The sequence below is a fragment of the Watersipora subatra genome, chromosome 1 (assembly GCF_963576615.1).
Source record: "Watersipora subatra chromosome 1, tzWatSuba1.1, whole genome shotgun sequence".
In the NCBI taxonomy this organism is placed as follows: Eukaryota; Metazoa; Bryozoa; class Gymnolaemata; order Cheilostomatida; family Watersiporidae; genus Watersipora; species Watersipora subatra.
In genome coordinates, this window is record NC_088708.1 from 65,012,245 (window position 1) to 65,084,333 (window position 72,089).

The 72,089-nt window shown below is 34.1% G+C and overlaps 2 protein-coding genes across 2 annotated transcripts; both read right to left on the reverse strand.

Annotated features, from left to right (window-relative positions):
* Positions 1-20,586: 20,586 nt before the first annotated feature.
* Positions 20,587-21,896, reverse strand: LOC137390313 (receptor-type tyrosine-protein phosphatase epsilon-like). Its single transcript, XM_068076648.1, has 3 exons — positions 21,796-21,896; positions 21,405-21,540; positions 20,587-21,173 (listed from the first exon to the last, which is right to left on the reverse strand). The coding sequence occupies exons 1-3, from the start codon at positions 21,894-21,896 to the stop codon at positions 21,099-21,101; spliced, it is 312 nt and encodes a 103-aa protein (XP_067932749.1). The 3' UTR covers positions 20,587-21,098.
* An 861-nt stretch (positions 21,897-22,757) lies between these two features.
* Positions 22,758-33,199, reverse strand: LOC137390324 (receptor-type tyrosine-protein phosphatase epsilon-like). Its single transcript, XM_068076657.1, has 12 exons — positions 33,169-33,199; positions 31,998-32,071; positions 31,850-31,886; positions 29,999-30,096; positions 29,733-29,792; positions 27,272-27,411; positions 26,624-26,771; positions 25,869-25,973; positions 25,300-25,441; positions 24,084-24,154; positions 23,064-23,186; positions 22,758-22,952 (listed from the first exon to the last, which is right to left on the reverse strand). Exons 1-12 carry the CDS (start codon positions 33,197-33,199, stop codon positions 22,758-22,760), a joined length of 1,224 nt encoding a protein of 407 aa, XP_067932758.1.
* Positions 33,200-72,089: the final 38,890 nt, after the last annotated feature.

Below are 72,089 nucleotides of genomic sequence, written 5' to 3' on the forward strand. Positions count from 1 at the left end.
AACTATGTGTTATTATTAGACCAGGCAATTTTGACTGGTTGCATATATAATGCACATTTGAAAAATACCAAAAACACATTAGCTATCCTACACATAAACAATGATATCTCCGTCTCATAATCTTTTTCACAAAATGCTGAGACTTGTGCAGCATCACGCCTCCTCTAAGAGTGCTCTCAGTTTCCTTACAGATGTCTTAAAGTGAAGGCGCAACAAAAGTATCTATCAAAGCGTAGGGTATGTAATAGGCAACCGTTAGTCCGACACGCATTCATAATCTTGTACATATTTAGCTTCTACACGCAAAATTTGGCTAGTGTGGTAACTTCGGCTTTGTTGGTGACCCACAAATGAATCAAATAAAACATTTTACCAACAACAGAACAGGTTTATTGTAAAGCAGGAATTCAGCTGCTGTAGCCTTAAACCATCAAAATGTTTGAAAAAATTGCAAACCATGGCTTTCACCAAAGCATTGCCAAGCATGTGCTTAGTGGTTGTCAGCAAAATCAGTTGAATTTCCCAACTCATACTTTCATGCAACCAATTAAAGTAAAACCTTTCATTATTCTCTTGCAATCATATGGGCAAGTGATTGTGATCTGAACATCTCACAAGTATCCCAATTGTTTGTATCCCTTGGTAAATCTGAATTTACAGTTAATCTGAATTTACAGTTAATCTGAATTTACAGTTAATCTGAATTCACCCTAAACAAAGCGCAAAGTTAAAAACCCCAATATTTTAGTCATTTTTAGTTTGCTGTAAGTTGAAGCATATTTCAGTAACATTCTTTATTTGTGTCTGGCATAAGTGAGAGAGCTGTGAATCACTATAAACAGAACAAATTCGACAAAACTTGATAGTGGTTAAAAAGCTCAGACAAAAAACATGTGCCAAGATGACATCACTAGTTGCGCGGCTTCTATAGGCATCATAAATGTACTTTTGCTAGATCTGTGAATTTTAACTACAATCAAGTTTTACCGATTATAATCATGAAACATCCTGGCAGTCAGGTCACATCACACATAAAAAACAATCGCGGATCATAGAAGAGACTAATAATTTTTGACAAAAATACGCTAAAACTTTGTGTAAGTTGATCTTTAGGAGAATAAGTAAAATCTGGCTAAATGATATTATTCAGCAGAAATTCAAAATCATGTCTGTTAACATACAAAAGCCAAGGCATCATCTGTGCAAGTAAATTTATATAATTGTATTCAAAGTCACCATGGCCAGCATAAATACTTACTGAAGTTGTCTGCTCATTTTTAGCAATACTAACAAAGACAAGGTTTTTAGTAAGGTTTAACTTCAGCAGTAAAGTGTTGCTAGTTTCAATATATTGTGGCTCAACTTCTCTCCCCAACTAGAGATATCAATAATCTTAAACATCATTAAGTGTCTAAGTAATGCTGGGTAGCTAATATCATAATATTTATTATTTAATACTAGTTTTTCCCATTTATGGTCAGTAAAGCTTTTAGTTGAAAACATTCCTTGGTTAGCAAAAAGGTTTCACAAGATTGAAACAAAAGCTTGCAGTCCAAGGTCAAGATTAAAATTTAGAGACTTGCAAAAATCCTTTTAACAACTCGAGACTTTCTAGCTGAAGCTATAGGCCGTGAACTTAATATTAAAGGACATTCTCATTCATAACCAGTAAACAAGTACAACACAATAAAACTCACCTGCACAAGCTGGCCTGATGCGTGCATTCCATTCACTGTCCCCTACTAGCATTCCTGTCTGGTTATTTTCTGCCAGCAGCTCACAGTTGTTGTCTTTTGCTGTTGTCTTATAGTTATAGGCAGCACATAAAAATGCTGTCTGACTCAAACACTGTTCTCTACAGCTCCCTTTATTTGTCACTGTCTTAGTCACAAGTTGACCAGAAGTGATGAGTGGATGAAGTCTGTTACCATTCACTTCTCCCCAGTTACATTCTTGAGACTCTGTGTAAATAACAAATAAAAACTTGATAGAATTATCCCACGACCAAACACGAGGAAAGGGAGTGTTTGGGAGCTTTATGATAAATTCATATTTGCACACAACTCCCGAAAAGTATCCACCAACAGCCATACCCAAACCCTTGTACCCAAACCCCATCAAAAACTTTAACCATTTTTCTGTGGAATCATTTAAGTATAATAATGACACAAAACACATATACACCTATTAAAATAGTTATCAAGTATTGGAAAATTTTCAACAATATACAGCAGCTTGCCATTTTACTTCTAATATTGCATTTCTCCTAGTGCAGGAGAGAGGTATAAACATATAATCTTTTCATTTCATTATTGCTGTTTGTTGTACATAATAACATCTAGTACATTTCTAGTTTAGAAAAAGTTATTTTGAGAGCCTCAAGAGTGTGTCAACAAGTGAATTTGCATGAAATAATTTATATTTATTGATTCCAATTAAAAAATTTGCTAATTAACAAGCTAGTAGTTTAATTCAGTCATTTTTCATGCTAACAACACTGGCTACGGATTTAAGGTTTTTGAGAGTCTACGGTCTCAGAGACTCTTGCTTGTACAAACTGAAGTTTGTGCTTGCAATAGTTGATGTCATCATCAGGAGAATATTTAGTACTGACCAGCATCACTGCAACTCTGCTTAAAACTAAAAGTAGATTTGAGACAATGATAAAATATTCAGCATTACTGCACAATAAAGATATAGAGATATGGAGACACAACTCCTAACCTTTCCAATAATACTAGTTCTGTGTCACTCACACAGCTCACTTAAAATGGAGGAAATTAATTAATTATTTGCAAAGAAATATCTTTCTGACGTAGTGGAAGTAGTGAGAGTACCAGAGTTAACTCAGTTTCTAAATATTGTTGAATGTATTGAGTTGACTAGTAATAGCTATTGATCTAAAACGACTCAGTTTGTTGTCAATATAACAGGACTACCACCCTGTCTAGCTTATTGACACTTGCTATACGTTGAGTTTATGATGCTTGGCAATGGACTACTTTAACTTGACACATGGAGTAGCCATAGAAAAATAACAAATTAGTCTGCATTCATATTACGTATTCATATTTTCCAAACTACATGTCAAGGTTTTTTATGCTTTGGCCAGAGGTGGGCTTTATATTCTTGAGTGACTTGTGTGTGAAATTATTAACACAATATTACAGGTATACCATTTCACATGTTATTTTAACACCAAACTGTAGTAGGCTTACCTTATTAACGCTTAATTTCAACATTGGCGATAACATTGAAAAATAACTAAGAAAGGCTTAGCAAATATGACATCAAAAAGATTGTCATACTCTGCCGATTACAAGCTGTATATAGTAAAAGATTAAACGGAAAACGGTGAGCGAGCAAGTGAAAGCAAAGTAGGAGTTAGTGAGAAACTCGTAGAGGCTGGTAGAAAGTGGAGGTTACTCTTATTGAAATGAAGAAAACAAAAAGCACCAAAGTTAAAAAAACACCAAATGCGGGCTAAAAGCTAGATGGCCAAATCTTCCACCTCTAGTGTTAGTGTAGTTAAAAGGTAACAGCATGGATGAATATTTCTTTCTATTTTGTCTACAGCGTATTTGGAATGACACAGATAGATTAGTACATTTCTTTGCATGTTTTTTGTGCTAGAGTTATCAGAATAACTGTAAACATGTTATGTTAACAAACCGGCCGCGTTCTTAATTTTGTCATGTAACGTAAGCATTCCATTCAGCCTGTTGTTGCCTTTATTATATTCTGAACTTGTTCATCATTTAAATTTTTAACGGTATGTCTGTTCTTGGTGTAGGATTTTCTAAACAAATTTTTCAAAAAATGCACTTTTACTCTAGTGCGACTTGTATATGTTTGTTTCTGTATTATCAGATATTTTATGGCTGGTGTTAATTATACTCAGAAGTGACCTATAGTCTGACCAATGCATGGCTCGTCAACATAGAGAGGATTTTAATCAGTGAAGAAGAATGCAGTCATAGATCTGATAACTTGATTATGACAGGCCCATAGTAAATGGTTATACATATTGTATACTGTATCAAATATATTGACCACTTAAGGAGATGTGTTCCCTGATGCATGACCGTAATGATATTAGTCATGTATATATTTATAACTGTACTTTAATGCCATAACCCGACACAGTTTCATTAGCGCTGACATGACAGCTGACTTATAGTAGAAGACAACTCCAAGTAAATAACTAGACAATTATATAATAAAATCAACTGACTCACCAGAAGGTAATAACAGGCTTGAAAAGACTGAGAGTGTAAATAATAGTTGGAGCACCTTCATGTTCCACTCTGATCAGTCTTTTAAGTTCTCTATAATTAGAAAGACACTCAGAGGTTTGACTAGTTAAAAAAGGGTCAGAAGTTGGCAGCATATATGGAGGAGAATAGCATAAACTTGTACATACTGCGGCTGGGTGAAAATATCCTCACATTGATCTAGCTTGTCAATATACTTTCAGTTTAAATATGAAATTTATTCTGTAAGAGTGATTTAGAAAAAAGAGCCAATATATACATAAAAAGTAAGCAATTATACGAGCAGGTCAATTATATCTATTAAACGGTTCACTACCTATACAACAGGTCACCTAGATCGTACACGTAGTTACGAACAGCTGGTCATATATAACTCAGCATACATTATTAGTCATACAGTTTTTCTAATAAGAGACACAGTAGGGCCACTTAGTATAATATTCAGTTATTTCCTGTATGTTTTCTAGTTAAAAAAAACTTTGAAAATACTGTGAAAATACTGTGAAAATACTGTGACAGCCACAGAAAGCCTTAAATACTGCATTGATTGCTCAGCAATAATAGCTGCCATTGCTAATCTATTAGTTGTTACATTTAGTAACATTGCAGCACAGCAAAAGATGCTGCCAATGTACAAGCTTGAATGTAAGTCTCAGGCTGAGGTGTAAATAGAGATGGCAAAGGAGAATTTAATAAATATTCTGATAATCCAGTCTCTAGATTGTGTAAAAGTAACTAATAATATTTAAAGATATTAGATGAATGAGAGACCAAATCTTCATCTAAATATTGGGGAAATATGATTAAAAATGAAACCTTTATTGTGAATGAGCTGAATGAGAAAAATAAATGAATAAATATATTACTGCAAAATATTTTTCATGTTCATCATAGGATTTAAACAGAACCAATCAGAGACCCGACATTTGAACAATTCTTAAGAGGTACGACTATGGAATCCAAAGTACCCTCAACCTTATAGCTAGATGATATACAACAGAATACAATTTGGACAATATGAATCTTAGAGCAGAGCAAAGCAGATCTAGCAACTCCTTGTATGAAAAGGTAGAAACAAAACTTTCCTTAGCAGTTATAATCACTCAGTATGCATCACTGACTTCACATCTTTACTTTAATAATTCAAAGAAAACTTGTATAAGTATTTGGGGTGAATAAAGAGCAAAAGAAGAAAATTAGTCTTCGAACTATTAGGACTGTGATCCAATCTAGTGACTAACTCCACATATTACATACTTGACGTTTTGTATTTACCTGCAAGGCGTCTATTTATTCCCTCACTCTTTATTAACCTCCTTTGGTAGGCGCTACATGCCTCAACTGTGCATGCATGAGAGATCTAGAAGGAAGTTGAGACTAACTATTCAGCCAGTACGCACTTACAGCCATATGATCATGAATTGACTAACAATTCAAACAAGTGGCTCTCCCTCGCCTATAGAAATAGTCTTATACAAACACCGCTGTAGCTCGCTTATTCACTTCTAAGCCCTATTCACATACTCTTACAAAGGAATTATCAAAGGAAGCATCCTACTAATGCTGCTATCAAATTGCATAGAAATCAGGTTTAGGGTGACTATTTGGAGTTGCTACCTCGACAGATTCGGAAGAATATAACTCTGCAATTCTGAGCTACCCTGTGTTTATGAGCTATTTTACTGATAGAATTGTCTTAGTTATGTACCATGTGTACTCTCTATGTGCTGCCTTTCTGCTATTACTCACATTCATTACAAATCTAACTTCAGTTTATTTGGAAGTTTATCCTACATTATATATTATCTAAATTAAAAAGCTGATAAAATTTCTATTGAAGTTATCAGGTAGCCATATTAGGGATGTAGCAAAGTAAAATATGTAATGACTGTTCAGCCTAAATATTTAAACTGAAACTACTAGTAGCCTTATATGACCCATAGTTTAGCACAGAAGGAAAATAACTTCACTAAAACCATTAGTAATAGAACCGGTTTTGGATGTTGCATTGTACCAACTTATATCAAGTGGCTGATAATCGATATACAAAGTTGTCAGTCATACATGTATGACTGACTACATAAAGACAGGCATGGATAGCTGACTGGATAAACGTTACAGATCGCATTTATATTTTCCTACATTTTAGGGGGAGTTTTTATAATTACTACTAACCTGGTAGTCTAGTGTACCATAGCAGGTCCTCAGGTGTGATAACTGCATGTTTTTGTAAAGTTCTCTAAACTTCTATTACACAGATGATTGGATCAGTTGTTAGAGTGTCTATTAAGCTGTGCTGCAAGTTTGAATCTCATACAGTGCCCTCTTTTTACCAATCTCTAATTCTAGATTCAGACAGATGGGCAGAGAGACGGGCACGTATCTTATAATAGTAAAGATTTTATGCATATTAAGTAACTGGTATCCATTATACAAAATAATCATAAATGTAGGTACTAAAGACAGGAATGGCTAGCTAATTGGATAAAAGTTACAGATTGCATTTATATTTCTTTTACATTCTATGGAAAGTTTTCACAGCTACTAGTACCCTGGTAGTCTAGTGTACCGTAAGAGGTTGTCAGGTGTAATAAATACATGTACTTGTACAGTTTCTTAAAATTCTATTTGACATTGTATTGGTGCATTTGGTAGAGTGTCTATCAAGCTGAATGTAGCATGTTTGAATCTCATACACACACTCTTTTTCCAAATCTCTTATCGTGGATTCAGACAGACGGACACAGTTTTTATAATAGTAAAGAATTTATGCATAGCCAGCTAATAAACACTTCCTGCGAACCTGTGACATACATGTAGTTGACAATAGATTGCATATCATCAATTAACTGTTGACAAGACCAAAGAGGGCTAGCATACTCTCAGAGCTGTTCAATGTATAGAGGGCTCAGAACATGTAGAGCCCATCACCTTGACTGTATTAGATATGAATTGTAGTATATCAACCAAAGATTATTTGTGCCCTGCTCGCGAAGCATCCACAATGTAATTTTTTTTTTCTTTTATTTCTTGCAGCTATATAAACCCACAATTTTAAACTTATTGTCAGCGCTGATAAAGATATGATTACGTTATTTGAGTTGAACTATATACGTAGTAAAATACATACAGTAAAATAGATAGTTATTCTAGAGAGATGACTTGTAGATCCAGCTTCTGATGTAATTCTAAAAAATATTCCAACTAGCAAGCAATGATAATGTAACTGCTAGCTATTCTCTATGCTGCTAGAAGTTTGGAATTTCCTAAAAAGTTATGAAGTTTGTCAATATGTAATAATCCATGTCGAAATTTTAAGATAAACAACATTCAGATATGTAAAAACGTATGATAAAGTGTGCTAAGTAGGTAATATTTGTGAGCTGAGTGATGATGAATTGAGACAAAGATTGATGAGATGTAATGTGATGACAACTCATCAATACAGTAGGAATGGATCAACATACAACATATGAATACAACATGTGGATTCCAATTGACATTTACCATTTGGCGACACAAGTGAAAACTCACCGCCTCCTGTACTCGATCAAATTGGCCAACTGGCATTATGGCGACAAACTGTGGATCATGTCTCAGACTGGTGGTATCTCAGTAGATCAACATCTCTTCTAGCCTTTTGGGATGAGTAAGGATATTTCCCAAATAATAACATAGAGAAATACTATTATTACACAGTAATGTACAGAGATGGGAAATATTTGCTTTGAAATAATTACTAGCAGAGAAATTAAAAAATAATAAGATTGAGACCAAGAAACTGTCAGACCATTTAGGATATAAAGTCTGGTGTCTAATAGTTAAAGACATCCTATAATACACCATTTAGGGTATAAATCCTGGTGTCTAATAGTTAAAGACATCGTATAATACACCATTTAGGATATAAAGCCTAGTGTCTAATCGTTAAAGACATCCTATAATACACCATTTAGGATATAAAGCCTGGTGTCTAATAGTTAAAGACATCCTATAATACACCATTTAGGATATAAAGCCTGGTGCCTAATAGTTAAAGACATCCTATAATACACCATTTAGGATATAAAGCCTGGTGTCTAATAGTTAAAGACATCCTATAATACACCATTTAGGATATAAATTATGGTGTCTAATAGTTATAGACATCGTATAATACACCATTTAGGATATAAAGCCTGGTGTCTAATAGTTAAAGACATCCTATAATACACCATTTAGGATATAAAGCCTGGTGCCTAATAGTTAAAGACACACCTTATAATACACCATTTAGGATATAAAGCCTGGTGTCTAATAGTTAAAGACATCCTATAATACACCATTTAGGATATAAAGTCTGGTGTCTAATAGTTAAAGACATCCTATAATACACCATTTAGGATATAAATCCTGGTGTCTAATAGTTAAAGACATCGTATAATACACCATTTAGGATATAAATCCTGGTGTCTAATCGTTAAAGACATCCTATAATACACAATTTAGAATATAAATCCTGATGTCTAATAGTTAAAGACATCCTATAATACACCATTTAGGATATAAAGTCTGGTGTCTAATAGTTAAAGACATCGTATAATACACCATTTAGGGTATAAAGTCTGGTGTCTAATAGTTAAAGACACACCTTATAATACACCATTTAGAATATAAAGCCTGGTGTCTAATAGTTAAAGACATCCTATAATACACCATTTAGGATATAAAGCCTGGTGTCTAATAGTTAAAGACACACCTTATAATACACCATTTAGGATATAAAGCCTGGTGTCTAATCGTTAAAGACATCCTATAATACACCATTTAGGATATAAAGCCTGGTGTCTAATAGTTAAAGACACACTCTATAATACCAGCAGCGTATTGTTCTAGATTGGTTTTATAGGTTTACCTGCAATTGCGGTGCCTTTGTAACATATGTACTATTGTTTCCATTGTTAAACTATTATTACTTTCATCCTGTATAGAGGTCATACAAGCATGTCACAGTCAGTATGGTTCATGCTATTATTAGTAGTGCCTTTCCTAGATGCCAATCATTATGTTAAACTAGTCTCATTTATTTATTTAAGTATGGTCAAATATACCATAGTGCAGACATTTTCTGGCTGATTATAAAATGCTCCAACTGAACAACCAATGGAAACCACTATAAAATACAATTTGCCGTATAAATATTTGACTGCTTGAAGTTTCCTATTGGTAAAACAAACTACGATAACTTGTTACTTGCTAGTCTTACCTAAATATAGTTTTTAGTGATTAGAACCAAAGTTGGTGTGAAGATGAGATTTATCCATTTCTATCAGAGAAGTCAGGGATTTTCCGCAAAGCTATTGTGATATTTGAAACTTTTAAGACATATGTAGATCATTGACATAGTGATGCACAAATAGTTATATAGACATATAATATATAGAGTGTTATACCAAAATATAACAGAAGTTCCTTTTTTTTTTATTGCCATTCATTATAAAAGTAATTCAACTCAAGTGTTAAACTTGTAGACTAAGTAATTGACCAGTAACAAATATAATGCACAAAATAAGCAAATTAACGTTGATGGAAAATTCAACCTTGCCAATCCAATAATTAATTTAATTACATAATATTTTTCATTGCTATTGCCAAACATGTTAATATGTACATATTGCATTCACTTCACACTGCGTTACTTTTTGTACTTCCAACAACAACAACAACAAGGAACCACTTTATTAAGTTAATTTTCACATTTTACTTTACTTTGGATGTGTTAATAAATAAATAGTATTATTTTTTAATAGTAAATGAAAACCTATGTAAAAATACTATTTTATCACACTACTTTAAATTGATATCTTACCTGGTTGTGTGCTGAATTATAATCTCATGGCTGTTTCAACAAACAAATTGCAAGTATTTTTCCCTAGTCCCAAGCCTAGGCTTCTGCAGCTTTTCGTGAAGGCAAGAAGCGGTTTCGTCTGTTTGTACCCCAAGTTTTACAAAAAAATGGCTGTCAAACAAGTCGACTAGCAACAAGCCTTGAGAGTGCTGCAAGAAACGGGAAGCCTGTCCCATTAAATTATATGATAAAATATTATGTAGTTATTTTCTCCAACTATGTGTTCAGTACTCGTGTGTGTGAATTCTGATTGGCTATTGGACCATCAGCTATTTTACCTCCACCAAACTATCTATATAATGGCTCAGAGCAACATCTCTTTAATAAATATTCTTAGTCAACTTGGGTATTTAGTAAGTGTAAACATTTTCAATAGTATTTTGGTGCTTTTTAATTTCATTTTGTCAATCTGGAAGAAATGACACTTAAAGCAATTTTTAGAATATCATAGCACAAAATTATAAAGATTACCAGAGAATAGAGAATCAGAAAAACATCAGAGACCAGTGCAATTACTGTATGCTAGAATGAATTTGCCTCGCCATAACGTAATTATGATGCATCTAAATACTATATGACAACATGGTTCACAGCTTGTCATAACCAGTTTATCAATAATCAAGTGATGAAGTGTCAGTCTTCAATAGCACATCTACTAAGTACTCCAACCATATACCTACTTGTGGTACTCAATCATGATACTAAAGGTGGGTAAAACAAAGTATCAGAGTTTTTATATATATGGCAGCATGATGACAATATAGTACAATTTGGAATGTTTTAAACAGTCAGCAATCAAATTAATAGAGACTGTAACAATACTATTTGAGAACTTAAGCTACCATGCAACACCATTCTAATTATTAGTAGTTGAAGTACAAATACGCATAGATTGAAATTATATTCTTACAATCTATCTAAAAATACACAAAGATTAAAACTTACCTGACAACTTGTTTGTAAGTTTAACCAATTTATTTATTTGTATATAATTGTTTTAGATAGCTAAAATAATACTAAAAAGAGATATTCAAACTACAATAATATCATCAGAAATAGATTAGAGGAGGATTATGCTTCCTATTCTGGCTTCTACAAGTTAAACACTACAGAATATTTGTAAGGGATACAAATCAAAACTCACCTACGCTGTCCTGTAGGCATTATAAATCCTTCTTCTGGTTCTCACACCATTGTGTAAATGTGATTAACATCACTTATTAACTTTTTTTGACAAGTATTGGTAGGCAGAGAGCAGTTGGTTTAAATTAAATTTATTAATATGAGTTTGTGCAAATTGTTTTATGCAGTCAGACTTACAGCCTGCAGACTGTCAACGTGATTATATCGGTGAAACTGCCATGAAAATAAGAAACAGCCATCATCAGGGCGGTAGCAGAGCGCAAGTGTGTTTCCATGGCAGAATAATCTACACACATTTCTAATGAGTAACACAACTTCTTCACTAAACATCACGATGGTAAGTCAGACCCTGGAGGTTGGTGTGATGTATCTTTGGTGAACAAGCTAACTGATACAACTGCTGCTTTGTTTGATTGATGTTATCTGATTTCTTGGCAAGATAACCTGATAGCTTTTACTAGTTTTCTGATGGATAGAATAACACCACAGAACTGAGATATTGTCAAATTTCAGTTGTGTTACATTGCTTGTGAACAAACCAGACTCTCCTTACTATGAGTAGATAAACCCAGTTTCTAGACAGACTGTAACTCAACAGAGTATAAACATAGAAATTGTGTTTCCTGTGAAAAAGGATCTAAGTTTATATATGATTACTGTGACATATCAGCAGCAAACTAAAAAATAATGTGTAATGTGCTAGATAGATGCAATTTATAATCGTGGATGGAAATCAATAAAAATATATATTTGAGAAGCCTAACTAGCCAAATCATTTTAAATGACTTTTGTTACAGCTGCCTAAAGTTACTTACCATCTTGTTTGTGATAATTCTAAAGCACAGGCTTGTAATCCAAAGACAGTGGAAATATTAATCAGAGATGTTATTTAGTCAAGGTAACTGACATGATAAAATAGCACTATTATCCCGATGGTAGCAGTATTATTATCTGAGAACTGTGAAACTGTTGTAGGTTTGTTTGTCTGTTTTACATCCAAAAGTATCTGATGAAACAAGAGACAAAGTACAGAGGTGAGGAAACCTCACTGCACAATAAGATGGTTCGTAGAGCTGAAACCCTTGGAAACTCAAGGCAGCATAGACTCTGATTTAGTGAACTAAATCTTACCAGAATTTGATAACAAGATGTTAGTTACATAAACTGTTCTAAACTATCATCAACATGTTTGCTTTTATACTTACAGCACTTCATGTACTGATTTCTTCACCACTAGCTACATTTATGTATAACAGATAGTCCAGTTAGATGTTTAGAGTTTTATAGGTAGACTGCCTCTGGTTTAATAGAAGTAAATGGAGAAAATAAGATATAAAGTGTCTTCATGATGCGTATGGAGTTTTTTTGCTTATACTTTATCTAGCTGGGTAATCTGAAACTAAGAGTGTAATCTAAGTGATGAGCCTTTAATAATACTTAAATTTCTTAGGTGTGGTTATTACTTCACTGTTTATAGAAACTAAATAAGGATCAACAGCTCAAAATGCTAGATTGTACCTGTAAGCGATGCGATATAGTTCAACTAAAACTTGAACTAATGAAGACAAAAATTATGATTTCTCTTATAAATTAGGAATAATTTATTAAAAAAGTTTAAATCCTGTTAAAGATCTACAATTGTGTTACAAGTTATATAAACAAATGAATTTGTAATTGTGCAAAAAATTACTACAAGTGATTTTCGTAAACAACAAACTTTCGTTAAAAAAGAAAACGATTTTGTTACAGACTTTGCATCAAGATAATATACTGATGTACAGTAGCAAATAAATTTGCCACTTCAGTGGAACATTTGAAAAACTTTTTGGAGAACCAGTTTTAAAATAAACTATAAAAATATCTTAAGGTAAACAATGTAGATACTAAAAAGTGAAGATGTTAACTCATTTTACTCCAATTATCACTTGGTAAACATATGCAAACACCTCTTTAGATTTATTATACAGCTTGAGTAGTTTTGTTGGCAGCTCTGGTCTTTTAACTATATTTCAGTGCATCTGTTCATATTCATCTGGTCTAGTTTCCTGTGAAGCAGAAACTTCAGTGTGTTCATCAGCAACAACATCATGTGTAGCATCACTTCTCTGGGGCCACTCATTTTGGTGCTCATTCAATTGTAATTTTAACTCTGTGTAGTTACTGTTTCCTTCTAAAGATTTTACACCATTTGTTCCTAAAATCACAAAATTTTTATGTACTTTAGTGAGTTAATATAGTCCATACCACATTCTAGCATGATATTCAATTAAATAATAAATAGGTGCATGTACATGTATAATTTCTTGAAGATGGAGTATCATGTCTGCTTACCTAAAAGTAGAGGCTATGTGTTTTTAACAGCATTGTTGTGTAAACATTGACAATGGTATCTTTGCTGGACATTTCTAAGCTCAGGGAAAAGCGACTTCAATAACTGAAGACAAAATCAGTCGCAAAAAGGAATTAAGGTTGAATGCCATCCCTATTACTTGGCCATTTTGGGAATTGAGTACCAACCTGTTGTTTTCAAGTCATGAATTCTAAACCACTAGGTCTCAGCTGCTCTCTTGAGCATGAATGCTCTGAATAAATTTAGAAATATTTTAGACTAGATGGAAAAATGTAACCAAAAGTTAATTCATTATCTTAACATCTAACTGTGGCCCAATAAAAGAAAATGCCCTAATTTAACCATTGTATTTTAATAGGAAGCGCAGATTGCAATAGTAATAGATGTCTAGCCTTGAGTAATATGCTGTAAGTACCTGAAAGCACATAAACTAGACAAACCCTGTACGCTCCTGAGAACACCTGCTCAACCGGAGTTTTTGTACCAAAGTTATTGGTATAAGAAGCTGAGTTTATTTAGCGTATTATCTTTAAGAGCAATGAAATGTGCTAACAAACTGTTATACCACTGACTAATCAAATCAGCTGTCTTGTCTACTCTGGTAGCTCTTTCTCTCAACAACTGTTTATAAGTCTGAAATTATTTAAATATTCTATAACTTCATAATCACATGATTAACAATGGTGGCAATAGTCTATGATGTGTAACCACTCCTTCAATCACTCACAGATGTTAATTATGAAAGATAATTATTTCTTAATAAAAATTACTTTGTACAAATGTCACCAACTGAAAATGCTTGGATGGAGACTAAACGGTATTTGTTGTTACACTGTTGTTATTACTTTATGTGGTATTAAATAACAGGCAACAATAAAAGGCAGGTAATAAGAAAAACAGGACCACAGCTTTAAAGTGTTTTAAAATGTGTTTGCACGATTGAAGTCCTTCAACTGAAATTAGGAATAATTTTAGGCTAAAACACAGCTACAATTTGATGTTTGTTAGTTTTTGTAGACTAACCCTGTCCAGAGATATGAACGTTTGAATGAGATCATTTTTTGAGGCATTCAGATTAAAGTGGCTGGTTTTATTGAGAAATATATAGTCAGCGTATATGAAAAAGGTTTGCAAGCAATAAATATACAATTTCTTCTTTAGCCAATTTTCAGCGCAAAATTTTTATATAGGTCATTATAAAAATGTTATCGCTAGCAAACTCGTTTACTGTGATTTTGAATATACTAGTCATTAAGGAATTTACTGATTTGCTAGAACACGCGCGCTGAATCAACAAGTTTTATTGACGAACAACATAATTTTAACAATGCTTCAAGTTTCAGCAAAGGAGACTGAGACTTTTCTGACCAACAGGTGACTAAAGATTGGAGCAGACAGCCTATAGTTAGAGCTGACAGGTGGCAGCAGCGTTGTGCTGCGGAGGAAGGTAGGAGAATAGAAGTGAACATATCTTTAACTTTGAGTCTCTTATATATATCCTAAACTAAAAGTAATAATTTTACTAGTCAAAAATACATACAGTAATTAATAAAACTATATTATTTTGCTATCACCAATCAATGTTTCGTAACTTTTTTATCATTTCACCTAGCTATAATGTTTGCTTCAAAATATTTTTAGCAGATTTAGCTAGTAAATTAGATTTATGATTATAATTTATGTTCACTTCTCACTGGTAGAAAGTGAGAAAAATGAATTGTTTAATGCTATTTGTTAATTCCCAGAAACAAAGCTTCAAATTGTTGGCTTGGCGTACTTATGCTTTTGTTAAATATTGGTTCATTGTATAAATCTACCCTTTCAATCTATTTAACTCCTAAATTGAAATCTTACAGTAGATACACATTAAAAATACATATCTATAAATGCTATATCTATAAATCTATAATCATATCACTTGCAAGAGCCATTCAATAAGCTATCCAAAGATGATGAAAGTTTATTATTTTGTTAGTACCCAAGTATCAAGAAGCAGTGTCTAAAACCATCTGAAAGGCTGCTAGAACATGAGATGTAGAACATGGTATGTAAAGACAGAAGAAGTCATGCACCTACAGATCACTGGTATTTTGGACCCTACCAACCTGCGTATACAACAAAGTGAGAGCTACATATGCCAAGACAACAGATGAAAAAGAATACTCAGATACGGGCTTGGTAGCAATATATAAGCTGAAACTTTGTGAGTGGCCACGGCTTGGATAGATGTTTTAATGAAAACTTTTTTTCGAAATGAAAACTTTTCGGTTTGCAAAAATTAAATAATATAGTAATAATGTTAAAGATAAGGCAAAACGTGATTTGAACAACATATTGAATACATCGTTGCTTTGCTGCTACCTGTACCAAAATCTTGTCTGATAGATGAGTTTATGAGGGTAATCAGAGCGGTATTGACAGGTACTTTTGCATAACGGGACTCAATTTTGACGGACCAAATATGAAGAGCTCAAAAAATTTCATGCTTCACACTACTAAGTGAAAACAGATGTTGCTAAACCAAAAACCACCAACCAGGTGCAGGAATGGCTTTATTAACCTTTTGCCAGAATCAATAGGTTACTTAATTTAAAAAAAATTGATGTTGTTTTATGTTCGCTATTTAATACAACTCAAAAAACCATTTTTTTTGTAATTTAATCAACTAATCAAATGCGGCCAGTAAATTTTTTCTACAGATTAATACTACGAATGACTAAATAACGCTGACTATACATGACTTTTGTAGGAGTTAGTTTTGCCATATATTCAAACATATTCTTTTCAAATATGTGGCTTACTTATGTTTATCTAGTGACTATTTTTTAGTGTGGGCAGCAACTGAGAACTTTGCTGAGACAAAGGCTTCAATAAACTAAGTTTACTCGGCAACCTAATTACCGTAGATGGACAGAATTGTACTCGGTACTCATATGTTTACAGCATTTAAAAGAAACTAATATGCGAAATTTTTAATTACTTTTATTTGAGATAATTAGCTATCAGTTGTCTGGTCGTAACTCCAGTTGGCTCAGTCTCCACTTGGCCCGAGCTGTTCCATCCGAGCTTTGGTCTGGCTAGATCAGCCAGAGTTTCCCTCCACCTAGCTGGGCTAGGCAGGGCTGTCTTCCTGTTATTCGGCTAGCCTGCGAGTTGTGTCAATTGTACTTGGGTCTAGGCCCGGTTGCTTGTATCCATCACAGCATGTCACGTCAGAAGAACAGATTACAGAGTGCTCCCAACTTACGATGTTTCTGTTATTTGATTTTCTTGCCTTATCCTGTGAAGCACGATGTTTTTTTGTGTCCGCCATATGACTTTTTTTCGCCATACAATATCAACAGACATTTTTCTTGGAATTCTTATTTGGCAGTAGGTGTGCTAAATACCTCGAAATAAAATTTTAGTCGATGACAAAATTTCACTAGTATGAGATTTAGTAAATTACATACTAAAACTTAAATTTAAGTGCGGGTTTGGCAAGCTAAATTCATTTAAGGTAATTTCATCGTTTATATTATGTTTGTCTCAAAGGTTAGACCTCCCTATGGTACGTACTGCATGTAATACATTTTAATGTTATATTTTATTGCATATCAGCCTAAAGTTGCTGTAGGTAGCTATAGTTACTAAGGTTAATTTACCATTTTGTTACTAATTTTCAATATGAACTTATATAAAATTTTGATGTTTTTTACCAGGGGTTGTTTGCATTAGATAACTACTATGGGCTTCGATACCCCAATATACGACATGTTCGCCTTACAATGCCAACACTGAAACGAATTAAAATTGTAGGCAAGGGTCTATTAAACTGACTTAAATTTATAATTCTCAAAAGGGGCAAATCTATTTGGAGCCATCTATAGCCTGCACTGTGTATGACAGGAAAAAGCAATCAGCTTTATTTTATAGATTAAAGCCAGTTTGGTTGATGGCCATGTTTTATGTGCTATCAAGGTTAATAGAATTGAAACAAGTTGTAACATGCATGTAATATGATATTGACAGCCATAGTTAACTTGCATGTAGCTAAAAAACCAGTCAAGATGTCCAACATGATGTATTCCTTATTATGGTAAAACAACTTGAGGTTATTGTCTACTCTTTACGGGACTCTTGACTTACAATATTTCCTGATTAGTATATCAAGCAGTGAATACTAGCTGCCACTACTTATAACATAATTCATTGAAACTGTAAAAAAAGATGTTCTGGTCTTAAGTACTAGAACTCTAATTCTCATGGTCTAGAAAGGAGCAAACATTTTTGAAAATATGACAGGAGTTCAAGTGCCTACTGAGGCTGTTGTTCAATAATGGGGTTGATTCAAAAACATGTGTTCCTATGCTTGTTGTGTGAATGCTAGGTTCAGTGCAGTAGTGCTCAGAAAGCATTTACATCCCTGGAAAATCCTTAATTCTTTTTGTTAGCCATGCATGTGCTTTTGTATTGAAGTATTACTAGTGATGATAAGCCTATCATTGTGATGATTGTAACTTCATTAGATAATGTGCAATCAGAGTGGTTATCACTGGAACATAGTTTCTTTGTGAAGCACTATGAGGAAACATTGGCACATTTGGCTTGTATACAGTCCTTAAAGGTTGACTTGCAACAAAATTCACATTACAGTTATTTGGTATCAAAAGATTGACCCTGTCTTACTCTGTTGTGTTGTAAATGCCAAATATGTGGAAATGTGATTACAAGCTTTTAAAAGCTCAAAACGAAAAGCGACAGTAGATTGGAATCTCTTTATTTTGATGACATAGCCACGAAGTTTGGTTATCGTCTTGTCACGTATGTTCTCACGTGAATTGAAAGGCCAATACAAAGCTCAATATAAAAATTATCGTAGTACTACAGATAGTTTATGACAAACACTTTGGGTTTTACTGAAGACCCCGTATCAAATATAGATGCTCGCTACTTTACAGTTTTGTTTCGGCATTATTCTATCGTCAAGTCGTAATCTGATCATGTGACCCAATAATTCGCAAATAATTTTTGAAGCACTTTTCGATTATCACAGGTGAACAACAGGCTCGTCATAATTATCAGACAAAGATATGAACTCTTTCGAGCTAAGGTTAAAAAGTTTAACGATTTTTTACGGTAAGTTATAAAATATCGGTGCTAAAAGTGACAGCATTACAATGACGATAAAACAGACGAGTAAGAACAATAGACATAGTTTTATTGAATGCGTGAAGTATATTTGTGAAAATATTTCAATGAATAAGGTTGCAAGAAAGTGTAAAGACAAACCATCTCTCAAAACTACATCACATTTGAACCGTTTTGGAAAGGGAATCCAAACTGCAGCGGTCTCGTGTGGCTGCGATTTTCTGTTCATTTTTGAGCTTTTAAGAGCTTGTAATCACCTTTCCACATATTTTGCACCAAAAACACAACAGAGTAAGACATGGTGAATCTTTTCATATCAAATAACGGTAATGTGAATTTTGTTGCAAGTCAACTTTTAACACACCAGAGTTCGGAACATCAAGTAGTTAGGGACATTAGGGAGTTTGATGACATCAGCTCCATTTTCAAGAAATCTATGAAGCCCAAATTACCATGCGGGTATCTGGTATTTTTTCTGGAAATGCAGTCTATGCTGTAGCCCAAACAAAGGCAACCAAGCAGCAAGTGAGCACTTTATCTTATAAAGTAATAACAAACACCTTAGGAAGCAGGTCATGGCAAATCTTCACATGGAATTTAGCAAAAAAACACTAGTGAAGAACGATTAAAACTTAGAGCTGCAATCTCATGTTAGATCTACTTTGTATAACAGGTTTTTATTTTTATACTAGACGAAAATACATTTACTTTCAGAAAGTTGGTGTGATGATAAAATAAAATCTGTGTTTATATATTTGTTGTAGGAAGAGCTATGTATAACAAGGCCATTCAGCTATATACTTTGGCCAGAGTTAGCAAAATTATGCATGTTGTACTAGACTTTGAGCTGAAGGCATGGCAGCTAATCTGGCTTAGTCCAAATATGTTGTGCAGGCCCATATGCACTATAAGAGGTGAGAGATTAATATTCATGGTCAAGGAGGTAGCGATTGCCACTTTCAATAGACATGTACCGAGAGAAACCCAGTTCAGAAAGTCTCATGGTTTAATGGTCTTCATGCTGATTCTTGTATTAGGTCTGTCTAATGCTTATACTAAGAATTTAAATTGCATGTTTCTGCAATAGGAAGGTAACAAACATCTAACGATATTCTCAGTTACTTGGACTTATTTTAAAAACAGTACCATGAAGTTGTGCATATAATTGTTTACTACCTAGTTAATCAACACCATCAAGAACTCCACAATAAAAAACATTTTTTTACATTTCAACTTTGGATTCATTGGTTTGGTTTTATTCCGAAAAATGATAGTGCACTGAGTAACTGTTTGTCCCTTTATTAAAGAGCAGCAATAGCTCTATGAGTGTCATGGTATACCCCTCTCACCCCTTTTCACCTGTCATAAGAAACTCAGCTATACTCATACCATTACTGAAACATTTTTGATCTTATCTACTTTATAGAGTTTTCCTTTGACTGTAAACCTGAGAACTTACAATAAGGATGTAGAGTGTTCATCAGAGTATTAGAATGATTACAGCCAATTCCCACTGCAGTAGCACGTAGCTTTGTGTTTTTAGTTTTAAGCTTATCCTTAGGAAGACTGTAATAACGTGAAGAATTGTAGCTATGATAAGTTTTGTCTCAGAAGATGCAAACAAAATAATTTGTGTTTTAGTTTATGATTAATCTGATTGGTAGAATGCCTTCACTGGTCAGTTCTAGCCATCAGTCAGCACACTTCAAAAAGCCTTATACCCGCAAGTCAAGATCATGTTTCAGTAACTGTTATTTTACGCAAAAGAATGATAGAAACCAAGATTATTACATAAAGCAGAGTTTATTTTGCAATCAGGTTGTGAGAGAATAGGAAGGTATAGATTGTATAAATGTAGAAATATCGATGTGGAAGTCTGAAGCTTCAGCTCGTAAACTTTGGAATGTATATAAAAGGTATTAGTAAAATCATTATAAATACTGTGGTAATAATAGATACTAAAATGTTAAAAGAGCAAAATATTTACGGTATTACCACTGTAAGATTATAGATATCTCATCAGTAAGCGATAATTTTGTGGGAGTGAATAACAACAGCCAAAAACAAAGCTTTCTCTATGATTGGGTACTTGGAAATACTAAATTCTGAAGATTTTTAGTCAGAATTAAGTGTTAAATAGTTAATATTTAAAATTAGTTGCTGAGTTTCTTGCAGTGAAGATTTTACCCTATTTTATAAAAATATCACTATCTACTGTAAAAGAAAGAAAAAACAAATGGAATATTTCAAGTCAGTATTTTGAGCAAGCCAATCATACAATCGAGAGATGAAGAGCTGTGGTACTAACTGTGAATCAGCCAAAGTTGGCGTATTCGCTGAAGTCATTCACATAGGATGAGACGAAGTCATAGAGAAAGCTGAATGAAGCCTACAAACATCGCATTAGAACTACACTGAGCATGCAGTACGGTTATTTGATAGACAGCATAGTTATGAGTTATACACATGTACTACTACTCACATAGTCATCAGTTATATACACATATTACTACTACTGTAGTCATCAGTTATACACACGTACTACTACTCACATAGTCATCAGCTATAATACACATACTACTACTCACAGAGTCATCAATTACAAATGCGTAATACTCACAAAGTCAGCTATGAACTCTGGTCTGCTCCGTCGAGCCAATTTAACTTCCAGAACGATATCTACTTCCTGTTCAATGCGAGCCCTCAAGAAGAGATTCATGGCTACCACAAACAGACCACTCAGTCTGTTACCATTGCTGGAATACATATTAAGTACAATGAGCACTGCTCTGGCCTAAATACAAATCAATATAACAATTTTGTATCATAAATTCATTAAAAACAGACCAAATGTACCAAATAGATCAAATTTACCCAATAGATCAAATGTGCCAAATGGATAAAATGTAAATATGTGGTTTCATATGAATAGTTCTTGTTTTTGAATCTCTCCAGACAGAGTGTTCACCATAGGACACAACCGTAAATTGGTTGTACTGTTACCGCTTTACCTGCACTGCACAGTGATAATATCATTCTCAGATGTTGCATACTTTTGCAGCTTGTTGCATAATGTTACCATCTGGCCGGCGGTTGGTAATTTTGAAGACATCTTCACTACAATCAATGTTGTCCTATGCTCTGTCTGCAACATGAATGCATCAGGCCTTTTACAAGTTGTTCGCAACTTTGTTGTGCACAACATCGCTTACAACTTGTTATCAAATCTGTTCACAAGTTTTTGTTGCTGCAGCTGCCCTAGGTGTGGTCTGGTAACTGCACATTATAAAAAACTAGCAAACAGTCTCTGGTAGTAGTATAGGCTAGTCATCAACTTGAATTCTCGCTGCACTCTCATAATAAGAGTTGCAAGTCAAGGCCTTGTTACAGTAAACAACCCCACACCATAATTCCATCGTCAACAAGTTGAGTGAGTAGATAAAGAATATGAATTCTGCGCTCAATCTTCAACACATGTTTTATCCCCGGGCTGATGAGACAAATTTTGTACTATAATAAAAGCTGTGATTGTCTGATGCCACAGTTAGAGGTTGGAAAAATATTGCATTGTACAAGATTTGAACTCCCAACTTTCAGCTTAGTATAATTGTACAGATCGTTATAAATTACACATGGCGATCTCCAGGGCACACTAGACTGTCATGGTACGTACTAGTAGTAATAGTGCAATTGCCACAGTTAGTGACTAGATATGATTAAGCTGACTATATAGGAATAGTAGAAGTCAATTTTTAGTTTTTGACTGTGTGACTGTTAGATGATGTCCAAACTCTTTTCTTTAGCCTAAGGGTAGCGAAGGTGTTCACTCATTAAGCTACTTGTCTCTCACGCCTCAACCTTTGTGAAAGAATGCAAGGGTATGACAAGCCCTCAAGATTGAGTGTTTGGTTTTTACGGTGACCTCTGAACTCTTGCTCTTTTTTTAGTACTCGTGTCTCATCGAATAACCAATCTAGTTTCTAGGGTGCTCTAACAGTTTATGCCAGCTGACTGAGGAACATGTAAGAGATGAAATGCGTACCGATCCCATGGTGCAACAGATCTCAACCTCTTTGTACCAGTCACATGGGTTGCTTGCTTTCAAGCATTCTATGATGAAGATTCCAGATTGGATAGTCAGTCCATCAGTAGGCCAGTATTGTTTGTTCTACAACGATAGTTGAACTAACGTGTGATGTAGTTGGAGACATCCCTAGAATACATAGACCATAGTATATGATATATACGGGCTATGCTGAGTTAGTAATATCAAGCTTACTTTAGTGTCATTAAAGAACACGACTACTGGACTCTCTGTGGTGATCACCATATTCCAGAAGTCGTATGTGGTGGTTGGTAGGGGAGTCTGAGTTGCCACAAATCCATTTCGATGATGGTAACCCTAAAACAAGCATTCACAGGTGTCTCACCTATTGTGGCTGCAAACCTCTGACTCCTGCAAATGTAGTTGTAAACTAAACATGAGTTGTACTTGTTGAAACCACCAGAATTAAAGTATGCTGAGTTAAAATGACTGCATAGAAATATCATTAGTGGATTATTTTTAAATGTAAAAATCACATATCTTTCATCTGCTTGCAACAAATAAACTCATTTGTTTTCACATATACATATTTAGTTTCAACTGTGCTTTCCAAAAGAAACTGCTATTCTCTGCATCAAATCATGATTATAATTGTCCAACCCATAATAAATTCTATTGTTTGAGACTAAAAGTAAACAACCTGCTTGTTACAGCTCACTGACATGAATAGCTAAATCTCATGTAAATTTGCATTGGATTATCTCAGGAAATAAACAAGTTATATAAACCAGCTAGTTGTAAACAGTCTTTACAGTTGTCTTACAGTCTGTCTCTAGCATTATATACACTTTAGTAGCCGTAGTGACCTAGATATTATATTATATACACTATACCAATCTTAGTGACCTAAATACATGCATGCAGACAGTCTTTTCATGATAGTTATAATTGATCTTTTTTATTGCCATTTTCTCTACAGGAGTTACAACTCTAAGCTGACTATAAACTGGTATAACGTTACCAACATTATAATTATAGAAGATAATTTTAAAAACACCAGAGTAGTGTCTAGACAGATAACCTACTTGTTGCTGCTAATACTGTAAGAACATGTATCTAATAATATGTACATGTAGTATAGCACCTCACAGTACTTAGTAAAATAGACTTTAGCGGTGAGCTGGTCTATCACCAGTCAGTCTATATAAAACCTATAGAATACGGTTTCTACTTGAACTACAAGTAGCCACTTACATGAATATATACAGCATTGATGTAGTCTGTGTCATTCGCCACAGCGGAGATCCTCACTCTGTGTAAGTCCACTGCAATTAGCAAAGGGTTGCATCATGTCCCAGTCACTGGTTAAATAATTATTCAAAGATCTAGTGCATAGGGTAAAACTGATGATAGTTACCATTCTTCACCCTCCAACACATGTAATGCTGTCATCCTGAAAACTCATTCTATAAAAAGGTCATTGGAGTTAATACGGTTTGAGCCCATTTTCTGTTTAAATTTGGGTCATTCTAAAATGCTGGTACAATATTTAGGTTTTAATGTTATGTTTAAGATAAACTCAGTTATACTCTAAAAATGTTTGTAAATGTTACAGAGTTGAATATATCTATGGGTTTACAGCGATGATAAAAACATTAATGAAGAACGTTTAGAAGATGTGAAATATCTTCTATCTTCTTTCTTCTATATGTATATTTCTCAGAGTCTGTCGGAAATCTGGCTATAGATCTTAAAATCTTGGAATAAATATTCCATACCAAAGAGAGTTCGATCTCAGACCAAGCCATTCACCAGTCTTACGCCTAGCCCACAAGACTACAAAAGTCGAATTGCTAGCCTGGCAATATGAGTCATTATATCAGAGCAAAACCTGACTGCTTTGCGTGTGACGCGGGTCATAGCATAACATCACAAAAAGCTGTTCGCTCACATTATTAAACTGGCTAATAGCAAAACTCTCACTACTTCTCACTGTTTAAAAGACAAAAAACTTTTCTCATGGTATGTAGCTTGAAAGTTAGAATGGCAAATGTTGTCATATGTTAAATACAAATCAATTTTCTGTCCAAACACTCTTCTATTACACGGGCAACGCCGGGTGGCACAGCTAGTAGTTCAATAAAGAGTACTTTAAACGCAACAATTAACTATTTGTACAGCACAGACAACACGACCTTCAGGTAGAAATTTTTTAACCTGTCATATCAGCTATAACAGCAGACAAAATAACCTAGTCCTATATGAAACAAAATCCAAAGAAACAAGAAGTTGTAAAGTTAAGGTTAAGAATTAGGTATTAGGAATTCAGATTAATAACTAGGTTAGAGATGTATTTGTTGATACACAAGGAATGAGAAAAAGTATGACGTTATTTATATTAAAATGTAAAACGTTGTTCGATAGGATTAGAAAAATCTAAAACTATAAAAACAAACAGTCTACAACTCACATGGAAGGACAGCAGAGTCTTGGCTCTTCGGAACATTTTCCTCAGAGATGGCAGCAGAGTAGCGTGAGAAAGCAACTTCTACAGCAGCCGCATTCATGGCGTCAAATTGTTTTTCTATGACACTCTTACCATTAGGCGTTGCCTGAAAATTCAAGTAGAAACTAAATAACACCTTATTGCATAAATTAAGGGCTTGACAGACGAGTGTGCAATTATGCTAAAGCTTGATGGCTAAAATAGAGTATATAGTTTAGCTAAATTAATCTAAACCTGTCATCTCACTCAAGATAAGTTGGAACACAACCAGAGAGAACTGTTTCTTCGCTGTTAAACACAATCAACACATTAATTTTTGAGTCACAAATGCCTCTGGGTAAGAAGCAGTTGGAAAGTAACTTGTTAGATAGCTTTAGATTTCTCTTGAATTAACCTAATTTTTGAAACGAAAACACAGCAGTAAAATACAATTAAATAGTTTTTTAAGATATAATACTCACATACCCAGATATAACACTCATTAGTATGTTTATTATTATTAGAAGGAAGTTAAGAATAAAGAGAAGTCTCACCTTCCTCCACTTGGCAAGAGTTTCAGTAAACTGTGAGCAGTCAACAAGACTGTCACCACCTGTAAGTGCTTCAGCCAACACTTCATACAGGAACTGATACTGGTCCTACGACAAAAAGGAGCAAACAACTGCTACTGTTACAAACTTATTTAGTGTAAATTGAAAATTTGACTCTCATTTTTTCTCATACAAACTACTATAACATTTAAACACCTTAAATGTACTTCGAACTTTATAATATAGTAAAAAAATGGTATTCCGCATTTTAAGATAATCTCAACAAAAACAGCAAATTATTAGAAAATTGATGCTACGTTAGACAATACTCTCTTTCAAGATCACATTAAACTTGGCTACAAGTCTCATATAGTACAACACATATTGAGTTATGAATCTAAGGGTACATTAGTAAACTTCAGGAGTTGTCGCAGCTATGCAATAAAGTGACCTTTGATATCGTCTAGCTGTGAAAGTTGGATGCAAGCGAATCAGAGGTGTTAAATTTTGTTTCAGCCTCTGGATTATTATATATTTCTTACAACTGTTCAGTTTTGTAATAAACAATATGCAAGTACTGCGTGAACAAACATTCTACAGTCAGTTGTTGGTGACTTGAAAAATCATAAAAAAATATATTTTATTTTTGTATGTGACAAAGTACGGTCTTTAAAGGCCAGCCTCTGCACCCAACACAATCAATATTTGTTAACAAATCTACTCTGCCACAGGATAGACTTAGCTTTATATCCACTGACATGTGTCTGAATCATTTTAGTCCTCTGTTTCCTCATGTTGTAGACACACTTCATCAGGTTGACAGCTGGCACTCGCTTGCTCTTGTCATGAGCTTCATCAATCAGAATATCTAGGCCAATGAAAGTGCCAGTTCTACCCACACCAGCGCTGCAATAGTTAACAATGTCAACAATGAAAGGTGCCAGTATTTGTAATGAATCGGATTCATAAACAAGAAGTTTCCAATAATAGCTTTTAACAAAGTTGCTTGAAATGTATAATAGTGTTACACACACGACAAGAGCTTTTATTGTAACATCCACTATCAGGCCGATGGACACTTTTTGTGAAGATCAATGACATCTCATCTCACCAACGAAATGCAAGTTTTGCTCTGCAGTTATTTTTTTATTGAGATGATAGAGGATATCACGCCTTTTTATGGTATATTATAAGAATTTTTCACATTCCTATTGTGCAACTACACACTAATTTCTGAAAATTACAAATAATACTACTGCATGCATTCATATGATGACTGCTATGGCTTTTAAACCAAAAAAACTGTCATTTACAACATACATACAATAATGACTTTGTTCTTATGACCCAGATTCAATTTACAGGCTGCCCTGTTCTACCTATGTCAATATTATTTCTTATTCTACCTGCAGTGGACTATCACTGGGGCTTGACTACGTGCTGTATCCTGCTTGACTCTCTGTCTGAAGCTGAGCAGCCCTGTGGTAGTTGGTACACCGTGATCAGGCCACTGGGTGAAGTGAAACTGCCTCACAGCTCGTGATTTCTACAGTACAAACTAGCAGAGATGAGATCGTTACATATGGATAAGTTGATAGACTGATATATATATATATATATATATATATATATGGTAAGTTTGTGGAGCGTCACAGAGCCTTTTTTAGAAGCCTATAATATCTTCCACCAACTCTCTAAAGTCAAAGTTTTTAACTATAAAAACACTTCGTTAATTTTTTATCTTTTTTCATTTATGAGGGCAAGATGTAAGAAAATGATCTACAGTGGACCCTCGCCATACGACATTAATTCGTTTTAGTGCTAGCATCCTAAAATGAAAATGTTGCATAGATGGGTATAGAAACCCACAGTAATTAACCAATGCAAAAAATCCCTAGTAAAAACATCAAAGTTTTACCTTCGAAACAGATGTATAACATAAACTTTAAATTTATCATAAATGAACTTATCTTACTAAAAACATACTTAAAGATAAGTTTTAGTGTGTATTTTACTAGACTTTAATTTTTTGTCATCCAAATTCTTATTACTGGTTTGCGGTTTAGTTTTTACCATAATTTATAACAGATAATGCTGAGCTGGGAGAAAGCAAGCATCATATGTATTTTAGGGGTTGTGGGAGGGATTTCTGTAAAGAACATATTGGCATCTTTGTTATTTTGACGTACCCTAGGACACTTATATTTCGCTAGTATTTAGTTTCGTGAGTAGCATACAGAGTAAAAATTCACTGCAATTTAATTTCGCAACTCTGATGAGTGCGAAAATATAATGATGGGAAAATAAATGCAGTGGAAAAAACATAATTATATTCCTCAGTTTCGGTTCGCCGGTAAGAAAAAAATTTCAATTTGGGACTAGTTTGTAATTGTGAACCGCAGGTAGAATTGTACGGCTGAGATCGATAATGCAATTTGATCGCTTGCTGCCATTTGTTTCTTGGACTACTGTAGCATGGAATTTAATTACGCTGAAAATTTTAACGTTTTTGTCACAATTTAGCTTGTTTTTATATTAACGTATTTTAATTTTAACTATCAACGGTGTTGTGTATATTAATTTCAACGTTTTCCCAAACACTCAACTGCTGCTAATAATTGCTGAAACTCTTTATTACAGTAATTACAAGTTGTATACAAATACATACATGATACAGCTGCTAGTAATACTACAGCTACTAGCACTGTGTGTAGTTATTATAATTTCTTCTCTTCCTTTTTTACAAGTGTTATTTATTAGAGCTAACTCTTTCTCTATTGCCTCATCTTCTGAATCATTACAAGCTATTGAGGAAGGTGTCAGTGGTGAATCCAAACCTTTCCAGAGCCATGCTGCTTGTATAGTACTGTGAGTGTCAGTGTGTCTTATTTTCTTTCAACACGCGGTGCTCACTGCATTGATTGATGTCCCCGACAAAAAATAACGCTACTAGTGCGTGTGCATTGCCATCAAGTTCCTATCATTATAAATCATTATTAATGGGAAAATAATCATAATTAAGTGCAAAATAATAACATAATAAATTTTGACAGTCAAATTATTTTGTTGGTTTATAATTTAACGATGCTATAGTGGTCGTTAAAAACCTTAAAATAATTGTCGTTATAAATTTCCATTCTACAGTATCAATGAACAAAGCTATTTAATTCCGTGTTTTCGCTCGTTCGTTATGACTGTTTAGTTTCGCTCATGAAATTTTTGCGAAAGGATGACTCAGCAAAAACGTGAAAGTTAGATGAGGCGAATACATAAGTGTCCTAGGGCATTGATCAAACAAATCGCCAAATTTGAAATTCTGAAAACATTTTTGTTGATGTAGGATGGCGAAAAAAAGTCAAATGGAAGGCACAAAACCGTAAAACAGGAATGTCGTAATCGGAGGTGCACTGTATAATAAATTTTTGTCTAATCTTTAGAAAAACATGTTCTAATTGTTGTTTTTATAAAAGGAAAAGTTTAGAGACATACATTTATTTCCCTAGATATAATAATCTATCATATAAATACTAGATTAGTTATTGTAGATGAACAATACAACAAAAATAAAAAAACAGTTAAACTGCTTGTTATGGCGCAAAACGTAGACAAAAAAGGCATACATCTGCAAGTGAGACATGTGTCATTAGATAAGACGTGTGTCAACTAATGAAGCCTTTGTCAACAGGTGAGGCATGTTTAAACAGGTGAAGCGTGTCAACAGGTGAGGCATGTGTCAAATGCAGCAATAAAATTTAATTTACTGTAAATAAAACTTGCTCCAGAATAGAAGTCACTTACTCCTTCAATCGTGTAGACCAACTTTCTAACCTTGTACTCAGCTAGGATTTGCTCGTCAGCTAATTTAACCTCAAACTGACCGAACCTTTCTGGTGTCTTACTCATAGGCCAGTATTCTGCACATTTCTTCTACAAAACCATAAAAGAAGATTCGGCCATAGGCCTACATGTCAGCATTTCACAATCCGTTGGTGTTGTTTAGTCATGGCTCAAGGTTGCACTTGTCAAAACAAATCTTCTGTGAATACTAATCTCATAGAGTCATAGACATATCATTTTTATAGCTATGCCCTCTGGTAAAAAAAAGAGTTTATGGTAAGCCATCAACTACTTACCTTGGTAGCCTCAACAGGATTTGTAAGCATAACAATTGTGGATGAGTTGGTGTCATGAATCATCCTCCACATGTCCTCAATCGTCCCAGGAAGTGGTCCTACAAGCAGAGAAATATGGTAACTGTCACCCAATACAATCCTATGTTAGCTATGACCATTCCAACTTTGTGTTTCTTACCCATTGTTGCAACCTATGTCCTGCATGCCCGCCTTGGGTTGCATTACATAATAGCAGTCTGGCGTTAAGCATGTGTCTCATAAAAGTTTGTGTCACTTGGCTCATGTTGCCAATAGATAAAATTACTCAGCTAAAATATCTGCTAATTCAGTTGTGGTAAGGGCGGTAAGCATCAACAAAGATGTTAAAAAATTGTTAAAATGCTGCTATTGAAATACAAATTGTTGTGGCTTCTTTTGATTTAAGTCTTAGAGAGTATTCCTGATAGGCCTCCAATAAACACGCAGTTAAGGCCTAAATATTTAAGAGTATGTTCACTAATGTGTAAACTATTAGCTTCTTTATCAGATTTTAACCAAATCTACGAGTGGCAGGTAACGAGCCTATCAGTAATTATCACTTGTACTTAATTACTGTACATGTAATTGTAGTTAACTGTAAATTGTAGTTAGTTGAGATATCTCCTCACTTGTAGGCAAGAGAACTTAATTTCACTCCTAATGAATGAGCTCTAGAAGTCTCACACAATAACCATCTGTTTACAGTACTAGAGACTTTGAAACTGACCTTCATACAGACTGTAATTTTTAGTACAATGAGCTTTAGCCTCTGTGCATTACCATATAAAGTACACTTATACTGAACTAAGGCTAGGTTGAACTCAAGCTAACAGAGTAATCACGAAGGTAGTGAGTTTGTTGTATAAAGCGGTAATGGCATCCGAGGAATTCCCTATTTGCAGACATCTATTAACTTTTGCAAACATAGAAAACTTTCAGCAGGTAGATGAAGGGATTGACGAAAACAGTTAACAAAGCTGGGCCTTTTATATATTTATATTACGGCTAGATGAATGCGCAGCGTTGCGCGAGTAATGTAAAAGGTTTTTTGCATAAAACTTTTTTTTTAGTCAAGATGCGCATCATTGACCATTTTGACTTTTAACTGAAGGTATTTGTTGGTTTCTGTGTGTCTGATCAATGCATAAGTTAAATATTCGAAAGCTCAAGACAGCTAAACAAGATTGTTGTAAAAATGGTTTCTACTTATTATGCTACACACTCATTTAAAACAGCTTATAAACAGTAGCAGGTAATGTAGTTGCCATTGGCTACGTTTCTTTACCCAATGAATTTAAACAACTTAAGTTAGTAACTTGAGCTAATACTCTAATATTTACTATAATAAGAATCGTGTTTGCCCAAAAGCCACTAAGAGGGTTAGGAAAAAGATTGCACCTTACACATATCGAACACGTACATTCAGATGCTCAGATGTTAAGCCACGCGCACTACCAGTAAACAACTACACAGCCACCATCCCAAACTTGGAAGTAACTCTGCATATAATCATAACACATCCTGATCTCCCACAGCGCATTAGAGTGAAAGCATGCATATTTTAACTAATCTCTATTAACTGGGTATACAATTTACGACAGGCAACTACTCGATTTTATATATACATGTATATAGTCTAATTATTAGGTTAATTTTCATACATCTTCTGATTTCAAATGAAACCACTGGTTACTAGAAGTTTGATAGTTTTAATAGATTGTTGTAAACTTATCATAGCTTTAGAGAATGTGCACCTGGTTTTTGTCAAAGAGTCATGTATATGTGTTTATATTAGCTCTATGAGCTCTAAAGTTTGCCTGAAAGGGATCTCACCTTGTGCAGCAACAAAAGAGCTTGTCCCCCTATAATCCTAAAATGTAAGAAATATAACTATTTTAGATATAAGTACGAACAGTTTGCAAATAAATGTACATGTACATGCATGTGCATGTTTATGTATATTCCTGGACTGACCACTGACCATGATGTAGTTGGCATTGATGTAGTCTGTGAAATAACCTCTACTCATGTCCAAAGTCACTCTGTTGGAGTCCGCTACAACAGAAGGAACATTCAGGTCCAGTACATAACTTGGTTTCGTGTCAGGAGTGCGTGTTTAGTTGTGCTGTGGTTGAGACATGTTCTTAAAGCTTGCAATAATCAGCGAAAAAACTGCAATTTTTTCTTCCTAACATATAGTAATATAAACAAAGAGATGAGATTAGCCTTTGGTTAGTCTGACATACAAGTAATAGTGATTGAAAAGATTAGGAGTGAGTCACTCATTTTTTGCCACTTTTATGTTTTCATGGTTTTTATGTCTTCTAGATGCATCCCATGTATTCTTTTGTCTGATTATATCAAGCCTTCAAAGCAGCTGTTATGTTTAACCATGCACTATATATCTTTGAATAATACAGTGTCAATAAGACAAAATGCTCGATGGGAAAATATCTTAATCAGCCCAAACTAGATTAAACTGGTTTTTTTATAACACAACGGGGGTGCACAAACCTCTTGCAAAGTATAAGGATTTAATAAGTTGGTTGGTCTAATCAGCCTTAATGAGTAGTCACAGCGACAAAACTGACCATTTTCACAATAAAGGGACCGTTGTGAACCATTTGAAATTTAATTAGCAGTAAGAACAAGCAACATGCACAAGGATACTTTATCTTTATAAGTCCAACAATTGAAATCAACTGATTGTTTGACCTGCTTAATATCTTGGTTGCTGTTAACAAACATCAAACACTTTTCAACTACTTTTAGTTCCCACACAGTTTTGAGACTACAAAATAAAAGACAGAAGTTATTGAGCTGAAGGCTGAGCTGATATCAGAAATGATAGGTATCATAACTTATTTTTTACATAACCGTAAATAGTTCCTAAATCTCTCAGGGGTTTATAGTAAGCTATAATCAAAATAATGCAGTCACCGGCGCACCATTTATGGATTGCTGTGTCTCTACATCTGTTGCTGAGATTGGTCTGTTGATGCTAGCATATAGGCATATGTTTTAGCTTTTGAGGGCATCAACAACCCATTTTGGAACATCAACATGAACCCCTTTTAAGCACTGTGTGTTAAACTTGTTTAATAAAGCCTAGCAAAACACCTCACAGCAGCGCAAGGTTTGGCTACACATACTGACAGAGTATTTCACTTGAATAGCCAACATGCTGCCGAAGTGTTATGTTTGAACGAACATGCCAGCTCATATTGATAAAGAAAAAACTGACACATTGGTGATTTGCTGAAATTGATGGTTTTAGCAGGTATAATCTCGGTTCCAAGGTATTCATTTTCAGCGCAAGTAAAACTTGTGAGATTTCCTTGTAAATAAAAATGACACAGATCACTATTTATTCATAACAACATTCCCACAGACAATAGATATGTGAAGACTACTGGTATAAACTGAAACCATTCATGGAGTCTTTAAAATATTTTTAGGTATTTAAACCTTGAAAGCTGAATATCTCTCTAGTCATCTGATTCCTCTTCATGAAAAAAGAACTATTTTGTAATTTTTTATTACTAAGATGTAACGTTTCTCTTTGAAAAAGTAATTCAAACAGGTGCGCAAGCATTATTGCCATAATAAATTGCTGGTGATCTATAGTGGACAATTTATATACTGATGTCACTCCAATAAAGACAATGGAAGAAAATCTAGAGAATATCTACACGTATATGAAGCCTTGACAACGCATTTTGTCGGTGTAAGTAGTCAAGCCTTATGATCAACCACTACTTACTTGCAGTTATGTTTTTAAATCTGTTCTTGGGTATGTTGCCTTCCTGCCGACCAACTAGACACTCAACTGGCGGCATTCCTATTTTCTGCAAGAGACAATGCTTGTTATCAAACCAGTTCAAAATAATTTCCAAAATTATGTAGTGTGTTTCACATGTCGACCCTTTAATGGTTAATACTCAAATTGAATTGTAGACCAACAAGGTGTTTGTTAACAGCAGCCTGGCAAGCACTTGAGACAAAGCGGATATCCATTCAGTGCAAGCCAGCAATATGGAAGTCACCTCATGGAGTGCATGTTAACATTGAGACATGCTGCGAGTTGGATGAAAACATCACACAAGATCATTGCAAGATAAATGCTGAGGTTAGAAATCTTATTAAGATCAACATGGCACATGCAGATTTGATGTGAGATAGTGGAATATGTGTATTAACCACTAAGCAAATCAGCAATTCAAAACCGAATTTGATGTGACAGACATTGTAGCCAAAAAGTATGTTTAGGTTTCAAAGCATCGCTCAACACAAGTTCATTATAATTTTGAACCATTGGATAAACCAATCATGGATAATGTAAAATCAGCCTGTGATCCAATGTTTCTATTCATGTTGGTTTGCTAAAAAAGGACTGCTTATATTAAAATGAGGCTATGTGAAAAAGCCCTTGGTATTATTATCTATAGAGGTGATGCTATGCAGTGTGGCTTTGATGTAATTTGTTGCATACATTGTACATGCCAATAGAAGTGAGACTACTGACCAAATATTCCTCTAGAAAAGGCTCTGCTGCATTGGCCTGTTTCTTTTCCTGTATAACCCTACGCAGATCTGACACCAAAATATCTGGGAAACTAACGGGGTCTTCAGAGGAAGGAGTTGAAGGTGTAATGGGAGGTACTGGCATTACTGGCTTTGGTTCAGGTACTGTAAAAGATGAACCAAATCTACAAGCCACACTGACTCTTCCTATGAGCTAATACATTCTTAGGATAAAATGGCAAATTAGACTTGGCATTAAATTGTTAGTTAAGCTATTGTGTGACTATCACTATTACATTATTTATAGAGATGCATAAAATTACATTTAGTTTTGGATTAAAGTGATGGCTTAGATAACAAGTTATTCACAGAAATTGGTTCAACGTGAAATGTATTTGAAACCTCTCAGTGGTTTTTAACTATGAGTACCGTTATAATAGAATTTTTCAACGCTAACAAGTTTAGAAAGGCGGGTCTGATACGCAAAGAAATCAGCACAGGATTATAATAACACCAATCATGAGGCTGATAAAGACGAATGGAACAAAATACTTCTAAAGCCTTTCTGATACCGAAAAAATAAATTGGTAGTTTTTAACAAAGACAATTAAAATGACTTGTAGTTTCAATTAAAGAAAAAAGTGGGAGGTTATGCAAATAACGGTAATTTACTTTTGCTACTGTGTCACTTTAACCAGAAAAATTGTGGCTAACACAGAACTACAGAAAAAAATTTTGTTCATTAATAAGCATTAAAACTTCAACACTGTCTTGAAAATACAATTTTTTTGAAAATAGATATCCTCAGTTTATAATCTGATCCAGGTTGTTTAGCTTTTTTTATTTTGTTAGTAATAAAAAGTGTGCGAAAAATAATAAGTAATAGAAAAAGTGTGTCACACATGACGCACACACACGATGCACACACAGGCTGCACACACACGCCTCACACATGCCACACACACACACATGTCACACACGCCACACACACACAACACACACTCGACACACACACATGCCACACCCAAAACCACACACGTGTTAGTGTTGTGCCACACAAGCACACGCACACGCACATGCCCCAATTCAACTTGATTATAATTAGAGGCAGCAAGGTTACGTAATCAGAAACTGTTTAAAGTAAATAAGCTATGATAATAATGTCAACTATGTCAGGGAGAAAGTTCTTTGTTCTTACTTGGTGGTTTCAATAAACTCTTTCCAGAACGCGAAGTCGAGACGTTTTTTATTGAGCTGTCAGAGTGTTCACTAAAAGAATTAACAAAACAAAATAAGCAACAAAACAAAGTAAGACACATGAATTATACAACTTGCCATAACAAAAAGCTAACTAACCTTTTTGCGTGATTAGGTTTCCTAGTTTCCCCTGCCTGGCGCCTGCATGTAATGCTATCAGACACTCGTTGCTTTATCAATTACTTATTAAATTAGACAGTATTAAACAACAATCAGCACTCACAGTATAGTACTTACATGTACTTGAACAAGTGCATTTGGTGACTGTAAACATGGCCTGTGGATTAACAGAGTAAAGTAATAATGTAATATATACAACTCATATCTAGTCTAACTTCAGTGATAAAGTGTGGCCATTAGGTTTATAGCTACAATTATCTGTCAAAAATCTCCCAAGTCTAAGTCCAACAAGTTAAGTTTTGGTACTGCTTTGATGGTTGTCAATTTTAATTTTGTCTAAAAAGATTTGTTCAATATGTGGGAGCAGGAGTCATTTCATTACTGAGTATAATGATTGCGTCTTACAAAGGCCTGTGTAAGAACTGCATCTAAAGTGAGTTATCTGATTTGGTCAGAATTTTTCCCCTTACTTATATGTTTGGCAACTAAAAAGGTCTATCATGATCACATAGATTATGGTTAATCCACAAGTTTGTGTCATCCGCAAGGGATACTCAAGATGGAAACAACAAAAACATGTAAATCAATCAAGTTTTGTTACAAATTTTAATCAGATGTTTCATGCAAGCGAAAAGTTGAAACAACACTTGCGAAGGCTGCACAGGAAAATGCCGCGCATGCTTTTCCATTTTAAGCATTTTCCACACATCGGTCATTCCCATTTTGATTGAAGTGATAAATTAGTGTATCGCTATGACTTATGGCACAGAACTCTTCACCTTTTTAACAAACTGTGAGTTTAGATACAGAACATACGAATGTCCATTGAAACACTTATCACGTAGGAATTCAACATGTGCACACAGTTCCAAAGTCACATCATCCACACAATGGAAGCATAGTGATGATCAAGCGAAGGATCTGACTAGGTGTAAAGAAAGGTTCCAGACCAAATATTCTGATAGGAAGCAAGAACAGCTTTATATGCATTATTTTGAAAACTACTTTACTAATGATCTTACTTCTGCCGTCTTCTGACCACAATAATGGCGATGACAACAACGATGACGGCAGCGACCCCAACAGCACTTCCAATTATTGTTCCAATTGATGAAGGTGTACTCCCTTCGGTGGTGCTGGGATTCTGTTGGAAAGCTGTTGGTTGATCTAAAACACGGTGGATATGATTGAATATTATGAAAGTATGTTTAACCTTATGAGTATTTTTTTTACAGTTGAATAACAAAGTTAATAATAACCCCAGGTAAAGCAGCAAACATGAAAACACCCGAAAAGAAGATGAGCACCTGAAATACTAGCAGATGGAGAAGTAGTTTGCTCTCTCAATGTTGTCTCAGCTGCTGTAGCTGAAAGTAAGCCTACGATAGCATCATTTGTGTAGCATTAAGTCTAACAGTTAAAACGCCTCGCAAATGCTTTAGTCAACAATCATAGTAAAACAAACATTGACGGTAATTGTTTACTTATTACAAGTTAATGTAAAAAGGTTTTAAGGAAATACTCATTCACAGTGCGCATGCTCAAATTATTTAAAGTCATAGACCTCTCTCTTTCCTTCTGTCTATTTATTAAGAATGTTCCTTCAAGCTGAAACTTTATTATACTAAAATGTATGATATTCAGAGAAAAGTAGGGGAGCCACAAATGTGCTGATTATATTTATCAGGCAGGCATGATGGAGTAGTACATGATAAATGGTAAAACTGATGCAACTATGAATGGCCAAAATAGTTGTTGGCAAGGATCTCAATTCAACTTTAATTGTTTCCAATATGACAAATGGCAAACAAGATTGGCTTTTGATCAATGATGATAACAGTGTTTCAAACAAACACCTATTTGTATAAGGAGAAAAACATTATTTTGTGTAACAGTTGTATAATAGCTACTATTACAAAGTAAACTTTTGAGAAAACATTTTAGTTAGTTGTTAAAAATTAAAAAATGCAAGTTGAAGTCTTTTCACAGTTTGCAGTCATGAAATAATCTTGTTTTATTTAGCACCATTGTTAACCAATACTAATTTATTTCAAGCAAAGAAATAATACAAATAGCCACACAAAAATTATTTCTCTCACAAATATTTGATGATAAATATTAGATAATAAATACCCTGATGACACTTAGATACATGTACAACTAAAACTAGCAAGGTCATCATTAGCTTAACGCATTTGAAGCTAATTCTCATTGATCAACATTTTTGTTAACACCTGTTGTAAAAAAATCAGAACCAAATGTGTGTGATTATGACATTAGAACAACAGAGCAAAATGATAGTCTACAAAAACTGAAAGATTAAACTTAACTAGCCTGAGGTCAATGTAGTAGCTGGTACAGTTGGAGTATAAGCAGATGATCGTTGTGTGGTAGTTAGGTCCTTAGGGGTAGTCATGGTGGTTGCTAAAAATAAGTAGCTCACTTTATCTTTTATAAAGAAAATGCTTAAAAAGAAAAAAAACAATGGCAGACAGTAGCAGGTTACATAAGTAGAAACCAACATTGTCCATTGAATTGTCTTTTGATTTGTACCAAAGCTTTATAACCATACAGAAGTAATAACCAACCTTACCAGGTAGTATAGTCCCTATCCTACACCACAGATTTATAACCATACAAAAGTAAGGACCAACCTTTACTGGTAGTATAATCTTTATTCCAGACCAGAGATTGATGACCATCCAAAAGTAGCAGATAAACAGACAGTCTGAATGTAACTCCTTGTTGTTTATTAAAGCTCCAGCTACTTCCTTTATCCAAGTTATTTAATTCACCTGTGTCATAAGTGACCTTGACACTTACCACACATTCATCATTGCTCTGTAATAAATAGAATAGAATAAAAAGAATTTAATTTATGCCACATATTATATGTAGCATTACTGTCTCCAATTACAATGATTGTATCAAATTTTCTAAATAACTTGATTATACAATAGAGCCAATAGAAAAAAATAGTACTTGTACTTGCTCAATAATAAAATATGTAATTTCACATGTACTTCAAATTCGCAGGGATAACCACATGAGCAATTAACTTCTGCTAGGAGTAGCTCTAAATGATACTGTACATGCAGCCTACTGTTGACAGCAATAGACAAACGCCTTGATTTTACTGGTTATACACCTACATCGAATGGTCTGAAAACTCTGGTGATGCTTATTTCTTTTCTCTACTATAATTTTTATTAGCTTACAATGCTTGGTACAGTCACATTCACAGTTCTTTCACCGTCAGGTATCAGCTCTCCTGATTCCACAATGGTTATTTGACTCTCCTCAAGTAGCCCTCTTTCTACAATAATAAAGCATAATTAACCCAGCTAGCACTTTGTCAATACAACTTCTTTGACCTCATATTGCTGAGTTTCTATCTATAGCGTCAGTTTTATCATAACAAATGCTTTTGCAAAAAATAGAGTTGGTCATATAAGTTTTAAAGAACCACAGACTTCTAAGTGGTATTTTCTATCATAAGTTTTGCAAAGACGCAACTGAAGCTTTTTAGCAAAATGAACTTTTAAAAAACTGACACTGATCAAAATTGATACGAATTAAAATTTCCTAGAATAATAGCCATGACACATAACCATACCAGCACAGAGAGGATCTCCTCTATTCACTAGATAGTACTGATCATCAGGATTCTGTACAAGAAGTTGATCATAGTAGGGTCTGACTATGTCAAGTCTAGCATAATAGGAGTTCCTAATATCTCCTGTGTCTATCACTGCCCCTTCATTCTCCAAAGGAATAGAAAGTGTTGAAATATCAGTGAAGTTTGGGTTTCTAGAATATTCTAATCTGACAAGTCCACTTCCTGCTTGATATTGTCTTGTAGGTAGCTTCCATGTCATTCTAATCTGTCCTTCTGCTAGTGGGGCATTGTGATTGGAAGATGGAGACTCAAGCGTGAGGTATTCTAAAAAGAGTATATGATTGTTGAGTGAAAACTGCAAGCTAAGCATAGCTTAAAAAGTTTAGGTGTCATATTAAAGCAATTTAAACACTGTGAATTAAATTAACCCTTAATCAACAAATTAATAATATTGTGAATTAACTATGACTCCTCTTCCAATCAATTTACTGCAAACTCTAGTGAACTAGCTAATAATGAAATAAATATCAATCGCTAGCATCTCAGCTTCAGGTGACAATTCATAATTTTCCCTCATGAACTGTTAAAGAGAAAACATTAAAGCTGCTTAAGTATTACTATTAGTCAGCTCTAAGTTAAACCTGCAGCCCACATAATAAGTACTCAATCAATAGCAGATAACACCACAGTGTGGTGTTTTAATAATTTCTGCACAATACTAGCCTTCAGCAACAATTTACATTCTCAAAAGTGGACAGAAAAAAATGGTAGAATTTCACAAACCTCAACTGTAAACCGTTGTAGTAGTATGTTCATAATTGTTTCAAAAGCCCTCAGTGTTGGTGCGGTAATATCTAAATATTTCCCAAGCAAGATCTTAATTCATGGGAGTAGAGCATGCACTGATAGTTTTTGCAAACATTCTTACAAACTTTTATAAACATTTTTTAGAGACATTTCAACTTTACTGTGAGTAAAAGAGGAATTTACTGATATTAACTCCAAAATCATAAAACATTATTATAGCAGCAGCTCAAAAAATAAAAGACACAAATATACTACAGCTCCCTTTTTTGTACTTGAGCAATACACTTTAGCATTGCAGCAAATTAGCAGTGTTGTGAATGCACAGAAAGTGTTCAAACAGGCAGTCGCAGTAAGCCAATTGTAGTGGGTCTATGCATTGGCTAGCCTATATTGACTTATAGACTATTATGGTAAAACAAAGACGAGTAGTTTGATTGAAAATCATTCTTATGTAAGCGTGAAAACTGTGCCTCACAAATCATTTTGTTTGCAAAAGAGATCATTTAATGAATTCGAAATTGATTGTTAGGAATGAATTATAACAATTCATTACATTGTAATTTATAATAATGTAATGAATTGTTATAGATTACTAGCCGTTGCACAGGTATTCTACATATATTTTTTTCAGTGTTGGCTTGGAATTAAAATTCCGTGATTATGACATATTTACACTCACGACGAATACATTTGCAAGGTTTTTATCCAAGCGCTCTACCACTGAGCTACATAAGCCTTCCTGATTGATGAAGTTATCATATTCCCTATGCACCTTACTATTATTATTATTATTTGTTATTAGCGTCATCTGGGGGCGCATTGCGATGCCCCTGTTAGGAGATATTTTTCATAAGCTTCTATTACTATATCTGAAGTCAACGCCTATTCTTCTAATGCAAGCAATTCTATTTTCTCCGTAGGAAGAGCCTCAAAATTCTCTCTCCGTTCGGTCCAACAAAAACAGTACGATATCTAATTTTTACATTTGTACCAGTATCGAGAGGTACCAGTGTCATCGTATTCAAAGTTCTGATGAATAGTTTCTGCTGGAACAGTAATCTTTTTTATACACACACACTTCTATGCAAGAATTGTTATTATTAATTCAATATATTCAGGATTTTTATTTTGTTTTCTCAGTTCGTATTAATTGTATCATTACCAAATTATCTTTCATTGCAATCGTAGCAAAACGGACTTAATTTAGTTATTACTTGCCAATTATTTCACATTTACATTTAAACCTTTTTATAGTTGTTTCGTTTTTTTAATTTATTTGACCTGCACGAAACTTTTTTCTCATGAAGTTTGAAAGTTACAGTTGTTTGACAAAGTTTGAAAACCTTACAGTTGTTTTTATTTTCTCTTAAATAATTTTAACCACATAAAACACGATATTTAGTTTAAAAGTTAGAATGGCAAATGTTGTTATATATTAAGCACAAATCAATTTTCTGTGCAGACCTTTATTATTCGAGCAACACCGGGTAGTACAGTTGGTAAAATATGGTTTTCGCAGTGAAAATTTATTTTTAATCAAAATATACAACATTTACCATCTTAACTTTTGAATGATGGTGTTTGTTTATATCTGTATGTGTCCAGCAAACGCATAATTAAAAATTTAAAAGCTCGAGGCATAGCTAAAACAGATTGCTGTAAAGCATTTCAAACTTCTTATGCTGCACATTCATTCAAGAGTTACAATAGCTCACAAACAGTAGCAGGTAATGTAGCTGCTATTAAATAAGTTTCTTTACCCAATAAATGTGAGTAACTTAAGCTAGTTTAAATATTTACTATAATAAGAGCTGTGTCTGCACTTCTGCCTGGCATTAGGAAAAAAATTGCACCTCGTAGGAACTGTACCCATGGATGCGGATGGACAGTTGTTATGCCATGCACACTACTACTAAACCATGCAGCCAACTTGCCAATAATCCACAAAATAATTTTGATCATTACACATGATCTTCTCACACGGCGCATAGGAATGCAAGCATTATTTTATGGGAAAGTCTGTGCATGTATTTTTTTTTAGTAGTTGGAGCCTGCTTTACTAGTTGTTTCTATCAGTTCAAGTGCTGCAAGCATGCGTATTTCAGCCAATTCCTATTAACTTGACATACGAACGACGACAAATAGACACTTGAATTTATATATATATATAGATTGTAATTGTAAAACGGACTCAGTTATTCTTTAACAATCGCACTAAAGATATCATTTATTAAGAATTAAGTAATAAATACTAATTTTTCAAACTTATGAACTTGATTAGGATAATTATCTTCTAGCTCAGTTTACTAGTAAGTATATGTAGTGCAGCTCAAGTTCATTACATATTCAACATTCTATTAATTAAGTTCATACAAAGGTGAGCCATGATAATGTGTCTGTTTAATCATACTCTACTATACTCACCAGCTACATATGCTCTAATAGCAAGTTCCCTTTTTCTTGTTAATAAATCCACTGAGTCTTTTGGTATCAGCTCAGGTCTGTTGCTACTATCTACTCCTCTATATTCTAAAGCTTGCTCTTCATTTGATTCGCCTTCAGCTGTGATGATGTTACCCATACATCCTCCAATAGACACAACATGGATACCTAACAAGTCACCAGCTTTGACATCTACTGTAGAGTTCTGCACATACTGAAACTTTATCCCTATCGAAGAATTCTCTGGCAGTATACGTGTCTCTACAATACGCTTGTATTGAGTTGCCTCCTCTCTCCACACCGCAGCGTATGACTCACAAGCTTTTTCTGTTGTTATTCCAGCAAAGTACTGCCATGCTATGAGGTAACCATTAATATGAATCGTTCTGGTCATTGATAAATGAATGTTCTTTCTTGGATTTGAATTGCCTGTAAGTACTGCTTGTACGGTTGCTTCAGAAAAATTATCTGTAAAAAATAATAAGTGTACAAAAAAATCTTACTGGCTTATTAGGTAATTTAGGGGCTAAACTTCGCTTTCTATAGCCAAACAGTGTGACAATTGTCCAAATAGAAAACAACTATTATATATTTGTCTATTCCATGCACCATTCTATTGCAATAATCGGACTGTTCTAAAGAAATTTAAGTAGATCTAACGAATAAAATACTATTCTAACAGACATCTTTACTGATACTTATACCATTCACCAGGAACAATCAGACCTTAAGTATGAGACTTGCTGATTGAGAAAATTCAATGAAATGATGACAAGAAGCAAGTAGCACATGTAGCTGTAGTCTACAGCCTTTTTTAATAAAATAACTAAAATTATTGCCCCACACCATAGTTTTTGGTATTAGGAAACCAAAAACTAACACAGAGGCAATAACTTGGCTCTGATGCAACGTGATATATTAAGGAAACGGGGGACTACAATGTGTTAGTTAAGGTTGGTGAGCAACAATGCCAGCTAGACTTTGTTAGACAGGGTATTAAAAAACTATTAAAAAGTTATACGCACAGAAAACTAACTCTATGTAAATAGCTGATTATGATATTTTCACTTTTAACCTGTAATTGCTTTCTACTGAATACTAAAATGGAAATTTTTAAATTTAACGTTATGACTGGTGAAGGGAAACAGCTTCTAAAGCATTATTATTTATTTATATTATCTAGAAAGTGGAAACCAAAATATAGATTAATGTGACTGTAAATGTATACTGAAACAGATAAAAATTGAATTTGAACCATGCAGGTCTATCAAAGTACTCTATACTATCACTAGTCTTACCTTACCTAGATACCATGCAGGTCTATAAAAGTACTCTATGCTATCACTAGTACTACCTTACCTAGACACCATGCAGGTCTATCAAAGTACTCTATACTGTCACTAGTACTACCTTACCTAGATACTATACAGGTCAATCAAATAACTCTATACTATCACCAGTACTACCTTAACTAGATACCATGCAGGTCTATCAAAGTACTCTATACTATCACTAGTACTACCTTACCTAGATACCATGCAGGTAAATCAAAGTATTCTATACTATCAATAGTACTACCTTACCTAGATACCATGTAGGTCCATCAAAGTACTATATACTATCACTAGTATACCTTACCTAGATACCATGCAGGTCTATCTAGGTACTCTATACTATCACTAGTACTACCTTACCTAAATACCATGCAGGTCTATCAAAGTACTTTATACTATCACTAGTACTACCTTACCTAGATACTATTCAGGTCTATCAAAGTACTCTATACTATCACTAGTACTACCTTACCTAGATACCATGCAGGTCTATCAAAGTACTATATACTATCACTAGTACTACCTTACCTAGATACCATGCATGTCTATCAAAGTACTCTATACTATCATTAGTACTACCTTACTTAGATACCATGCAGATCTATCAAAGTACTCTATATACTATTACCAGTACTACCTTACCTAGATACCATGCAGGTCTATCAAAGTAATCTATACTATCACTAGTACTACCTTACCTAGATATCATGCAGGTCTATCAGAATAATCCATGTTATCACTAGTACTACCTTACCTAGATACAATGCATGTCTATTAAAAAACTCTATACTATCACTATTACTACCTTACCTAAATACCATGTAGGTCCATCAAAGTACTATATACTATCACTAGTGTTACCTTACCTAGATACCATGTATGCCTTTCAGTGTGATCTGTACTATCACTAGTACTACCTTACCTAAATACCATGTAGGTCCATCAAAGTACTATATACTATCACTAGTGTTACCTTACCTAGATACCATGTAGGTCCATCAAAGTACTATATGTTATCACTAGTGTTACCTTACCTAGATACCATGTATGCCTTTCAGTGTGATCTATACTATCACTAGTACTACCTTACCTAGATACCATGCAGGTCTATCAAAGTACTGTAGACTGTCACTGTTCACCGTAGTCACTCCTTCATCATCAGACCTTACACTGTTTATCGTACATGTATCCTCAGTTCTATGTTTACTGATAGATCTACATTCAGATGCTGTATTGCTGGTAGACAGGCAGGTAGACATACAGGACCTTAACTTAGGAGCATCTACTGTAACTCCTGCTGCTGATATGGTTTTCCCTCTCGCAGACTGCCATGGTTGCCATAGTCCTACATATAAATATTATTTTACACTCACTGTGCAGAACACCTCGAAAAAAATTGAAAGCTCATAAATATACTGTTTTGTTAGAACAGAGAAATAACTATATAGGGATGCTTGATGACACTGAGTTCTTGTTCTCAGTCATTTTAGCCAACATGATTTTAAATTACTCTAAATCTTTATTTTATCAGATTCATCCACGGCTGCTGCTCATTCATTATGTATAAACACATCTTATACCAGTCCTTCAAAATACTGGCCCCATTGCATTTATATTGGAAGAAAGCTGGTTGATAGGTAAACTCAAAATTCAAGAAATCCTGCAACGGTTTTTATTTGCTAATAAGTTGTTTGCTATGATAACGTTATCCTAGTACAGTACTATATAAATTTTTACTGAGTTAGAAGTTTACTTAAAAGGCTCAAAGCAATAATCAAGCATGCATGTGGGTTTGTTTGTCAAAATTGGCACAATACATGTAGGTGCCAATATAAATGACTCTCAAAAGTATAAGGGTTCACTCATAAATATCTTTCAAACGATTTACAAAAGCAATTCAAAACAACAAATCCGTACAAACTCAATAAAATTAACTTCTACCAGATTTCCTAATAATAAACAAACTTGTGGGTCTGTTTTTTTTAGCTATAACTAATTATATTTGTTATGCTTCTGTTTATTCTTTTGTTACTCAACCTATTTTTATATCTGGTGATTCATTCACAGTAACAGCTTGGAGTTTTACAACCAGTTTTCCCATATTTTCATAAAATTCATTTCTTTTATGTGTAATTGCCTGAAGAAATTAAACCTGAAGAATTTATCATCATTTTTCTGGGTAATGAAACGTAAATGAAATGCAATGTATCCTTATAAGTAGGCCTGTTTCATCATACGACGGGTTTTGACATATGAAACAGATCTCAAAATTGATTAATTTTGTATGACAAGTTATAGAGACATCTTAGTGTGTCAAGTTTGGCTAGAAAAAAATGCAGTACAGCTGCATGTACACTAGTCAATAATCTGTTATTTGCTTTTGGTTGCTCTTAGTGATGGTCGATTTGCTTCACAAATGAGTAAATCAAACGATCTAGGTTGTAGTTTGGTAGTACAAACGCCACTACATTCAAGGGCATTGTTCTTATGATTAGAACAATGCCCGGCAGATTAGAGCAATCTGCCGGGCATTGTTCTTATGATTAGAACAATGCCCGGCAGATTGCTTATTTTTCTTTGGTGAGGCCACTTTTAGAGTACGGTTGCACGGTATGGGACCCGTTTATGAAAAAAGATATCAAAAGATTTGAGAAAATACAGAACACCGCTTTAAGGTTCATTTTTAAACTAAAGGGGCAAGTCAGTTTTACAGAAATAAGAGCAAATACAGGGATCGAGAGTTTAGCTAAACGGAGAAAAGATATTAGGTGTGCATTTTATTTAAAAGCAGTGGAAGGGAACTTTACGGTCCCTGTTTTAAAAATACTATCAAGCAACACAACACTCGACAGAAAGCAGGTCTGTTTGTGCCAACAATCCGGACAAATGCGTTTTTTAATTCTTTTTGGCCGAGAACAACTCGAGACCTGAGAGGTTTTTAGTAAAGAACTTTTGTAATAAAAGAGTTCCCACACCTTTCCTTCTTTCTAGAAGGGTGTAGTGGGAAAATTTTAGATTAGATTAGAACAGTTTTAATCTACTCTGCTCTCATCTGAAAAACTGAACAAGCTCAACCTGCAGTTTGGCTGATTATTTGAAACATTTTAAGTCTGCAAAAAATAGCAGTTTTTTCAAACTTTAATTATCGATCAAAATTTTGACAAAATCCGCCCAATTGTTAGCTAACGTCCACACAACTCAAGAGTGCTTGAAAGTTTGTTACCAAGGCATAATGAAACTGCATTAGATAATGAGCAATAAAGTGATACTTTTACATTCAAACCTTGATGTAAAAATTTACTCATTCAATTATTTGCTACATAAGTTGAGCTGGAGCAAATAAGTATTTGTTAATAATATTAATAGTTATACAGAACAAACAAAATAAACAAAGTAATAATCAATTCTAGGAGATTCTAAGTCTTGCATCACTTTTACATGAGACAAGATGAGGTGTAGCCTTAGTGATACAGGATGTAGATGACACGTAGTTAAAGCTCACCATAGAGATAGAAAACAAGTCTAACTTTATCTATGTGAGCGTATATATAAACATTGCATATGTATATTTATCTTTTGTTATGTTTCTCAATAACCTGAAGTTTATAATGTGGTTACTTCAAAGGTTTGAAATACTGAATCCTCCCAGTGTTTGAATTAACAGTAGTGGTTTATCCATAATTTGAGATTAGACTGATGAGTACAGAAGATGATTTCATTTATATAGCAACTTGTTAGCTTTATAGCTAAAAAAGCATAAGTATCAAAAAGCTTTAATGAATGATAAACATATAGCATTTTGCTTTTCAATAATAGAAAATTGATTTATTTACTTCCAAGTATCTCAACACCTTCTGACCAAGCTAAAGGTAAAGATAAAGATAAAATTGGACTAGATTTTATCACGAAGTATCAGTATTTTTATCATTTGTGAGTATCTTTTAAGTTTTAGGTTATCTGACTGCCAGCATAATTCAAGATAGCCTACTTCGTGATAGTACTATGATAAAATTGATAAAACCTGGTTGTGGTTAAATCATGTGCCGAAATGAGGTCACTAGTTGCGCAGTCACCTCTTGCTCTAACTACTGATATTAGCTTTTGCATTCAAATTGCAGTTTTTAGCGTCTCTATTCTGTCAGTCGCTTTGCAACTATAGACATCATAGTTGTACTTTTGCTTGATCTGTGCATTTTAAACAAGAACAAGTTTTACTAATTTTAATCATACAACATTTTAGCAGTCAGGTCACATCAAACATAAAAAACCAATAGCAGATGATAAAAAAGACCGATACTTTTTTGATAAAATACACTAACATTTTGGGTAAGTTCGTATTTAGGATATAGAGTAAAGTCTGGCTAAATGATATTATTTAGTAGACACTCAAAATGATGTCCACTGCCAGTATAAAAAGTCAAGGCAATATTTGAGGATGTAAATTTACATAATTGCCATAATTGTATCAAAAGAGTCACTTTAACTAGCATAAGTGCTACTGAAGTTGTCTGCTCATTTCTAACAATATTAAAATAGATGAGGTTTTTAGTAAGGTTTAACTTCGGCAGTAAGGTGTTGCCTGTATTAATATCTAGTAGTTCATCTTCTTTCTACTGTCAGAGATATCAATAACTTTAGACATCAGTAAGTGTCTAACATGTTAAGTAGAAAAAATTATAATATTTATTATTTAATGCTAACTGTCCTCTAGTTATGATGAGCAAAGCATTTAGTTGAAAGCATTCCTTGGGTAGCAAAAAAGCTTCATAAGAAGGAAAAAAGGCTCTCAGCCTAAGGTCAAAATTAAACTTTAGAGACTTGCAAACAGCAAGTCTAAACTTTCCAGCTGAAGCTAAAAGCCATTAACTCAACATTGAAGGATATTCTCATTTGGTGGAAACAATAAATAAGTGCAAAAGAATAAAAACTCACCCGCACAAGTTGGTCTGATGCGCGCATTCCACTCGCTGTCCACCATTAGCCTTCCTGTCTGATTATTCTCTGCCAGCAGCTCACAGTTATCGCCTCCTCCTGTTGTCTTATAGTTATAGGCAGCACATAGAAATGCTGTCTGACTCAAACACACTTCTCTACAACTGCTTGCACTTGTCACAGTTTCAGTCACAAGTTGACTAGAAGTGATAAGTGGGTGGAGTCTTTTACCATTTTCTTCTCCCCATTTACACTCTTGTGACTCTGTGAAAGACAAATAGATATTTGATAGAATTATTTAGACCGAGTTCTTTTGAGAGTCTTTCGACTGTGTCGACATGTGAACCTAGCCCCAACTAAACCTAACCACAGGTGAATTTGTATGAAGAAATCTTTACTAACTGATTAAAATTAAAAAGTTGTTAAAAGGCTAGCAGTTCAAAGCAGTCATTTTTCATGCTAATATGACTATATAACAGTATGGGCTACAGATTCAAGGTTTTTGAGTGTTTGTAAACTGAAAGGCGCTTGCTTTGTACAGAACCTGAAATTTGCACATTCAAGTGTTGATTTCATATTTTACAGAATATTGGCTACTGAGCAGCACACCAGCAAAGCTAATTAAAATTTCAATAATAAAATATAAGACAATGATAAAATGTTCAGCATTATTACAAGATAAAGGTAAATTTTACATATATTAGCTTCTTAAATGAGAAAAACTGTAATCATACATTCTCACTATCAAACTCAGTGGCTATGAAGTTAACTAAAATTTCAACAAAAAAATCTTGTTGAGAAAAAGCATAGCTGAAGCAACTAAAGAACATTTCCTGGCGATCTTGAAAAGTACTAATGATATGTATGGTAAATCAGAAAATATAGAGCCATCTTATTATCAAATGTAGCAGTAACCTCTATGAATACTACAACCTATGTTAGTGCTGAAATATGTGACTACTGAGTCAGGTACAGGTTACACCTGCATTTCAATAGCAATAATAACAGCTCTGATATTTAAAGAGATATCTCTGTACTTTACTAGGTGTTAGCTTTACTGGTACAGTCTGTACACTGATGGTGTGAAAAGAGACTGCAATAATGCTCTGTAGGTGAATTTTTCAAAGTGCCTTCTCATGTTCAAAAAGGTTGAAGGTTCATGTCACATAAAGCACACTAAGAGGTATGAAGCCGCAACTCCTAACAGTATCCATTAATACTAGGTCTGTATTTTTAGAACAGGTCACTTAAAATGTAAGACATTAATTATTTTTAAAGAAATATTTTTCTGATGTGCCAGAAGTTATGTGAGTACCAGAATTAACTCAGCTTCTAAATAGTGTTGAATGAGTTGAGTTGATGAGGAATAGCTATTGATCGAAAATGACTCAGTCTGTTGTCAATATAACAGGACTATCACCTGGTCTAGCTTATTGATACTGGCTAAAAGCTGAGTTTATGATGCTTGGCAGTAGAATATTTCAAATTGACACATGAAGTAGCGATAGAAATATAACAAATCATTCTGCATTCATCTCACCATATTTTCCAGACTACAAGTCAGGGTTTTTATAGTTTGGCCAGAGGCGTGCCTTTTACTCTGGAGTGACTTATATGTAAAATTATTGACACAATATTGCAGGTATACAATTTCACATGTTATTTTAACACTAAAAAGCACTAACACTACCTTTGGTGTTAGTGTAGTTGAAAAGTCACACCATTGATGAAGATTAATTTGAATTTTAGGTACAGCGTATTTTGAATGACACAGTTGGTTTTGGTAAATTTCTTGGTATGTTATGTATGCAAGAATTATCAGAATAACTATTAACATATTATGTTAATAAACCAGCGGCGCTCTCAGTTGTGTCATGTAGCGTAAGCATTTTATTCAGCCTGTTGTTGCCTCCATTATAATCTGAACTTGTTCATCCTTTAAATCTTAAACAGTTTGTCTGTTCTTGGTGTCAGATTTTATCAAATAAATTTTCAAAAAAGATGCACATTTACTCAGCGCGAATTAAATATGTGTGTTTGATTATTACTGGTATATATTTTATACCTGGTGTTACTTCTACTAGGCAGTGACATATAGCCTGAAAAATGCATGGCTCGTCAACATAGAGATAATTTTAGTCAGTAAAAAAATGCAGTCATAAATCTGAGAACCTGATCATGATAGGCCCTTGTTGAATGGTTACACATACTGCATACAATATCAAATACATTGACAACTTGATGAGATGTGTTCACCTTATGCATGACCGTAATGATATCCGTCATGTATATATTTATAACTATACTTAGATGCCATAGCCTGAAAAGTTTCAGTAGCGCTGACATGGCAGCTTATGTATGGTAGAAGACAACTCCAAATAAATGACCATAAAGATATAATAAAATAAACAGACTCACCAGAAGGTACTAACAGGCTTGAAAAGAGTGAAAGTGTAAGTACTAGTTGGAGCACCTTCATGTTCCACTCCAGTCAGCCTTTTAAGTTCTCTATAATTGGAAAGACAATTAGAGGTTTGACTAGTTAAAAAAAGGTCAGAAGTGGGCAACTTTTCTGAAGTAGGCAAGCCTGAAATTGTACACAACACAGCTGGGTGAAAATAGTATCAAATTGATCTAGCTTGTCAACCAACACACTTTAAGTTTAAATATGAAATTTATTCTGTGAGTGATTTAGAAGAAAGAGCCAATATATATAAATAAAAAGGAAGCAATTATATAAGCAGGTCAATTTTATCAATTAAAAGGTTCACTACTTATACAACATGTCACCTAGATTGTACACATAGTTACGAGCAGCTAGTCATATAAGTTGTACACATGGTTACGAGCAGCTGGTCATATAGATTGTACACATAGTTACGAGCAGCTGGTCATATACGGCTCGGCATACATTATTAGTAGTACAGTTTTCCTGATAAGAGACACAGTACTTAGTATAATATTCAGTTATGTCCTATATGTTTTCTAGTTAACAAAAATACTGTAAAAGTACTGTGAACAATGTGGGGACACGATAAAAAGAAAGGTTAAAACACTGCTTTGAATACTCAGCTACAATAGCTGTCATTGCTATGCCATTAGTTGTTACATTGGTTGACATTGCAGCACAGTTAAATATGCTGCCAATGTACAAGCTTGAATGTATGTCTCAGGCTGAGGTGTAAGTAGAGATGGCAAAGAAGAATTTAATAAACACTCTGATAATTCAGTTTCTAGACTGTGTTAAAATAGTTAATACTGTTAAAAAGATATTAGATGAATGAGTGATCAACTCTTTGTTCAGATACTGGGGAATTATGATTAAAAATCAAACTTTATTGTGAACAAGTTGAATGAGCAAAATAAATTATTAAAAATATTCCTGCACAATATCTTGTATGTTCATCATATAGCTCTAAACAGAGCCGATCAGAGACCTAACATTTGAGCAATGTTTAAGACTATGGAATCTAGAAGTGCCCTCAACTTTATAGCTAGAAGATAGACAATAGAATATAACTTTGAAAATATAAATCTATAGAGCAATCCTACCAATTCTATGTTTAAAAAGTTAGAAACAAAACTTTTCTTAGAAGATATAATCACGTAATATGCAGCGCTGACTTCACACACTGATCTTCACCTTAGCAATGCATAAAACCTGTATAAGCAGTTGTAGTCAATACAGAGCAAAGGAAGAAGATTAGTTTTAAATTATGAAGCCTGTGAACCAGTCTAGTGCTCAAATCCATGACATACTTACTGTGCTGTATTTACCTGGAAGGTGTCTATTTCACTCCTCACTTTTTATTGACCTTCTTTGATAGGCGCTACATGCGTCAGCTGTGTATGCAAGAGAGATCTAGAAGGAAGTTGAGGCTAACTATTCAGCTAGTAAGCTCTACCAGCCATATGATCATGAATTGTCTAGCAATTCAAACAAGTGGCTCTCTCTTTCTCGCCTATAGAAATAGTCTTATACAAACACTGCTGTAGCTCACTCATTCACTTCTAAGACCTATTCACATACGCTTACAAAAGGACCAGTCAAAGGAAGCATCTTACTAATACTGCTATCAAATTGCATAGAAATCAGGTTTCAGATGAAAACTATTTGGAGTTGCTGCCTCGACAAAATCGAAAGAATATAACTCCAAAACTATGAGCTACTCTATGTTCTTGAGGTATCTTCCTGATAGAACTCTCTTAGCTACGTACCAAGTGTACTCTCTATGTGCTGCTTATATGCTACTATTCACATTCATTACAAATCTAACTTCAAGTTATTTTGAAGTTTATCCTACATTATGCGTTATCTATTGATATAAACTGATAAAATTCTTGTTAAGGTTATCAAGTAACCATATTAAGAGTGTAGCAAAATAAAGTTGATATCGGCTGTTCAATTTAATTACCTAAATAAATTAAAACTATTAGTAGCCTTTTATGACTAATAATTTAGTATAGAGAGGAGATAGCTGTACCAAAACCAACAGTAATAAAACCAGTTCTTGGTCTTGCATTGTGATAACTTGTATCAAGTGGCTGATATCCAATATACAAGATAACCATAGATGTAGGTACTAAAACAAGCATGGCTAACTAAGGGAATAAATATTACAAATTGTCTTTCTATTTCTTCAAATTTTACTGGAGAGTTTTTACAGCTACTAGTATTCTGTTAGTTTAGTGTACCGCAAGAGTTCGTTAAGTGTAATAACTACATGTTATTTTTGTAGTTATATTATAGATGAAAATAAACAAACAAACAAACATGTGTTTGTACAGTTTTTCTAAAATTATGTTAGAAATTGTATTGGCGCATTTGTTAGAGTGCTATCAAGCTGATTGTAGCATGTTTAAACTCCATACAACGCACTCTTTTTCTCAATCTCTAATCATGGATTCAGACAGACATGCACACATCTTATAACAGTAAAGATTTTATGCATAGCGAGCTAACAAACACTTCCTGCTAACCAGTGACATATTTGTAGTTGACAATAGATTGAGTATCTTCAATTAACTGTTGATAAGACAAGAGGGCTAGAGGTCTATGAGAGCTATTCAACGTATAAAGGGCTCAATACATGTACAGCCCATCACCTTGACTGTATTACATATGAATTGTAGTATATCAACTAAAGATTATTTGTGCCTTGTTTTCAAAGCATCGGACTTCTTGTTTCTTTTGTTTCCTGATGTTATATAAACTCACGACTTCAAGTTTATTGTCAGCGTTGACAAAATATTATTACGTTATTTGAGTTAACTATATAGTAAAGTACATTGCTTCTTTAGAGAAATGACCTGTAGATCTAGCTTCTGTAAAACTACCATAAACAAATATTCCAACTAGCAAGCAATGATAATGTAGAGGTAACTGTTAGTTTTTCTCTATGCTGCTAGAAGTTTGGAATTTCTTAGAAGTTTTGAAGTTTGCCAATATGTATTAATCTTGATCTAGATTTTAAGATGAACAGAAGTAAGATCTGTGAAAGTACATGATAGGATGTGCTAAGTAGGTAATGTTGGCACAGATGTGATTTAGTGAGTAGAGAGGATGCTAAGAGAAAATTCAGCACCAGGCATGAAGTGATTGATCACAATGAAAATAAGGCAACGGAAAGTGAAAACAAATGTGAAAGATTAACCCAAGTGCTATCAAGCCAGCCAATGTAAATTGGAGACGAGAAAGCTAAAAGTTAAAATGGCTGTGATCATCTGAAGGAGAAATATGTAAAGAAAACAAGTTGTTCACATTTACAAAGATTGATGAGATGTAATGGGGTGACAACTCATAAGTACAGAAAGAATGCATTCAACATACAACATATGATTACAACATATGGATTCCAATTGGAATTTGCCATTCGGCGACACAACGGAAAACTCACCAGGTCCTGTACTCGATCAAACTGGCCGACTGGCATTTTGGCGACGAACTGTGGATCGTACTTCAGACTGGTGGTATCTCAATAGATCAACATCTCTTCTAGCCTTTTGTGATGGGTAGAGATATTTTCCAAAATATATATTCCGAGCATGGTTCAGAGCTTGTCATAATTAGTTTATCAATATTCACATGATGAAGTGTCAGTCTTCAATAGCAGATCTACTAAGTACTCCAATCATATACCTTACTTATAGCACTCAATCATGATACTAAATGCAGGTAAAACAAAACATCAGAGTTTGTATATGTATGGCAGCATGATGACAATATAGTACAATTAGAAATGTTTTAAAATGTCAGGAAGCAAATCAATAGAGCCTGTAGCAATATTATTTGAGAACTTAAACTAACCTGAAGCACCGGTTGAATTATCAGCAAGTGGAGTACAAACACTGATGGAGTAAAACAACAATTCTTACAATTTATCTAAAAAATACATAAAGGTTAAAGCTTAGTTATGAAATTGATTGTAAAGTTAACAAACTTATTCATATGTATATATTTGTTTAAAATAGCTAAATTAATAATAAAATAGAAATATAATAACTCCAAATATATCATCAGAAGGAAATTAAAGAAACTTTTGCTTTCTATTCTGACTTTCACATGTTGAACACTATAGAATACTTGTAAGTGGTAAAATGTGTACATGGCTTTTTGCACCAGAGTTTATTTCTTACATAATAGAGCAAAAGATATGCGAGAGATTGATAGTTGTACAGCTTTTAGAGCAGAAGCAAAGCAGATCCATAACTCACCTATGCTGTCCTGTAGGCTTTATAAATCATTCTTCTGGTTCTCACACCATTGTGTAAGCGTAGTTAACTTCATCTATTTACTTTGTTTGACAAGTATTGGTAGGCAGGGAGTGATTGATTTGAATCAAATTTATTAATATGAGTTTGTTGAAACTGTCATATGCAGTCAGACTTTTAGGTTGCCAAGGTGATTATATAAGTGAAATGGCAATTAAAATAATAAACAGGTGTCATCAGGGCAGTAGCAGAGCACGAGTTTGTTTCCATGGCAAAGCTGTCTACACACTTTAATGGGTAACACAACTCCTTCGCAAAACACTTTACGATAGTAATTCTAGGTTAGTGTTATCTATTTATGGTAAGCAAGCACAGAGAAACAGCTGCTGCTTGGTATGATTCAGGTCAGCCTGATAGCTTTCCCTAGTTTGCTGATAGATAGGATAAAACAACAGATCTGATATACTGTCAAATCCTAGTTGTATTACATTGTTTGCGCACAAGTGCGACCCACCTTACCATGAGTAGATAAACCCAGCTTTTACACAGACCGTCATTCAACAGAGTATAAAAATGGGAATTTTTATTCTCTCTGAAAAAGATCTATGTTTATATATGATTGCTGTTGGTAAGCAAACAGCTTCTTAGTGTTGATTTAAACACTATTTTAGAGTTGAAGTTCTAATAGAAACATACCTGTAAACATTTTGGCGAAAAACCTGAAAAAGAATGGGCAATATGCTGGATGGATGCAATTTATAATCCTGAATGGAAATCAACAACAAAATATATTTGGGAAGCATAACTAGCCAAATTATTTTAAATAACATTTACTTTAACTGCCTAAAATTAGTTACCATCCTGTTTGTAGTAATTCTAAAGCACAGGCATGTAATCCAAATACAGAGGAAATATTAATAAGGGATGTTATTTTGTCATAGTAGTTGTCGTGATAACATAGCACAATTATCTCAGTGATAGCAGTATTATTATCTAACAGCTGTGAAACTGTTGTAGGTTTGTTTGTCTGTTTTATTTACATCCAAAGATATTTAATTAAGCAAGATAAAAAAGTAAAGAGGTGAAGAAGACCCACTATACAATAAGGTGGATAATAGTAATTTAGTTACCTTAAGCAATTTAGACACTATATGTCAGTGAATTGAATCAAGGCAGCATAGACTCTGGTTAGTGAAATTAATCTTAACAGAATTTGGTAACAAGATGTTAGTTACATGAAACTACTCTAAACTATTGTCAGCGTGTTGGCATTTATACTTACAACACTTCAAGTACTGATTTCTTCACCGCTAGCTACATTTATGTATAGCAGATAGTCCAGTTGAATGTCTAGAGTTTTATATATAGATTGCCTCAAGTTTAATAGAAGTACATAGAGAAACTAGGTTATAATTATGCCTTAATGATGCTTATTTGAGTTTTATTGCTTATATTTTATTCATTTAAGGAATCTGAAATTATGAGTGTAATATAGGTGATGAGCATTTAATAATAACAAAACTTTTTATGTGTGTTTATTGTTGTTTATAGAAACAGACAATGATCAATATAGCTTGCAATTCCAGGTTTTTAGTCATGTAAATTAGTCCACCAAAATAGTTTAAATTTTGAATTACTTTAAAGATCTACAAATGTCTTAAAAATTATATAAACAAATGAATTTTCAATTGTGCAGGAAATTAGTAAAATTATTTTGTAAAAAATATATCAGTGTTGAAAAATATGACAATTCTGTAACAAACTTTGCATCGAGATAAGATAGCGATGTACAACAGCAAATAAATTTGCATTTTTAGTAGAAGATTTAAAAAAACTATAAAAATATTTTATACAAACGTCTTTAGATAAACAATGTAGTTATTGAAAAATTAAGATTTCAACACATTTTCAGTCTAACTAAGCCTTGCTAAACATATCCAAATACTTTTTTAGATTCATTATACATCTTGCATAGTTTTGTTGGCAGTTCTGATCTATTAACTGTATTTCAGTAGATCTGTTCATATTCATCTGGTCTGGTTTCCTGTGAAGCAGACACTTCTGCTTGTTCATTAGCAACAACATCACATGTACCATCACTTTTTTTCTGGTCTCTCATATAGGCACTCATTATCATGTAAAGTCATCTCTGTGTAATAGCCTTGCTTATTTTATAGGTTAATGGTCGATGACTTATGAATTATTTCTTTGCAAGTTATAATAAATATCTCAGTCACTCAGTTAATGGAATCACTACAATGTGTAAAAGTGCAAACAGACTAAGAAACTTTATCGCATGCGTCACGAGGAGCGCGGAGATATCGTTGGTGTACCTAAACACATTTGATACATTTAAGCAAACGATGATGCTGGTACGCTCACAAACTGCCAATAAGTTTCTAAAGTTCTATAGTTCTATAGTTTCTTTGAAGTTGTTAATAAATTTAAATCAATATGGTATTGTTATTAGTCCTATCTTATGTTCGAATGAGAAAAACAATTATTTTATCCTTAAAAGTAATATTCTATGATTTTTGTGTGTTGTGTCGTACAGGACTGAGGGTGTGGTTATTAAATTTATAAACAATTCAGTGTTTATTTTGATGATGTTTCAATTGTAATAAAATAGCAAAATGTTTTGGCTGTACGTTGGTGAACATTGACACAAAATATGTACAAGCCCAGGCATTGCATTCTGGGGAAAACCAATCAATCAAAATTCATCTTGCACGCAATAAATCTCTGATAGAGAAAGTTTAGCATTAGATCTTGCCCAAATTGGTGCCATGCCGCGTGATATCATGCTACATATCGCCTAGTGTGTTTGAGCCTAACATTTTCTAAGTCTTGAAAACAAAATGTATTCAAGTGTATGAGACAATGTTATACGAGGCTGAAATTATCTATTCTAACAAATACTTGTGTACTGTAGCAATAGTAGATATTGCTGTAGACTTAGAATAATCATTTAACAAGACTCATAGATACTAACAATAGAGGTTCAAGTGCTAATAATAATGACTTAAGAGAGAGATAAAAATATACTAGAGAGATGTAAAGGTTTTAGTGATAAAACAATAACTTGTAGTGACATCAAACAATTTTGGTGGTAAAAAAAGAGAGCTTCAAGCAAGTTATTTTTCACTTCAGACAAATTAATCTTACTGTGAAAAAGCTAGAATATTATTAGCACAATATTCTTATATACGTAAATTCTCAAAAATATTAGTCATAGCTTCAGTTTCTTTGATAATGACATATGTTTTAGTGTAATATTCTAAGTCGGTCTAATATAATGATGATGATGTCTTTAAATACAGTTATAAATGTATCACTAACCAAATGACTCATCCGTCTTGTTTTCTCTGACAGATTTATCTGGCTCTTGAGTCTAAAGTTGTACAAAATACACAATCAATTTACAGTACAGTCATACTTCGACTTACGAGCTTAATGCGTTCCGAGACTGAGCTCGTATGTTAATTTACTCGCATGTTGGTGCAATTTATTTATATATATAACCATTAAATATATATTGATTGGTTTCCATACTCTAAAAAATCCAAATGAAACACTGAAAACAAGATATTGTAACAGAAAGAACATGTTGGTTATTGTCCTAATTTACCAAAATGCTTTATGCTTTCAAAAAGCAACAATTAAAAAATAATGCAAGGAAATGTGATTAATCAAAATGTAAAATTAAATACATACAATAGCAGCTAACGCTAGCATTTGCCAGAGAGGGAGATATAAGTTATCCTTTATTACAACAGTTGACTTTGATAAATTTGGATTTTATCAATGTCTTAAAAGACAAACGTAGAATCAAACCTAAAAGCAAACTTTCATTTTTAACTTAATGTAATTAAAAGTTCTTCGGCGTTCGTAGTTTGAAGTTTCTCGCTAGTGAGCAATGTTTCCTTTGTTTCGCTTTCACGACTAGCCAGCCGTTTTAAGATAATCCTATATAAAGACGTTTGCTTTTGTCGCCCTTTCAACGTGTTGCGATTAGGACGAACGCAGGTGTCGTCACAAAAGGTTAATGCACGACCCCTAGCCAACTTGTCCGAATGTCTATTTTTATAGTTTTGCTAGATAGCACCGGCCTTTTCCATATAGCATCGTTTCAGTTACGCTGTCACCGACCAATTGTTTATCCAATGCCTGAGCAGTCTCTCCATCAGCGGTCGGGAAGATCGCTGCGCCGTTTAGAAACTATGGCTAGTCCTTTTGCGAACTAAATGCCCTGAATTTGGTTTGATAATTGTGGATGTATTTCTGTCATATTGCTGAGCTAGCTCAATCACGCATACACATTTTGCATATTGTTCAATAATTTTCCGTTTAATATCAACTGTTATCATTCCCTTTTGCTTTGCATTATCTTTCATTTTACCGGCAAACCTTCGGTCAACGCAGAGTACTTTTAAATCTGCACTGAAAATCGCACAAAAAACACGGTACAAAAGTATAACCTGAGCAGTTAAAAAATACAGAGTGATGCTGTTCTCATAAAAAACCTCCGCCATACTTGGCAACTGACTCACGTGCTCGTATCTCAAACATGGCTCGTATGTTAGTGCTAAAACTTGCTTAAAAGCTGGCTCGTATCTCAAGTTTCTCGTACGTTGGAGCACTCGCAAGTTGAAGTATTACTGTACATGATTAAAAATGATTGTAAAATCAATGATGCAGGTAAACTGCTCTAGAAATATCAAAGACTCCTAAATATTAGAAAATAATTCACCGTAAACCCTTAATACTGTTTTGTTGGATTTTAAACATAAAACAGAACCTTTGTGTATGCAATTTAATAAAAACTGCAGTTTTCATTGCTGGCAAAGCAAGAAAAAGTTATTTTGGAATTTAAAGTTGACTACACAAACATATTTAAAAAAACTAAAATAAATAAATAATAAATAATAAATAAATGTACATGTAGCTTGAAATACCAACAGCCAACTCTGAGTCCAACACATGAAAAGCTATAAAAAGGCTCAAAAGAACTAAACTTGAATTAGAGATTGAGTTGCTAAAACTTTTTTTAAAAAAGGTTACTGTCTATTGTTACTTGAGAGAAAAACAGTGTGAGGCAATGTTATGTTCATGCTGCTGTAGCACAAGAAAAAATACAAAAGTTTAAATGCAAAAATAATCAAAAGAAAAACTGTTAAAATTACTCTGGCGTTTTATGATAAGTTGTAATTTATCAACTGAAAAGTCAATCAGTTAAAATATCCAAGTATTTTTTATTGATGAACCTAAATTTAAAAAAGAACATTTTTTTACACTCGCTTCCACTTGGTAAAAGTGTAATAGTTCTTCTTTAGAATTACTAAGACTTGGCTTACATAGTCTAATCACCAAAACAAACACACCAGCTGTACTTCTAGATACAGTGGATCTGTTCCTTCCCACCTGGTCTAGTTTTTTGTGAAACAGACACTCCTGTATGTTTATCAGCAACAATATCACATGTAGCATCACCTCTCTCTGGTCTCTCATATAGGTGCTCATTCTCTTGTAATATCAACTCTGTGTAGTTAGTGGTTGCATCTGAAAGTTGTTCAGATTGTTCACAGAGTCATGAAATTTTATATATTCCAGTGAGCTAATATTTTTTTGTGGTACAATTAAGCATGATCTTCAGTTCAATAACACATTCTGATTAAATATCATATGAATGTGGGTTAGTAACTTCTTGAAGAATAAGTAGGATGTTTGCTTAGCTTGTGAGGAAAGTCTGAGCATGTTTTTAGTAACAATATTGCGCAAACATTGGTTCTGCGTTGCTGGACATTTCTGAGCCCGGTGGCGAGGAAACTTCAACAACCACAGATAAATCCGGTTGCAGAGAGCAATTTAAGGTAGGATGCATTCATGTTACCACTGGTGGTCTGAGCCACCACCTATTTTTTAAAGTCAGGCATTTTAGACTACTAGCTGCTCTTGTGAACAAATACTCTAAATAAACAATAAAATATTTTCAACTAAATGAAGAAATGTCACCAAAAGTTAATTTATTGTTTTAACATACAGGTATGCAACCATAACATAGATTGCTTTAGTTTGATCAGAGCCTTTACATAGGAAGCACAGATAATGATATAAGTTTAGCTTCTCATAATATAAGTACACCTGATAGCAGCATAAACTATAAGTTATGTAAGGTCCTTGAGAACAAATGCTTGTTTCTATTTTTTACACGTAAGTAACTAGTGTCATAAGTCACCTGATAGCTACATAAACTACAAGTTATTCAAGTTCCTTAAGAACCAGTGCTTGTCTTTAATTTTTTAAATTTAAGTAATTAATTTCATAAGCTGAGTTTATTTAAAGTATAATCTTCATGAACAATTAAATATGTTAATAAACCGTTATACCACTAACCAATCGAATCAGCCGTCTTATCTTCTCCAGTAGCTCTATCTTTTGACACTTGGTTTTCCAGTCTGAAATTATTTTAAACACTTTATAATTTTACAAACACATGATTAACAAATATTGCAATGGTACATGCTGTGTGATAACCACTGCTCAGATTACTCACAGATTTCAATTAATAAATATAGTTATTTCTTAATGAAAAGTACTTTGTACTAATATCACCAATCGAAGATGCTTGAATGGAAAATAAAGTATTACACCAGCTAAAATATGCAGGCTTTAAGTGCTTGCTAAAATACTATTGGTTACTGCTAGCATGCGGGGATATCATGATTGTGTGAAAGATCATGACGCATAAAGATTATCGGCACAATTATAAGCATGTCTTTTACTGTAGTATTATAGTACTTCAGTAAAGAAACTTAGCCATTGGCAACTAATTTACCAGTCATGGTTTATAAGCAGGTTTAAATATTGAAAAAATGCATATGTTGATCAAAAATAAATATTTTCTATGAAAAAAGTTTTTGTTGCTCAATTGAGCAAAAACTGAAATCTCAAAATGAGCAGGAAAACAGTAAAAACTCCTATAACTTTCTTTATCTTGGTCTCTGTGAAGAAATTAGTTTTTTTTTACCAATATTATTACATATTCAGCTAACTTACCTGTTTTGTAATTTAAATAAAAAACAAGAACTTCTTAAAAGAGTAAAACATAAAAAATTAACTTTCTAGTCAAACTGTTTAATTACTAACAAAAGTAGTAATAATTATGTAATAATTTATTTTCATAAATCAGATGCATCAACTAAAACATGGCATGTAAAATAAAGGTTCAAGTGAAATCAAAATGTCAACTTCATTGTTTTAATTCTATGAATAATCACCTGGTATTTCAATTGTAGTAGTTTTTACTCCTTAATTAGTTTGGTCTAAAAAATTAACACATTAGCTTTTTACTAACTTATTTTTAAGATTAACTCGACCTATAAACGAGTATTTAGTATATGTATATGGGCGGCTGTAGGCAATTATTCAAGGCTAGAACTTGTCTCAGTTAACTGTATGCATATTTTTCACATTAACATCGTTGCTCTTAAGTGGTTTTATTTAACAACCAAAAATGTAATCTGTAACATATTACTGTCCATCATACCTTTGATTTCTAATGCAGGCAAAGATGAATGCAGTGATAAAGATAACTGCTAAGATTGAAGCAGCAATGAGTGTTCCAGTTAAACCAGTTATAAGTTGCTTAGACATCTGGTTAGCTTGAGAGGTGGGAGAGTCATTCTTTGATAGAGTTGTATAGTAGGTACCTGTGAAAAGCAGAAATACAGATTACCGTAAAACATCTAATTGAATGCCCCCTCTATTTGAACTTCACTTCTATTTGACTGTCACTATAAGATAAAGGTGAAAAAATGGAGCTCCGTCCTCTATTTGAATGCCACATTTATTTGACCGCCACTTTGACAGTCCATGATCTTTATGAAACCATAATAATAAATAATCAGCAGACAAGCGTCCACAAATAGGATGAATAATTAATCATTTACATTAATAACAATCAAATCTCTCGTTGTCCAACTCTACAGTTTTTGCTGTTTTTTTGTTAACACTTCGAAAGCAACACCATAGAAATAATCAATAACTGTCTCAAGCTAATAGTAGTTTTTTGTTATGATTATGATGATTATGTTTTGATACTTTAAAGTACGTGTACATAAAAAACGGTTTACATTTACTATGGTAGATGAACGGCTAGTTTTAAGCCAAAGATTACGTTTAGAGGGCAAACTTTTTACTTGTTGCATGTGTGCTAAGTGCAACGAGTAAAAGTTTTGCTATACCAAAAAAGTATTTGAACACTAATATTGACTAGTTTGGCAGTGCAGAAAAAGAGTCAAGGTCGAAAGACATTGTGGAAGGTATTGAGCAACCAAAAGATGTTTGTTCTATCGAAAGCAACAATCAATAACGCAGTTATCCAAGCAAATGAACCAAATATTTTTGTTTTAAAAACGTTAGTTTGTGTTTCTGCATGTAATATAAGTACGATTGGTTTATGTCATTTGTTTACGCATATATATTTGTAGTATTTGATGGATTATCATAATATAACTTATAAAGTTGCAGATTTATATCATATTATTTAATAGCATCATTGCAGTAATCTGATCTTACAGTTGATCGACGCTCGTAACTTCTCTTCTATTGCACATAAAAAGCTAGTTTTGACTGCAAACTGTAGCAAACATATCAATGAGTACAATGAGTTTTTATGCAACATTGGGAAATATAGAGATACAATAAAAATATGTCTTCAAACTTGGAATGAAATAAAAATTGGAAGCTCGAACAAATTGCAAAGCAGGACGCGGGCTATAATACATATCATCGCAGGTTAATTGCATGCAATAGATATCAACTGGTAGAGATATTTCTTAGTTTTTAAATGCATATTTATTAGGATATTTTTGCTATGTTGGAGGAAAGTTAGCAGATTTATTGCATCCAAAAGAGTTAATGTCGCTCCACCAAGAAAAAAGGGCAAAATATAGGTGACATTTGCCTTGTCTGTAATAGGGTTAAAATTATTTTCCCAACCTTCTGATGAACTATCTGAAAAATATAAAACAATCCTCTATTTGAATGCTACCTCCGATTGACTGCCTCTATAAAAGAAGAATTGATAAATAGAGCGCCACAGTGTTTAATTAGAAGTTTTAATGTAAATTAGTCTGAACTAATGAATTTAGTTTTTGTTGGTACTAACGCACCAGAAAAACTACCTTGAAATAGCCAGCACCTTCTGTTTGCATGAAATTATGTAAGTTTTTAGTAATTGTATGAAAAAATTCTACTTAGTTAAGTTAACAGATTAAATAGGTGTGAACTACTGAATATCTAATGCTTCCGATTTTTGCTAACATACTTTAGTTAGCATTATATTAGATAAAAAGATTTAACTCATGTTAGCACAACTATTTATTTATCTATCAATCAGGGCAAGTAATCTTAACAATCCAAACTTAAATAAAACTTGGTTTGTGCGCTTTGGTGCTTTTCCAGTAAGAGCAGTTAATTCCAAATTGTCAGGTTTTTGCTGCTGAACAACTAATCGCATGCAATGTAAATTGAAAGTCTATCCAACTGAAGCAAGTGCAGAAAACTCTTATTAACGAGGAAGAATAGTTCTATGCACAACATGTAAAGTAATTATTATCTACATCTACATTGTAAGTACAGCATACCTAGTCGGCTGCAAAGGAATTGAAAAGAATCACTGAACCTGTCTGTACAGAACAACCGGGAGATTTTAAAACTTGAAGTAGATTATAGGCAAAATATAAAGTGTAGCAAAGCTCAAAGGAAGCTTTTGGGTTACAGCAGTCCCCATACAAACTGTTTCGAGGTTATGAATACTCCCCAGGAATTTGTTTAAAATCATATTTCACATATTATTGGTTTAGCGTTGTAAGTGGCGTACACGCATCAATCAAATTTTTGGAGTCCATGGGCTAATTATTTTGGATGAGTTCGTGAAGATGAAAAACAGCATCAGCGCATCACATGTCTTAGTGGTGCTCCATTTTGGTTGTGACAGCCTGTTCTTTAATTTATTAGGAATATTATGACTTACAATGAAGTTTAACTTAACCGCCACTTTAAGAACGGATCAATGTTATAAGTTGAGGACCCCCTTGCACCTAAAAAGGACCATTCTGTATTATAATATATTGCACTATATATATGTGAGCTTTTAACAATGTATTTATTAACATTATTTTATATTTAGCTATGATAGGTTGCTATTTATTTAAGCGCCACTCAATTTTATTACAAGTCAAATTACTTTCTCAGTGTCTGTTGTAGATTTTACTTTGAAACAAATTTATAGGTAATTAACAAACTAATAATGAAAAATGGCAGGCATATCAACTGTCCTAGTACACAAAAATTCGCTGATGTCTCGGCCTATGAGTTTTTTACTTTCTTTGTTAGCTTATGCTATTAGGCAGCTTGGATCAGCACAACTTGGTAAACTCCAGCAAAAAATCACATGTAAGGTGGGATAGTTCTTACCTATCAACAATAACCTAGCTTACAAACAAGCAGACAATGAGACCAACTTATCCGTGCAAGTAAGGCATATAATGAACATACAAATTGCTTAGCAAAATATGTGAGATTCAGTTCTGGTGGTAATATTGTATCTAATAGTGCATAGATCTGTACAGGTTACCTAAAATGCACATGCTTCCTGATGCGCTGCTAGCTGTTTCTGAGGTTGCAAGTAGTTGTGTAACTTGAGTGGCAGTTTCTGTAACAATGCATGATGGAATGCTTTCATTCATTTAGTTCTAATGTGTCAAGTTTGCCTGCAATTGTCAAGTAGTTATGCCTGCAATGTGTAATCATCACTATCAAGTATATTCAACTTTAAAAGGGAGTGTAACAGAGGGAAAGTGTATGCAGTTTGTAAAAAAGATTACAAGGGAAATAACTCTGGAACAAATTCTTATAACCAACCTTGCAAACAGGTTTTATCACTATGATAGTTGTAGGAGTGGTGTTGGGAAACTGAAAGGATTTAGGTATGTATTTGGTCTACTCCATTGTAGAAGCCCATACTATAAGAAAGACTTACTATAATGGCTGTCAATTAAAAATAAGCTCTGAAAAGTCTGCTACTACACCAATGGTTCGGAATAATAGTGTTCTTTGAATAGCTTGTAATCCATTTCCAAATTGTGGAAAATACTCATCTAAGAATATTTTTAAGTAGCAAGATTTTTCTTTTTTTATTAACTCAGATCACAGTAGTAGTAGCACTGTTATAAATATAAAGAGCTTCCAGACAAAGTGAAGTTGAAACTCGCAAGTACTTATGTAGTTATAGATGTTGATAATTGCTGTAATCTATATGGAATCAATTGAGAATGATTGCAGATGATTGTTGCGTAGTAGGCAGGTTTTTGAGAGTAGGCGGGGTAGTTGCTATAAAGGAAACTATTTACCTTTTGTAGGAAACATGTTTATAGAGAGACACAAAAAAGTATAGCTACTTTATAAAGTTGTAGAAGTAGTAACTAACCTTACCGACTAATGCAGCCTTTTCTTACAACACTGATTCATGACTATACAGAATTAGTAATCAACTTTACCAGGTAGTATAGTCTCTATCCTACACCACAGATTTATAAACATACAGAAGTAATAACCAACCTTACCAGATAGTATAGTCTAAATCTTACACCACAGATACATAACCATATACAACAATTATAACTAACCTTATCGTATAGCGCAGTCTCTATCCTACACCACAGGTACATAACTATACAGAAGTAATAACCAACCTTACTAGATAGTATATTATCTATCCTAAACCACAGGTTTATAATCATACAAAAGTAATAGCCAGCCTTACTAGATAGTGTGGTCTCTATCCTACACCACAGATTCATAGCCATACAGAAGTTGTAATCAAACTTGCCTGGTAGTATAGTCTCTATCCTACATCACAAATTAGTAACCATACAGAAGTAATAACCAACCTTACCAGGTGGTATAATCTCTATCCTGCACAATATATTCATAACCACACAAAAGTAATAACCAACCTTTACTGGTAGTATAATCTTTATTCCAGACCAGAGATTCGTAACCATCTAAAGGTAGCAGATAAACAGACAGTCTAAATGTAACTCCTTGTTGTTTATTGAAGCTCCTGCAAATTTCTTTATTCAAGTTATTCAATTCACCTGTGCCGTAGGTGACCTTGACACTCACCACACATTCATCATTTCTCTGTAATGTATAGAATAATGGGTGTTCATGGAGATGACAGAGGTTTATTCATGCACTAGTCATGTACTGTTTAAATCATGACTTTCTTCAATTACAATAATGTATTAAACATGCAAGATATTTTGACTACGCATGCAGACTTGTGCAAGGAACAATAGTACTTCTTTTTTGGATAAAGTAAATATGTAATTTGACATGTTCTCAGAGATGGCAGAAATAGCCAAAAGAGCAATCAATGTCAGCCAAAAGTAGCTTTAAATTATGCAGTACTTGCAGGCTGCTGTTGACAGCAGTAGACTAACACCCTGTCATGATTTAGTTCCTTCATTGTACCCTTTTTCTGTGTTTTCTTTGTACATGTACATCGGAGGGTCTGAACACTTTGGTGAAGCCTATTTGTATTCGTCACTATAACTTTTACAAACTTACAATACTTGGCACAGCGACAATCAAAATTCTCTCTCTGTCAGGTATCAGCTCTCCAGATTCCACGATGGTTATTTGACTCTCCTTTAGTAGCCCTCTTTCTACAATGTTGCAGGATAATTACCTCAAGTAGTACAACAACTTGGCAATACAACCTTTTTGGCCTCATATTGTTGCAGTTTTTAATCGCTGCGTCAGTTTTACTATATGCAAAAGCTATGCAAGACAATAAATTCGCCTACAAATCGTTTCTAGAACTAGAAAATTATACGCGAAGGATTTATCAGCTAAGGTTTCGACACAGTCATATTGTAGCACATAATAATTAAAAACAGCCACAAAATAATAGCCACCACACATAACAGAATATGACTTCATCTTTTCTAAATTAATAGCCATAACGCACAAATTTATCCAAAATCTTTGGCATAAAAAGAATTGTTCCGAAGTAATAATAGTAGCAACAAAATCATATGTAAAATATTTGTCTGCAGTTAATTTGCATAATAATAGCTATGCTGCGTAACCATATCAGCGCATAAATGATCTTCTATAATCACAAACTAGTAATGATTATTAAACTTTTCTAAAGTAATAGCCATGACACATAACCATACCAGCACAGAGAGGATCTCCTCTATTCACTAGATAGTACTGATCATCAGGATTCTGTACAAGAAGTTGATCATAGTAGAGTCTGACTATGTCAAGTCTAACATAATAGGGGTTTCTAATATCTCCCATGTCTATCACTGCTTCTTCATTCTCCAGAGGAATAGAAAGTGTTGAAATATCAGTGAAGTCTGAGTTTCTGGAATATTCTAATCTGACAATTCCACTTCCTGCTTGATATTGTCTTGTAGGTAGCTTCTATGTCACTCCAATCTGTCTTTCTGTTAGTGGAGCATTGTGATTGGAAAATGGAGACTCAAGCGTAAGGTGTTCTAAAATAGTTGGTGGTTGTTTGGTAATAGTTTAAAATTAGTTGGAATTGTTCATCTTTCATGATAAACAGCTCAAACACTGTAAATTAAATTAGCCCTTAATCAAAAATTTGTCAATGCTGTAAATCAGCTACAATTTCTCTTTTTGTCAATCTACAGCAAGCCTAAGTGAACTACAGCTACTAATGAGCTACTAATGACTAGAGTTGCCCCGATTTTGGTATCGGAATCGGTATCGGTGCCGATATGAGTGTCAAGTATCTGAATCGGTATCGGCCGATCTTTTTGTTTAATTTGTCAGATGTGAGTATTAAAGCCATTAATATTTAGGATTATACCAGGATTATTTTTCAGACAAATTATTACTGTCAGATTCTGATGCAAGTTCAACTGGAAGGGAACTTTATTAAACCCTCAAGAAACCAGGTTATATCATAATGCTGAGAACTTAGGTTATGCATGAGCAGACAACTAACACAATAAAATATGTATGCAGGAGAAAACAACTAACACAAAATACAACATCCCTTCTCTAGATTACAAAGCATGTAATGATGTTGGTTAATAAAACTAATTTTCACAAAATATTAGAAACGTGATTATACTGAATTATATTGTCCATGAGTATAATACTAATTAACAGGCAACCTTACAATGTACGTTGGGATTCACAACTCGTAGTCAGTAAGGTACGAAGGGGGCTTAACGGTTCGCCCTGAGCGAGTGGTGAGTGTATTTGGAGCTGGAGTAGCTGGCTGAGTAGGTACAACTGCGGACCGATTACGTGTCACGATTCTGCCATTATCACAAGTGATTTGTACAGCTCGATTGTTTACATTCGGTCGATTTTCTATAACACCGTCACGATGGTTATCTCGTATATAGACTGCACTGTTTTTCTCTAGCGGTCGTAAATCTTTTACGCGAGTATTACTGTCATGATTGATTTTCATTTGATCTTTGTACGAGTCATTTTTCTTTTTAAATTGCTCGTGATCTGGTAGTTTGGGTATCAGTGCATCAGGATGACATGTTACAGTGGTTCTTAGTACTCTGCCCATCAGTAACTCAGCGGGAGAGTATAATCCCAGTTGAGGGGATGTCCGGAATGCCAGAAGGGCCAGATAAGGATCCTTTTCTTTTGTTAGCATTTTCTTAATAGTCTGCACTGCCCTTTCGGCAGCGCCATTCCCTCTCGGGTAATGAGGGCTGCTTGTGACCTGAGTGAATCCATATGTCTCTGCAAATTCCACAAAGTCCTGTGCAGAGTATTGGGGACCGTTGTCGGAAATGACGCATTCTGGTATCCCATGTCGCGAGAAAATGCTTCTCATGTGATTTATCACATTCTTAGATGTGCTATCCTTACCCAGCAATGCGATCTCAGGAAATCGGGAATAATAGTCCACAACTAATAAGTATGTCTGACCCTGAAAATGGAATAAGTCCGAACCAACGACTTGCCAGGGGCGATCCGGGGTGGCTGTAGGTCTCAGAGTTTCAAATGAAGTATTAGAGTCTTTTTGGCAGATCTGGCATTGGCCAACCATTGTCTCGATAGCTTTGGACATGCACGGCCACCACAAACTATTTCTCGCACGAGTCTGACATTTGGTTACTCTCAGGTGACCCCTGTGTATATCCTCTAATACTTTACTTCTTTGATTTAGCGGTATCACCAGTCGATTTCCCATCATCAGAAACCCTTTGTTGATGCAGAGAAAAGCTTTTCGTTCGAAATAAGGCTGCATGAGAGTGTCCGTGGATGATAAATATGCTGGCCAACCTTCACTGACAAACTGAAGCACTTTGCTTAGGGTTTCATCGTTTCTTTGGTCTATTTTCATTTGTTCCAACCTGGTATCTAAGCCATTTAACCTCACACCACCATTTACTACTGTCTCAACTTCTTCCACCCGTTGAGCATCTGCCTCGTCAGGTTTGGTAGATGTATTCCGCGATAGGGCATCAGCCGCGATATTGTCTTTCCCACTGATGTGTGTAATTCTATAATCGAATCTCTGTAGCCTGCGCTTAAACCCTTGAATTCTTGCGGGTAGCCGGTCTAGGAATAGATTTCCGAACAGTGTGATTAACGGCTTGTGATCTGTTTCAATCAAAACTTTCTTCATCCCTAGAATGTACTGGGAGAATTTTTCTAGAGCCCAGCAGACTCCTAAAGCCTCTTTTTCAATAGCCGCATACCGTTGTTCTGTATCGCTTAGAGAGCGGCTCGCTGCAGCGACTAGTCTTCGAGTGCCATCTGGTTGCACCTGACTTAAGGTGGCTCCCAATCCTTGATTACTAGCATCTGTTGTGATTATAGTCTCTCTGGTAGGATCATATGTCGCCAGTACCGGTGGATTGGCAAATATCTCTTTCACCTTCTGGAAGGCTTCCTGCTGACCGTAACCCCAAATCCAGTCCACATCTTTGCGAAGTAAATCTCTCAAAGGTTTGGTAACATCAGCCAGCTGAGGAGAAAACCGCGCGTATTGATTAGCTAATCCGAGAAAACTCCTTACTCCGGTTACATTAGCAGGAGTAGGAAACTCCAAGATGCCTTGCACTCTTGGTCCTGTGTGGATTCCAAACTGATCAATGACATATCCTAGAAACTGCACTTTAGATACCCCAAACTGGCATTTGGACTTGTTCAAAGTCATTCCAGCTTGTTCGAGTCGCCTTAATACTACGCTGAGTCTTGAATCGTGTTGTTCTGTAGATTGTCCAACCACTAGTATATCGTC

Excerpts from the sequence above, each read along its gene's own strand:
- LOC137390324 (XM_068076657.1), bottom strand. The coding sequence starts at position 33,199 with ATGTTGGCTATTCAAGTGAAATACTCTGTCA. Across the intron at positions 30,097-31,849 it reads CTCTTTTGTTGCTGCACAAG|GACCACTTCCTGGGACGATT; the intron begins GTGAGATCCCTT and ends CTCTGCTTGTAG. Across the intron at positions 22,953-23,063 it reads TGTTCTTTAATGACACTAAA|AACAAACAATACTGGCCTAC; the intron begins GTAAGCTTGATA and ends CTATCGTTGTAG.
- LOC137390313 (XM_068076648.1), bottom strand. The coding sequence starts at position 21,896 with ATGTCTTCAAAATTACCAACCGCCGGCCAGATGGTAACATTATGCAAC. Across the intron at positions 21,541-21,795 it reads ATTATCACTGTGCAGTGCAG|CAATGGTAACAGACTGAGTG; the intron begins GTAAAGCGGTAA and ends TATGTATTCCAG. Across the intron at positions 21,174-21,404 it reads CAGAGTTCATAGCTGACTTT|GCTTCATTCAGCTTTCTCTA; the intron begins GTGAGTATTACG and ends CGATGTTTGTAG.